The sequence below is a fragment of the Mauremys mutica genome, chromosome 6, assembly GCF_020497125.1.
Source record: "Mauremys mutica isolate MM-2020 ecotype Southern chromosome 6, ASM2049712v1, whole genome shotgun sequence".
NCBI classification, from domain to species: Eukaryota; Metazoa; Chordata; order Testudines; family Geoemydidae; genus Mauremys; species Mauremys mutica.
This window is the reverse complement of record NC_059077.1, coordinates 92,695,002-92,766,816: the sequence shown is the minus strand read 5'-3', so window position 1 is coordinate 92,766,816 and position 71,815 is coordinate 92,695,002. Positions and strand designations below refer to the sequence as shown.

At 42.8% G+C, this 71,815-nt stretch overlaps 2 protein-coding genes across 5 annotated transcripts; one reads left to right on the top strand and one right to left on the bottom strand.

The window, feature by feature from the left end:
• Positions 1–18,007: 18,007 nt before the first annotated feature.
• C6H9orf85 (chromosome 6 C9orf85 homolog) lies at positions 18,008–39,987 on the bottom strand. Its single transcript, XM_045021995.1, has 4 exons — positions 39,721–39,987; positions 24,827–24,933; positions 19,044–19,154; positions 18,008–18,367 (listed from the first exon to the last, which is right to left on the bottom strand). The coding sequence occupies exons 1-4, from the start codon at positions 39,820–39,822 to the stop codon at positions 18,175–18,177; spliced, it is 513 nt and encodes a 170-aa protein (XP_044877930.1). The 5' UTR covers positions 39,823–39,987; the 3' UTR covers positions 18,008–18,174.
• A 144-nt stretch (positions 39,988–40,131) lies between these two features.
• Positions 40,132–69,886, top strand: ABHD17B (abhydrolase domain containing 17B, depalmitoylase). Of its 4 annotated transcripts, none has more exons than XM_045021993.1 (5): positions 40,132–40,411; positions 50,961–51,194; positions 51,282–51,435; positions 65,253–65,432; positions 67,637–69,886. In XM_045021993.1, exons 2-5 carry the CDS (start codon positions 50,969–50,971, stop codon positions 67,854–67,856), a joined length of 780 nt encoding a protein of 259 aa, XP_044877928.1. In that variant the 5' UTR covers positions 40,132–40,411; positions 50,961–50,968; the 3' UTR covers positions 67,857–69,886. The 4 variants fall into 4 exon arrangements, with proteins under 4 accessions (XP_044877928.1, XP_044877927.1, XP_044877926.1 ...); XM_045021992.1 differs by adding an exon at positions 46,798–46,911 and having other exon boundaries at positions 40,133–40,411; positions 50,961–51,435; XM_045021991.1 differs by having other exon boundaries at positions 40,134–40,407; positions 50,961–51,435.
• Positions 69,887–71,815: the final 1,929 nt, after the last annotated feature.

Below are 71,815 nucleotides of genomic sequence, written 5' to 3'. Positions count from 1 at the left end.
CTGTGTTCTGATCCCTAACTGGGAGTGGTCTACCTTCATATCCCTCAGCTCAGTACCCTCAGTCCCACCCTGCTTGCAGTTTCTCCAGCCTCACCCATCCCTGGTGTTTGAACCAGCAGAGCAATGGCCCGTAAGAAGCCTGTTTATCATTGTGCAGGCACCTGGTCATCTGAATACATCTTTGGGCTGAAGTGAGCAAAACTCATGAATTTAACAAAGAGGAACATTGAGCCATATGAAGGTGTATCTATGCAGCTGCTGACCAGTCATGGATTGAGTAGACCAGACAGCAGTGCAGGGAGAGGATTAAGGGGCTCAAGGTGATCTACTGGAAGGCCAGCAATAAGGATAAAAGATTCAGTGATACCCCAACAACCTGTCGGTTTTACAGTGAATTGGACTATATTCTGAGCACACAGCCTCATTTCAGAATGGAGACATCTGTTTGGGACAGGTGTGTGTTTAGAACCTGAATGTCTGCAAGGACATGACCCCACCCCCACAGTAGCAGACCTTGCAGCCATAACGGGTTCTTTTGTTGGTTGTCTTTAATTACATGCCAATTCAAATGACCAGGAATCCACTCCAGCCCAGAGCACTTGCCTGTAAGCTGATAAACATTGTGAAGCACACAACATGCCCCAATCACATGCATGGTGTTCAACATGCTGCAAGGCAAACGAGTCAGTAAACTGTGTCATCTTGCCTTTAGTCAGCCAAGGCACATTCCACCACAATCCTGCACTTCCTCATGCCGTAGTTGAACTGCATCTTGTCCTGTTGGCTTATATTAGGAGAAGGCTTCATCAACCAGGGCTGTAGAGGATATGTTGGGTCACCTAAAATCACACTTGGCAGGGACATCCCACTGATGACTGTGTTCTTAGTAGGGGAACAATATACCAGTTTGCCCATGTTGAAATTGGCCAAACTTGTGGAACTCCATGGCATCAAGGACCTGACAGTTCATCCACTATAGGTGTCCATGAATACACCATAGTAAGAACGGCCGTACCGGGTCAGACCAAAGGTCCATCTAGCCTAGTGGTCCACAAGCACCTACATGATAATCAAGTAGTATCCTTTCCTGTTAATATACTCACTTACTTCAAATGGCGGGTATAGGATGGGTACATGTGTCTCATCAATCACACCTGCACAGGTTGTGAATCCCATCTATTCAAAACCCACAATTATTTCAGGACTATTTTCAATTTGACAAGCTTAGGGGACAGTGCCGCATTAACTGCCATGACCACTGTGTCAGCTGTAGATTTTCCAACCTCAGCCTGATTGCCAACAGGTTTGTAGCAGTCGGGGATGACATCAACACACCGCTGGACCATTAGTGACTCTCTCATCTGGGTGCGCTGTTGCTCAAGTGCTGAGATAAACTCACACAACTCCATGAATGTGCCTTTCCCATAGGTGCTGACTCCAGGGCTGGAGCACCCACACTAAAAAATTAGCAGGTGCTTAGCAGCCACTGGCAGCCAGCTCCTCCCCTCCCCCACAGCGCTTCCCACCCGTCAGCGGCCCTGCCGATCAACTCATAGACTCATAGACTTTAAGATCAGAAGGGACCATTATGATCATCTAGTCTGACCTTCTGCACAACGCAGGCCACAGAATCTCACCCACCCACTTCAATAACAAACCCCTAACTTATGTCTGAGTTATTGAAGTCCTCAAATTGTGGTTTAAAGACCTCAAGGTGCAAAGAACCCTCCAGCAAGTGACCCGTGCCCCACGCTGCAGAGGAAGGCGAAAAACCTCCAGGGTCTCTGCCAATCTGCCCTGGAGAGCGGGCAGGGGAAGAGGCAGGATGGGGGTTGGAGGAAGGGGTCGGATGAGGGCGGGCCCTGGGGCGGAGTGAGAGATTGAGCACTCCCTGGGCCCAGAGGAAGCCAGCGCCTATGGCCTTTCCTCATGGAAAGTTCTGAGGCCACTGCTGGTCCCACCAGTGTGTGCTTGTGTTCCTGGCCTAAGAGTGGCAGTCTACATGGGGTTCATCTGCCATTAAAAACATCTTCAGCTCAGTCCACACCTCCACATTCACAAAGTCCTAGTCAGCAACTGTTATGCCTCGTTGAGCTCAGTAAGTCACCATCCATGTCTTCGCAGGCCTTAAAACAGCTTCTGGAGCCCCCCCTCCCCCCGCCCCGCACCACCACCCCTGGCAAAAGGCACGAGAAAAGACACTTCCTCCTAAAAAAGCAGCAGCTCTCAGTCCTGGTAATTAAGGATAGAAGGAGCCATAACATCAGCATGTAGCAGTGCACCACCATACCAGCTGGGTCTCTGCCAGGAAATGAATTTTGCTGGCCTAGATCATTTCTTTCCATAATCCCAAGAGTGAACAGACAAAAACAACATGTTGTGAATGTGAGCATAGAGTGTGAACATGGAATTGTGGCAATATGAATCTCAGGCTATCAGCCCAGATAGCTGTACTGCTTGTCGTGTCCACATACAGTGTTAACAAGGTTGGGAGGCGTAATGGCAGAATAGGTTAGCACAGTAATGGGCTGGGCTACCACGCATTGACAAGCACGATTACTTACCCCATCGTTAGTATGAAGTGTAGACAAAGCCATGGCTGAACAGGAGAGTGTGTTCTCCTTTTGGGTTAAGGAGGCAGCATGGCTGTGAGTGCTGGCAATTGTTGAGTTTTCACTGTAATCTTCATATGCAGAAGTAGCGCTACTGCAATCACCATGGTTACCTACTCCCACAGCCAAAAATAGGAATGCAACCCAACGCTGAAGTATAATTGGCCTGTCCCAGTGATATTGTACGTTACACTTGTGCTTGACAACATTATGATTCTAATTGCTTTATTGCATAGGTCTGGTTTTAGATGTGGAAAAACATAGAAACTAATCAAATCTTTCCTGACCTGCAGACAGAAATAATTAAATAGAAGAAACCAAGTCCCTAAGCACCACTTATGCCCTTAATGTAGGTCTCAAGTGGTGCATAGAGCATTCTGCAAGCCCTCTGCACTGGGGTGAATTTCACCCTATAGCCATACTTTGTAATACAAAATAATTGTTAGACCACTGGCTGAGGTAGTCATCAGGGTCTTGTCTCTGGCACTGGCCAGCACAAGATCTTTCAGGAGCAAAGGGCAAGAAAACTCATGATGAAATAACGTGTACTAATTAAAAGGATCCAGAACACAAGCAATGCATCCCCATTAATAGTCACTGCCTGCGATTAGCAGCTGCATGATTAGGAAACTATCTGGAAGGACACTAAGGATTCAGAATGGTGAGGAAAAGGGAAAATGTGAGAAAAGAGCATATGTTTGTTGTTTTCTTTTTTCAATCACCCAGCCAGAAGGATGCCTTTTCCCCTAATTTTCTTTCCTCTCCTTATAATTCTGTTTTCTCCTCTGAAAAGCAATCTGTGACTAAGAGGGAGTCAAAGACAGTAACTCTAAGAAAGCAATTTTCTTCCATTCTAATTCAGTTTGAGCTTTGAAAGTTCTTGAGAGTATGCATAGAAACTAGTTGATGCTTTGGAAAAAAAACAGATATAGTTTAAAACCTAATTAATGTATTTGTACAGCAAGTTTGCCACTAATCTATAGAAGTAGCAAAATTCTCCCGGCCGACTCTGTGATCTGGCCTGTTATTTTGCTATTTTGCTATGCTAAATGCTGTTACAAACATCTGTCCATCTAAAATGGCCCCTCTGTCGTATGTTCTCTTACCTAAGCAAAGAGAGATTTAGATAGGAAGCAGACTTCTGCTATTTCCTGTTTGCTCACATGTGCCAAGGAAACCATTGAGGAGGCAGAGCAATAGCACAGCAGACTGGTGGAAGTTTGGAACCCAGGGTCCAGTTACGGAAGACAGGCACATACACACTTCCTTGGAGTTTTTTTAAGGTCAGGCTTGACAAAGACCTGGCTGGGATGATTTAGTTGGGGATTGGTCCTGCTTTGAGCAGGAGGTTGGACTAGATGACATCCTGAGGTCCCTTCCAACCCTGTAATTCTATGATTCTATGGTAAAGATGGCATGGTTTAGACTCTTTGGGACATTTCCCAAGCCAATTCACCCATCCCTACTTTCTTTTTAATCATCACTTTAACAGTACACAGAGCCGGCTCCAGGCACCAGCATCCCAAGCAGGTGCTTGGGGCGGCAATCTGCAAGGGCCGGCAGTCCATGTGTTTTTGCCCCCAAGCAGCACGCCAAATTGCTGCTGGATGGCAGGGGCAGTCCGTGTGCTGTTAGGGCGGCACGCGCGTTTCCGCAGCGGTGGCAATTTGGCAGCAGCTTCTATGTTCAGCTGTCAGTGGCGGCGCAGCTTCTGTCTTCCAGCTGAAGACAGAAGCGGACGCCGAATTGCCGCCACCATGGAAATGCACATGCTCCCTAATGGCACACGGACTGCCCCTGCCATCAACGGCGGCAATTCAGTGCACTGCTTGGGGCGGCAAAAACAGTAGAACTGGCCCTGACAGTACATACAATACCTGAAGTCCAAATTCATTTCAGTCTTCGTTCAATGGCCCTTTTTAAAAGGGGAAAAGACACATTTTTTAAAAGTGTTGGCCAGCTCTTATGCAATGAGGTAAAACCCCAAATGTTAATTTGTTCTACACACTCTACACCAATGTGATGTCCAATACTATTTCTCGCATTCTGAGGTGTTCTTTTCTAGCCCTTTGTGTCTGATCATAAATTAGATTTAGCTTGTAAAAAAATGCAATTTTTATCTTACATAACTCCTCAATGTTAACGGCCAGAAAGGCATCTCAAAGGATCATAAGCGTTGTTGACATTACACTAGAAAGTCAAAGTCAATGATCCTGAAAAGGAAACGCTCTTTCAATGTTTAACAAAGGAATAATCACATAAAATATACTCAGTCCAGGACATTGCATAATCAGATTTTTTAAAAGCATTAAGCATATCACTTACCTATTTAAAGATATACTTTTAAGATTTACACTGTGATAACTGAAGTATTTATGTATTTTCTTTAGGTACTAATAATGCCACAGAGTCTTTAATTTAAAATCTGTTTGTAAACTTAACTTGTCTATCCTCATTCATGCTGTTTATTGCTTTTTAAGTTATGAAAATGTGTTTATTTCGTAATTCACATGCACAAGCATAATGACATTGTCATGTCTGATGATTGGACATCTGACCTGGACACCTTTGCATATTCCATAACATAAAGGAACAGTACTTCTGATAGCTGAACTTCTGCTATAATACCTGCTCCACAAAATTCACTGAAGTCAAGACATGTGCTGAATTTTGTACAGTGGTTACTTTTTGGGTGGTATAACTTCACCAGAGATCTGAGTGCTAATAAACGTATCATTTGTTTGAAAAAGCAGTTTCTTAGATTTTCACATAATTGTTCCTTTACAAACGTCTGATATCAGATAAATGCATTGAATTAGAGTCTCCCATCAAATTGGAGACTGTTATAAATACAGAAATACTGTGCTATTGTTGCCATAGGGACGGTGTGAGATCACAGCAAGAATTGTGATTGGGATATTGGGAGAAGGGGGAATCCATGTGGCCATCTTGTTTTGAAAGGATGAAATTCACCTCTGTGCTGACAACGAGCCCAAGCTCAGACTTGGCCCTGCAAAGCTGTCCTATTAGGACAGCTGGAGATCGCCCTTGTCATAAGAAAATCACCATTTGCATAAAGCTGGCACACCTTACAGTAAAGGGAGCATCTGGGGGTGTGGTCAAGAGTGGGAGGGGCATGGCTAGAGCACAGTGTGCTCTGCTTAACCCGTGCCAGCAGGATGGTGCCTGTGGGGCTTAATTTACACTGGGGAGCAAACTGGCCACAGCACTGGGGAAATGGAAAGGATATTTATAGCCACCTGTACCTCAACCCCTGGGTCTTGCACCAAGCACAGCATAGACAGACCTAAGGATCTGGCCCATAGAAAATGAGTGGGGCATAGGCCTTGTGCTGGTCCTCTGTGCAGGAGTGAATTTTACCCAACAAGCAGTCTACAGTGTGGAAGTTTGAGACCCTCTGTATTACAGTAACTCTTGCTCCCAATAAAACTTCACCCCAAGCATTTATAGTCTGAAAAATATAAATCTGTGGTGGTGGGGAGAGAGAAGGAAGTCCTTACAAACATCTTCTATTTTAGTACTTTGATTATTTAAGCCGATTGTGAACTCCTTGTGCCCAGTTACTCTCAAGGGTCAGCCCGTTGACTTCAGTGAGGCTGGATAGCTGAATAAGTGCTCCCCAATTTGAGTAAGGCTTGCACAATGTCACCCTAAATATTTAAAATAGCATAGGACAACACAGTCAGGAATAAACATAAACACAGCATAAATAGCATTGCCAATTCCAAGTCCCATGGAATTCTGTGGCAAAATTCCCATTGTGTGACCTGGATTTGACCCAAGATGAATAAACAGCTCAGTAATTCTGAGAAAACAATCACGTTCCTTCCCAGAGTGAAAAGTCAGCACTCTTCTGTTCTATCAAGTACAAATATTTATTTTTTAAAAAGGTGAACATGCCAAGTGAATCTGCAGTTTTGCAGAAAAGGACCTGGGGATTACAGTGCATGAGAAGCTGGATATGAGTCAGCAGTGTGCCCTTGTTGCCAAGAAGGCCAACGGCATATTGGGCTGTATTAGTAGGAGCATTTCCAGCAAATCGAGGGAAGTGATTATTCCCCTCTATTCGGCACTAGTGAGGCCACACCTGGAGTATTGCATCCAGTTTTGATCCCCCCACTACAGAAGGGATGTTGGCAAATTGGATAGAGTCCAGAGGAGGGCAACAAAAATCATTAGGGGGCTGGGGCACATGACTTATGAGGAGAGGCTGAGGGAACTGGGGCTATTTTGTCTCAGAAGAGAAGAGTGAGGGGGGATTTGATAGCAGCCTTCAACTATCTGAAGGGGGGTTCCAAAGAGGATGGAGCTAGACTGTTCTCAGTGGTGGCAGATGACAGAACAAGAAGCAATGGTCTCAAGTTACAGTTGGATATTAGGAAACACTATTTCACTGGGAGGGTGGTGAAGCTCTGGAATGGGTTACCTAAGGAGGTGGTGGAATCTCCATCTTTAGAGGATTTTAAGGCCCGGCTTGACAAAGCCCTAGCTGGGATGATTTAATTGGTGTTCGTCCTGCTCTGAGCAGGGTGTTGGACTAGATGACCTCCTGAGGTCTCTTCCAACCCTAATATTTTATGATTCTATGAACAGGCTCATAATACAGATTCAGCTTGTGTAAGTAGTTACCTCCATTGATCACAGACCATAGCATAAAACAACCAAGTTCTGAAGGGAGCTAAATAAGCAAAGTATCAAATTTTCAAAAAGTGGCCTGTAAATTAGCACCTTCTACATATAGGTATCTGTGAATGTAAATCCCACTGCTTAAGCACAAAATGACCATCCTTTCACTCCAATCTCCCCCCAGAAATACACATCTGAGAAGCCATTGAAAGATATCAAGCTCTCTACAGATGTCTTGAAAGGAGAGCTGGGAGCAGTACTCACAGTGTCAAGGAACTGATTGGTTGCCAGTCTCACATGCATCTCAGGATATGATAGCTGCAGAGAAATTGTATGCACAAACTGAAAAGGAGACACTAAGTAAGGAGACACAAGTGAAAGTATGATGACAGACAGACACATGAGACTGAACAATCTGTTACAGACAAGGACTTGTCTGACGAGGGTTTGCAATGCAGCATATTGGAAAGATTGCTGAAATGCCCTGAGAGTCTGATTGAGACATGTTATGTTGCGTGAAAGCAACTTGCAGGGCTGCTAAGTTAGTTAGTTATATTTGTTATAGGTGATTAGCTTAATTTAATAGTGTTTTAGTTCAGTAAAGGGATCTAAACAAGGGAAGATGTGCTATAGAGTAAATCATGTAGGTAGTGCAAAGACGCCACACTTCCTGTACACTGTAGATGCCGTTTTTGTTTTCCCTGTGACCCTCCCTGCTGGGACCAGAAACAAAGAAGCCCAGGATATGGGAGTCACAGGTTGCAGCTACACAGAGCAGTGGGAAGTTTGTTACCTCACTGTTGGATAGGGTAGCCTCTCACACATTTCCAGAATACTGGACATTCTGGTACTTCCGGGAGTAGCGTGTGCCTGCCTCCGCTGGTGTGATCTCACCCTTGCCAGTGATCTCACATGCACAGTAAAAATCACTTGCTATAAAGGCCATCTCCCATCGGATGCCAGTCAAAACTATGTCTTGTTTTGTCTCGGTACCAGAAGGGGGGGGGGGACAAACTGCCCAAAAAGAGGAGTATCCCAGTTCAAACCCGGACGAGTGGTCTCCCCATTGCTGTATATAGTTCTGTTCATAATAAAAGGGTTTAATCTTGACACCGCTCTGCTCATCATAAAGTTCCTACAGTTTTACCCTGTAGAGCCCAAAATGGCTGGAGACCCAGTTACCTGAGACATCATCTCTCTCTCTCCCTGTGATGTATTGCCACAGCTGAGAGCAGCAGAGGTAGCTCAGCTGGAGCTCCCTCAGTACTGTATACATGAGGAGCTGCTGGCATCGTGTTCTATGAGAGGTCTTTTGGAACTTGCTCACCACAGTCGCTTTGCCAGAGCCCAAATTCACTACTAGCTGGGCACGTGACAAAGGCGCTTGAGGGTATAGGTTGAAGTGAGTATATTCATGGGCAGTCCTTTGTTTGGGCCTACAAGGGTTAATGAGCTGCTATGGGCCCACTCAGCCCTGCCCTGTTACACCTGCACTCACTGTCAGGTGATGCGGAGATGGTTAAAAAGGGAAAAGGGCAGTTCAGGTGGGGTTGAGTGTAGGTCTCCTATCCTTTGCTCCTTGAGGGTCTGCTCCAGAGACTGTCAGAAGGAAGGCAGGCAGGCCTGCCATAGCAGTATTGTGTGTGTTTGTTTCAAAAGACTACTGGGGCTTTCTGTGCTACCTGGTTCTGGTTTAATGAGACTGTATGAATAACCCTGGTGAGGGAGGTGGGGAACTTCCTCAATAAACTCTGTAGACTTTTGTATCCTGCTTGAATTTATCCTGTGATTCTTCTTAGAGCCTGAAGAGCATGGACATAAAGTTCATGCTGTGATTATTTTTAATCTAGGATATAGGTGGCTAGGGCATGGGCAGGGTATTTGTAGTTGCATTAAAAAAAATCCAATATTCTGCTTTCCTCATATATGAAGCTGTATATGTGTAGGGAGAGCAGAGTATCAGTTATGAGTTGTCCTACAGATCTGAGTATTTTGTCACTTCAGAATCAAATATAACCACTTAGCTTTAAAGAGATACTTTTGCTTGTTTTTAATCTATCTTTTCAAGCTGTAAAACAATATAAAGCACAACAATTATGATATGAGGGTATGTGTTAAGTATCTAAATTAATTGTTGGATGTCTCCGCTTTCTTGGGTGCTTAACCTGAGACCCCTTTAAAGGGCCTGACTCTTCAGAAAGTGCTGAACATCCACACTATGAAAATCAGGTTCCTTTAAGATGTCTCCAGTTTGGAAACCCAACAGCTGAGACACCCCAAATCACTAGTCACTCTAGAGCAGGAGTAAGCAACCTATGGCACATGTGCTGAAGGCAGCATGCGAGCTGATTTTCAGTGGCACTCACATTGCCTGGGTCCTGGCCACCGGTCTGGGGGGCGCTGCATTTTAATTTAATTTTAAAAGAAGCTTCTTAAACTTTTTAAAAACCTTATTTATTTTACATACAACAATAGTTTAGTTATATATTATAGACTTATAGAAAGAGACCTTCTAAAAACATTAAAATGTATTACTGATACGCAAAACCTTAAATTAGAGTGTATAACTGAAGACTCAGCACACCGCTTCTGAAAGGTTGCCTCCCCCTGCTGAAGAGCCATCTATTGCAAACTCTTCTTTGTTTTAGTGACACCTAGTGTCCTAAATTAATTTCTGTGGAAGTCAGTGGTATAAATGAGGATAAATGCAAAACCAACAAGGTCTTGCAGACTGTTTTGACTTTTTTTTAACATGTAAGCGCAGTAAAGAATTCTCATACTGAGCAACCACAGGCTCCCAGCAATACACCACAAAACTCTAAGCAAATATAAATATGTATAATGCTTTAAATTGAACCATTTTTGTTTTATTTTCTTTGTTCCCCAACATACTATTTCCTATTCCCCTTAAATGGAAAAGAGGCCTCCCTTAACTAACCCGGCTAGTCTTCCTTTTGTTTACTATTGACCATTACTATGCCAATGTTAATACAGTACAAAATCATAGATAGGCAGTGAAGTCTAGTAGATGAAGCATTGGACTAGGAGTCAGAAGGGCTCTGTTCTGCTGCTGACCTGTGGACCGACCACTGGGAAAGCCACGTCTTCTCTCATTATTTGTATCTATGTAAATAGTAAACTCCTTGGGGCAGTGACTGTTTCTCCCTATGTGTTTGTACAGTGCCTAACACAATGGGACCCTTACCTTGGTTGGGACCTCAACCAATTACTGTAATACAAATAATAGAAGTAGTAGTTCTCCACACTTTCTTTTTTCTTTCCCTTGTTTTAAATTTTATCAGTGAAGTTGAACACCAGAGACCAGATTAAGGAAAAAATCTTGCTGGAATCTCTTGATCTTACATCAGTGATAGAAGAGCCAGTTAACTCCTGTAACTCTCCCCAAGATGAGTAAATATAGTTATACTTTAAAGTATTTTACCTTTGGCAAAGTGCAAAGCAGTCCCAGTTGTATAATTATAACATGACTCTATGGGGCTGTTAAAGCAATTACTTTCTTAGAACTGAATTTTGTTTGATAATGCTACAACTATGGTTCGGCATAAAAAATAAACCTGTTGAGCCAGTCTGATGACCTAGAAGTAACACTGAACACTGTCACCTGGAGGATCTAGCTTAAGAACAGGGTTCTCACTCAGTGGAATAATCTGTTCATCTTTATTTTATTTCCCCCCCCCCCGGATCATTGTCCCTTAGAATCCAGCAAAAGAACCACTAGCTATTGAATCACTTCTTAGTTGATCCTCTCTGAAAACAATAGTTGTTTTTATTTCCTGGAGCCTGCTTGCAACATTTGTAAAATCTGCTAGGGGGCAATAGATGCTAGCTTGTTTCGAGGCACATTATGTCAAGGACACTGGGGCATATATTATGATTTATATTGCAGCAGTACCTAGAAACTCCAGCCCCATTGTGCAGTTGAAGGGAGGTAATTATATGTTGGTGCTAGTGCTATCAGTAAGGTGGGGATCTGCTTACAATAGTCTGTTTTTACTGTATTCTAGTTATAATGAATAATCATGTGTCTAAAGCACAGAACGTGATTTTTTTTTTATTATTCTGTTCTGGACTGCAGGTCACTTATGCCCCAGTTTTCTTACCTTGGTGCCTAAAGTTAGGTACCAAAATCCATATCTAAGTAAGTGGAGTTACAGGTGCAGAGCACCGCTGAAAATCAGGACATTTATTTAGGTGCCTACAGATTTAGATGGGTAGTCTTCAGCACCAAGTATATGAGTACTTTGATCAAAGTTCTGACATCCTCCAATCCAGGCTTTTCTTCATGCACTGGATTCTAGATCTTCTTCCCAGGGCTATCAATAAGAACTTTGCCATTGATTTCAGTGGAAGTAGGATTATCACTATCTACAACGTTTAGCAGGTGAATCAGATACCTGACTCTTCAGGGTATTTCATTTTCGAATCCCCATTACAGCTGACTGTAGTGTGGTTGGCATGATGCTTCAACATCAAGATACCAAAGCCTATTTGTGCTTTTGCACTTACAGCTCTGAAGGTAGTTAGGCAGCTATCCTCCACAGTTTGAGAGAATTACCCTGGCTACAAGCAATGAATCCATAATTGATGTGAAAGGGAATTTTTCGAAAAGAATAAGGTTTAATTTTTAGTTTATTCAAGTCAACAGACTAATTGATGTGAATCACTGCTGTTTTCATAAATTATTCCAATTGTGGAAGGGAGAGTCACCCTGCAGGCCAGACTTCTGGCCTATCATTTTAGGAGACGCTCTTCACAGAGCTCTGTCTACTCAAGAAATTGATAAAACTAACCTACAGTACAAATACCAGGTTACAGAAATTCAATTGTCTGCAGTACCATAGCACTCCAATTTTTCATATTGATAGGGAAGAAAAATATGTATATGAGTAATGCACTGGACTTGGACTCACAAGATCTAGGTTCAGTTCCTGGATCTGCTGCAAAGTCGTAACTCGTCACTTCGGGAAATTCACTTGGTGTATCTCCATTTTCCCATCTGAAAAATTGGGATACTATTTCCTTCTCACAAGAGTAGCAAGCTGTGATGAAGTGAGAATCTTCTGGGACGCTCTTGATTGCTACGTGTGCATTCATTTACCTCTGGACTTTGCATTGGTACCCAGTGGGTACAAAAGTTTTAAAGTTGCTCTTGGGGCAGAACAGGAGGTGTTGTCATGTTGTCTGGGATGGAATGAATAGGTCACTAAAAGGCTGACTGAGACTGACCTATCAATTGTCAGTACACTTGCACCTAGGTAGCAGCAACAAAGAGGAAGGAGATTTCTCCCACACTCCTCACCAGAGAAGCAAAGGTCTCAGCTCAGAAACAATGGACTGAAAGGTATCAGTACTGGGATAAGAGTTGGCGTCCATAGCAAACTAGCAGCACTGACCTGGGACTGACAGAAATTGAGAGGCAGAACCAAAAAGGGATTCCATGGCTGGGTGGAACACTGGCTTGGCTTTAACCTTTTTCCTCTATGCTAATGTAAGGATTTTCTGACAGTGTTTCAGTTGACTAATAAATCCTGGTCTGTCTTGAGAAGGCTGCCTGCTGTCACTGCAAATACTTAGTGAGATACACTGGCCCCTGAAGAGGGCAAAAGTCTCTGACTGGGAGTCTCGTTCAGCAGGACCCACTGGACAGAGCTCACTGTGTGAAACAGCAGTGCTGGTGCCCAGAGGCTGTCTTGGAGCCATTGAGGCCACATGGCCTACCCTGGGGGGGGGGGGTCTGCTACACGGAAGGAGTTCCTCCAAGGGACTACTTAAAATGTAGTGTGTGGCACAGATCCTATGGATCCATGACATGAGTATAAATTAATGTGAGGCACAGCTGCTATCACAAAATTATCTCCATGTAGGTACCCAGACACAACTGCCATGGGGGGGTGGGGGGAATCTGGACTCTCCCTTCTTTTGTAATCCTAATATGGTCACTTCAGAGGTCTCGCACAAGACCTTGAAGTGTATTTCTCCTTGTCTTTGCATTCTTTTTGCATCATTGTCTAAAGTAAACATTCATTTGCGGCCCCATAGTGGTGTATTATACCTGGACATGACTTTTCCAGGTAACCAGTCACCTCCCTCCCTTCAACTAAACAATTTATTTACAAAGAATCAAACTCTTTAACATTTAGGAAAACTGAATGAATTTTTAGAGACTCTTGCTTCAATGTGCTCAATTCATACTGTAAGTCTAGACTTATTTGGCAATTAGTTCGGTTTACTTTTTCTTTACAAGACTTTGAAATGACCATTTCGATGTAAACGTATCTGTCCTGTTACACTTCACTCTAGGCAGTAGGGAAGAGACTAACTTTTCAGATCATGTCTACCATAAAGAATTTTTATACTGTGGATAGCAATTTTTGGGAACTGAAGTATGATAGTGTTGGTTGTGACAGTTTTCAACACCATATTGATAAACCCCATTCTAGGCAAGTCTAATCAATAAGGCATGGAAAATGGTTGCCAAAGCACTCTAAATAGTGATTCCCCACATTGTGTTAGCAATGGTGTAGAAAAGGCCTTAGTGTAACAATGTGTGTCAGACAATATGGCCTAGGTGAGAGTCAAATGTAGCTTCCCAACCATAAATCAGTTAAATGATTGAAAGAAGTAGAACTAAAGAACAAGTCGTCTTTTTTTTTTTTTGTATTCCTGTTTTGCCCTGTTAATCACCCATCTGCTCATCGGGGCTTGTCCCCAGCATTGACAGGCTGTCACCACAACAGCAGAAACCTTCCACTAATTCTCAGATCTTGTGGAGACTGCCAGTTCCATGACGTACTTTCCTACAACTTCAGGATTTCCTCTCACCTTAGGCTAAAGGGCCAGACCATTAATGAGTTTTTTCCAGCAATACTGTTGCTTACTGAAAGGATGTTTTGTCACACTTAAATCGCTCTCCCAAGTGAATTTCATACCCAATGAACTTCCTTGTTTCCATTTCAAAAAGCCCTATTCTGAAATTAATTCTAAATTACCTATGAAAACCCCCTAGTTTTCATATCCTTGTTTTCTCTATACCTGCATTGCCGTCAGCGAGCAGGAAGGAAGGCAGTGTCACACCGAAGCAGATGTCAGTACTATCAATAGAGGGACGTCCTCTGGCAACAGTGTGACTTGACCTATAACCCAGGGTTCAAATACCATCTACTCATTTCCCATTAGACTGTACATCAAAAGTTTCAAATCTGTTTTCCACTTCTGCCACTCAGCAGCCCAGTGCCCTGCAACATCAGTAGCTGGGTGGTTCTTCAAACACACAGCCTTCAAATATCACTGTGCTGAATATTTTTCTTAAACTACAGTTTGTAGTTTATTTGTAAAACCATTACACGAAAGAGCTCTAATGGAACAAAAAACTAAGTATTAGCGCCCTGGCTTTGAAACATATTTTCAGACCTTTTGGTACACTTTTTTTTTTAAGGTTACAGATAGTAGGTACAGCTTCATTTTCTGTTACTCGCCTACTATCTATATGAAGTTGTGAAAGATTCTCACCCTCTGTCTGGTCCCATTATGCTGGGTAAATGGGTCAGAACAGCATCTAGTCTCGTATTCTGTGTGGCTAGTATCCAACTTTAAAACCAGAAGTGATAGCCTAGTCTCACCTCCTGCACAACACAGGCCATAGGAGTTTCCTGCTTCAAGTTCAATAGGTGTGATTCAGGTAGGCACATCTTCAACATCGAGTCTTGATTTAAGAATTTTGAGTGATGGAGAATCCATCACAGTCCTCTGCAAGTTGCTGCAATGGTTAATTACCCTTAGTGTTAAAATTCTGCACCTTATTTCCAGTCTAAAATGTCTGTCTAGCTTCAACTTCCAGCCACTGGACTATCTTCAAACCATCAGAAAATAGCCTTAATCAAATTTCTGTTCCGTATGAAGGTACTTATAGAGTGATCCTGTCACTCCCATAACTTATTGCTAAACTAAATAGACTCAAGGAGCTCACTCATGAGAGAGCACATCTTCCAATCCTTTAATCCATTCTTCTTTCTTTGAATCCTTTAACTTGTATGAGATTACAAGAACTATTTCCACAAATCCATGATAATTGACGGTAATTATATTACTCTTCTTTAAGAGTGCCACATGAGCCATTCCATTCTTTTGCCTAGGACTGTCAGACTTGTGTTATGAAGGAGCACCTATTTTACTTTCTCCAAACCACTTTGTCATTTTGCATTGTGATATCTATCATCCCCTAATCCTTTCAACCTCTCCTTGCATGAAAGGCTTTTCATGCCTCTCCCAACTTTTCCCTCCCCCAAGGTGTCATGGCCACACTGACTAGCTCATCAGAAGTTACTGTCCAATCAGCAAGTCTCACTTCCCTACAGAGGATGAGAACGCAGTCTCCAAAGCACTCTTGGCTTTTAAAAGCATTTCCCTCTTTATACTACTACTTCCTCTTGCTTTTTTTAAATGCAAATTTAAACTTCTGTTTTAAACAGAATCTTAAACTTAGGGAAGAGAACATTCTACAAGGCTGGTAAATAGTTCCATGCAGCATAGTGTGGTTGGCCACACACAAGTTGTTTCTGAATACTGCTGCTTTTTATGCAAAAGAACTCTCATTTTATTCCTCATTTTTGGCCCAATATCCACCACCTTTGTATGCTCAACACTCCCTGGCAGCCTGCATGCAATTTCTTTCATGATTTAGATTCCCTGGCAATTGCTCACATTGCTTGGATAAAAAAAGATCCATGGTGTAGCAGTTCCCACCTACTGGGAGCCAGCCCTTACTGCCTTACATGGGCTGAAAAACACACACACACACACTTTGCGTTCCACTTCCCGAGTGGGATGTGAAGAAGTTCAACCTCTCACTGCTGCTGTAATTGGACAAGGCATCCAAGATGGCACTTTGTTTAGTAGGTCAGTTGTGTACACTGAGCAAGGTCCCTTAGACCTGGGCAATTCTATTATGAACCATATGTGGTTAATTTAAATAGTCTTTTAAAAAATTTGGTTAATACTTTTGGTACCTCTGGCCTTTGAATCTATTGCCATAGCAGATGAAACACTTGCTAATTCCAGCAGTATTTCAGGTTGCAAAGCACACAACCAAGAGTGCTACTGAATTCAAATAATAAAAGGGTTATTCTATTCCAGTAAACTTCCTCATTAAGATGTTCTAGTCCATATTTTATAGTTATTTCTCCAAAATGTAGAAAACTGATTTGCTTTAATTTCAGAAAGGCTGTTCCTACAAAAACGCACATATGAACTAGATTAGAGATCAAACCTGGCAATATTACTGCTGAAAAATAAATGCAGTTATATGTGACTGTCACTAGAGGACACTATTTATTTCTCATAAGACAAACTGAATTAGAAATACAGCTCACAAAGGAAAGATCAGTTGTGTGAAACAAACTATACACTAACCAAAAACAGTAGGCGTGTGGTCTTTCCACACTGGGAATCCTAACATTTTAAATGTTAATGACATGACTTCAGTTGAAGTACTGTTGCTTATGAGAGGTACCATGTGTCATGGAGTCTCAGATCGTGCCCATTCTTGGCCCCATGCAATCTGTTGGGGGGACTCCTTTCAGTGAGACAGCCCTTTTCCCAGGGGTCTACTCTCTTGGGGTCAGGCCCCTCCACCTCCCAGAGCCGCACCTCTCTGAGCCTTAGCATGTCTGTCTCTCGCCATGGGCCCCCTCAGGGAGTCCACTCGCTCTGGGCCCCCGGGGCCTCCGCCCCCCCCAAAGGGGTTGATGCAACCCTGTTCTCTAGACCAGAGTGACTCTCAGCCAGCGTAAAACAGGAGGGTTTATTGAGCATTGAACACAGCACAGGAAACTCTGACTCTCAGGCCTGGCCTCCTTCAGCCCAGCACATTCCCTGTCTTCCCTGCATCCAGGTCGGCCCTGCCTGCCTCCTCTCTCCAGCCCCAATGCCCTTGCTTCCCAGCTGGGCATCTGATATCATCAGCCCCAGGCCCCTCCTCTGTCCACTGTCGTCTTTCCAGGTAAACAGGGTCGTCTGGGCCTCCTCTCCTCCCTCCTCTGGCTGGAACCGGCTGGTTAGGTCATGGGGTCCTCTCTTTGCAGCCCATTGTCCTCCCACTGGCCAGAACCAGCTGCGACTCCTGAGCTGGGTCTCTGGGCCCTCAGGTCACCAGCCACTGGGGTGTCCCTCCTCCAGGCCATCGGCTGGGGTCCCAAGTTCCCTCTCCGGTCCTCTCCCCTCACCTTGTTAAACCAGTAACACCCAGGGACACTGAGACCCACTCCCTCTGCATGCAGACCATTGGAAAACCACGAAAAAATAAAAAAAATCCCCTACTTCGTCACACGATAACAGCATTCAGATCCTCTATTTACACACGAAATGAGCAGCAAGCGTGGGGGTAGTGGCAGTACTCTGTAGAACCCTGTTCTGGAGCATATTAGCATGACTAAGAGTAGCTTAGTCTCCAGAATCATTCATTAGCACTATTTTTGACAGTTTAACTTTCCTTCCTGTGATACGGCCATTTGTCCATAATACTTTGGCCTTAGATCTGTAACTCACTTTGCACAAACAAAATAGTCACATGACAGTGAGTTTCAGACACTTCCAATCAGGATGATTTTTAAAACCAATGACCTGGGAGTGGAAAGGCTCCATGTCTCCCTGTATACCAGAAATTGACAATTTTTTTTATTGTGGAATCCCACTCTTGCATAAAGATAGAATTTCTCTCAAAAAAAACCCACAAATATAAATGTTCCATTTATTTTAGCAGTGTGTTAAGCACTCAAATGTCAGACTTAACTGTCATAGCGGAAATACTAGGTAGGTATCACTTTGACTTTTTTCTTCAGTTGTACAGTTTCCAGACTAGAACTTTAGCCCTTCATATAAAGATTCTACAGGAACAGTTTCAGACTTCTGTCCTTTCAAACTTCATATTTTTAAAATGTTCCTCAAGCATGTCAGGATTCTTCTCGTCCATGCCATCTAAGTCAATGTCAAAATCCAGTTCATCACTTTCCTCTGACTCCTCTCTTCTACTGATCTTTCTTTGGCAATTTCCAGTAGTCTCATTCTCCATCTTCTCTGGTCCTTTACTGATCCTAAATGGAAACATACAAGTATTATCTGCCAGGCTTTCAGGATCTAATTATTAAACCGGGAGTGGAGCAGAGGGAACTTTTTAAAAAAAACAAAACAAAAAACAACAAAAAATAACTCTACTTCTGCTGAATGGAAAAACTAGTGAAATAGTAGAGAGAGGTCCCTGAAGAGAATCCATGAATAGTTCAACATATCAAACTGTTGCTGGCCATAAGCCACATATCAGCAAATTAATACATGATGCTCAGTAAAGAGAAGCTGCTGGCACAAGAGCAATAAAAACACTAAATAGCATAGTTGCTATGCTCTATAGCAACCCTTGTTTGGTTTCTTTTTTTGCTTACTGTAATTCTGAATAATCAGATGACAAATTCAAACAGTAAATTAGCTTGTGCATATTTTATGGCACTTAACTTCTTAATCCATTTTAGAGGACTTAGTTGCAAAGGGTAAATTGCATTTAAAACAAAGTCTTATTGGGCCTGATCTCATTCCCACTAATGACAATGGCAGTTTCACCCCTGATTTCTGTAGGACTGAGGTTGCTGTCTTCTGCTAAATCCTGTCACGGTTACTTAAAGTGCATACTAACATTAGAAATTTCAAACATGTTTTGTTAAGAGAATGCATGAGCTACAACTAGGGCAGGTAATTAACTTTCACAGAAGTACTTACAGAACTATTTCTTCTTTCTTTCCACATTTAGCACAGACTTCTAATTCACAAGCACAAGATCTACAAATAATATGGTAAGAATCCTTTACAGTCTTTTGGAGGCACTTCACACTATTAAGAAGGAAAACAATATTAGAGTGATTATGGCTAATTAGCAAATTGGAATGTTCAACTAATTCTTGAAACAATTAGACTGGTTATTGGAAAGTTTTACAGACCCCCCCCAAAGTGGGAGAAGACTACTTTCTGTAATAATAAAGTATGTATATGCCAATCTCATATGAAATATTACTTAATGTTAAAGAAATATGTTAACTAATTGTCTGACTGTACTATCTCATTTCTTTTCTTTAACTTATGTCAGTTTTGGAAAATTAGACCAAAAGAGGGAAGAATTTTTAATGATCAAAATGATAGAACACAGATCTGTGTCCACTTATTTGAGCATGCTGTTTGGTTCACTAACACTGCCTGTTTCTTTAAAAGCTCTACAACTTTTCGTATTTCTTTGGCTCAGACAAGAATAGTCCAAGCAGAATATAGTACTGTCATATGCAATTTATAAATGCAAACTACAGATGCAGAGAAAATACATTATACACCTTTGAATTTTTCAATGTACAAAAAATGACTTGAGTCCAAACCCACAAGAAGCAGTGTACTATTCCAAACATTTAGAGGCTTTGGTTGCTATTGTCAAAATAAAAATGATAGACATCTGGCCTGAAGGTTAAACTGCCTTCAAGTTTGAATGACTCAAACATTCATGATATATCAAAGGTCCTCTCTTTGGACAAAAACCAAGATGATATTTCTGATGTAATATAGTCAGACCCAAAACACCACCCTGAAAGCCAGCCCTTCTCAGCCCTGAAGCACTCAAAGGATTCAAGCCCACCGCTTCTTTCACAGAGGGTCTTGCAGAGGAAGCAAAAGAGGCTGGATACCAAGTCATCAGATACTCTTCCAGTTCTTGGAAGGACCAGGTGGGCTAGTAATTAACATTTTATTGGGGCAAGAGGACTACTTTTTTAAACCACAACTTTCAGTCACCATCTGTTGCGCTAGTTTCAAAGACTGAGGAAAGCAAGTTCAAACAAGCATTAAAACAAGACTAAGCAAAACTAACCATTTTAACTTAAACACCAATAAGCTTTCTTTAAAGATTAGTGCTATTATCAACCTGAGGAAAAGGCTGGTGAAAAGAGGACTGAGGGAATGGTCAGGAAGTGTACACTAGAGCACAGGTGTGGTGCCTAGGGCAAAGATCTTTATTCTCAGGGCTCCTATGAGTATGGATGCTAAAGTCTGGGCTTTCAGACCCAGGTTCCATGGACTTGAGTCCCACTAACCCTGGGCTTACATTGCAGTGCAGACATTGCAGGGCACCAGATGTCATGGAGCTTGAATGTACAGTACCACAAGATAAACTGCTCTAAAATCTTCTGTGGTAATGTCCTGGAAGAGGATGTGAAAAGCTCAGCCTGTAGCAGCAAGGTTTCTAAGGTGTACTCACCCAGACCCTGCAAAGTTTCCAGCCAAAGACATGTCATTCATGCAAAAAAGTTCAAGGAGAACATAAAGTACTAACCTATGCACTTTTACAGTATTCCGTACTATCTGGTTTCTACACAACTCCCTTCCTTGGGCTCCAATCTTTGTCTCACCTTACTCTAGACTACACTATGCTTCAAAGATAGTGATTCATGGATGTCCAACTCCTCAGGACATTGAAGTGCACAGGAATCATGGTTCTCTGAGAATATAAGCCCTTCATGTACTGTCACGAAGCGCTTTAGTTTCAGTAACTAGCATGATTAAATTTAATGCTAAGAATGGATCTGATCTGAACTCAAAACTTCAATTTTTTTCATGAAAATGTTGTTTTTTGGACCAAGCTGGCTATTTTCTTTTAAAAATTAGTGATTTTTATAGCACTGAATATTCCTTTACAAAATAAAAATAAATTTAAATTTCAACTTCTACTGAAGCCACGAAAGCCATAAGAAAGCTTTGGGAACTAATAATGTGATCCAAGTGTCAAGAGCAGCCACTACTGGGATACTTTTAGACTTGCAGGGGGAGCTGCTCTCACTAACTCAATTCAGTAACAAACCAAGTTGAAGGCCAACTGAAATAGTCTTCACTGAATCCTAAACTGGTTCTTCAGAGCATGCCTACCCCTGATGAGGGTAGAAGTGGGATATGTCCACTACTTGCCTTCCATTCAGATTTATCAGTAGCCAGACTTAGACAGACAGTGCAAGAGGCCTTTTCTCTTTTGGCCATGAGGACTGCATATCCCATCCCTGTTAAAAGGAGCTCAACTTTTCTAGGAGTGGACCATATGGAACTAGCCACAGAATTAAGTCATAAGATTTATTTTCAGTATTTTTTTTTTAAGAATACTTTTGTCATTACACACACTCTCAACATCTTCAGCCCATTATGCTTTATGTTGTCAGTGAGTGACTTCTGTCCACCTGTACTCCCTGAGTTAGCCTGGCCCCCTTGATAAGGGATTTTAGAAGAATTAGGGATAAAAGAATGGCAGGCTAGAGCCTTGTAGGAATTCAATATTGCCTCCTAGGCTGCTTGGCCAACAGCACCCTGAACAGACCACACTATAAACTGCAAGCAAGCACACAACAAACAGACACCAAACAAATATTTGTGGGAACATTTTCTTTGGTTTCCCTTTGCATGGTTTCCAAACTACAGTAGAACCTCAGCTATGAACAGCTTGGGAATGGAGGTTGTTCATAACTCTGAACAAAACCTTATGTTTTTCCCCAAAAATGTATAACTGAATATCAGCTTTGAAACTACTATGCAGAAGAAAAATGCTGCTAACCATATTAATTTAAATTAAAAAAATTTCCTTTCCTTGTCAAATTTTTTTTAAACGTAACTTTTTTTAAAGTGGTTTAACAGTACTGTACTGCATTTGGGGGCGGGAGCGTGTCTCTACTGCTGCCTGATCACAAAGTTCTGGTTCCAAGTGAGATGTGTGGCTGACCAGTCAGTTTGTATCTCTGGTGTTTAATTCTGAGGTTCTACTGTACCTCAGCTGACACCCTGCATTTTTATTTGAAATGCTGCTTCAAAATTAAGCAATCCTAAATCTCACATGGCTTTGAAACTATGGCTCAAATCAGAACCAATCAACTTAGCCAGGGGCGGCTCCAGGCCCCAGCACGCCAAGCGCGTGCTTGGGGCGGCATGCCACGGGGGGCGCTCTGCTGGTCACTGGGAGGGCGGCAGGTGGCTCCGGTGTCCCTCCCGCAGACGTGCCTGTGGAGGGTCCGCTGGTCCCACGGCTTCAGTGGAGCATCCGCAGGCACTTCTGCGGGAGGTCCACCGGAGCCGCGGGACCGGCTACCAGCAGAGCGCCCCTGCGGCGTGCCGCCGTGCTTGGGGCTGCAAAATGGCTAGAGCCGCCCCTGAACTTAGCAAAGCTGAAGAACCTGGTCTGAGTTTCATGTCTGGAATGGAACCATGTAAGCTTCATGGGATGTTGCTTACATTTTATAAATGTCCTCTGCATCCGGTTTCTGGCAAGTATCAGTGAGTTATGATTGATGGAATGTCACATAACACTAGATCACTTAATTTCCAGCAGCCAAGATAGCATGAACAAGATGGAAAAGCTGTACAAGAATATTTCAGTCCATTTTTTATCTTAAACAGCAGCTTGACTGGTTTCAGAATACTAAACTCTGTTGAGAAATTTAGAGATTAATTAGTCCCTTAATAGCCCTTTAAAACCCAGACCTCTCCCTCTTTACCACTTATGGCCTGAATGGTGATCTTTCCCTCATGTCTCAGAACAGAGCTGGTGCTAGCCAACTGGGGGCCCTAAGCAAGAATATCTGAGTCTTTTGAGATATTTTTAGGAATTTTCTAAAAGTAAAGTTAAACTTTGAAGGCAAACTGACATTCTGTTTTTGTTTGCTTTCCCAAATTGATCAAACATACCACACACCCTTAGTAACCCATTAAATCGCCTTTGTTACTCAAGTTACTATGAAGCAATTGATATTTTTCACTCTGGTTTTAGTATTTTGAGCTCTAGGAGGACACTATTCATAATTCTGAAATCTATAAGTAACATCCACAAAAAATTAAATGGTACAAGTTGCCAAAATCTGCAACGAAGACAATAACTTCAGCAGACATAGAGGAACTGCAAAATGGGCAAGTGTTTGTATGTACTTTTTTGCAGAGTAGCGTTTTTCAACAGTTTAAGTTTAGAACCATGTACACCCAGTGTATAATTAATCGTATGAAGTAGTTGCAACTGAAGATGCTAATCTCCAGATTATGGGACCCATTCCAACCCCCTAATAATTTTAGTTGCCTTTCTCTGAACCTTTTCTAGTGCCAGTATTTCTTTTGAGATGAGACCACATCTGTACGCAGTATTCAAGAAGTGGGCATACCATCAATTTATATAAGGACAATAATATATTCTCCGTCTTATTCTCTATCCCCTTTTTAATGATTTATAACATCCTGTTTTGGGTTGGTGTGTGTGGTGGGTTTGGTTTGTTTGGTTTTTTTTAAACCACCTCTGCACACTGCGTGGACATCTTCAGAGAACTATCCACGATGACTCCAAGATCTTTTTCCTGAGTTGTTGTAGCTAAATTAGCCCCCATCATGTTGTATGTATAGTTGGGGTTATTTTTTTCAATGTGCATTACTTTACATTACTTTGCAACTCTAAAAAAATAAAGGAATGTTTTAAGAATATTTTTGGTAATCTGTTTAATGTGACCTGCACATCAGTAAGCATTCTATTAGCTAAAATTACGTATTTTGGCCTGATCCTGCAATTAAATCTGCAGAGGCTGAGCTGTGCATCCTCACAGCTCCAGTGATGTCCATTTATAAGGGGCAGTTTGTAATAGTGGCAGCCTTTATTTGTGTATGTTGAGAATAAGGAATATCTGATAACTGCCAGAACCATCTATTCTATCTCAGCTACTGAAGAGAATTTTTTAAAATAAAGTTGATTTGATTTTAATGTTCTTCCATCTCTATGAATGACAAGAAAAATCTACTGATGAAAACTATCACCTGCATGGAGGCCATTCATATTTTATACAATATATTCCTATGAAACAACACTTTATTTTAAAGCCCAATTACAGACAAGGAAGTTCTGCCTGCATTAAAAAAAAAAGTGTAATTAAGTCCTAAAAGGGTTTCTTTAGGCCCCCAATAGCTCTGTTAGATGCCTATTCAGTTATTCATTTGGTAGTACTGAATGAGGTTTGACAGGCTCCAAGATTGAAAAAAATACATTCATCTGGTTAAAAATTCAACCCCTTTTCCCCCTTCTCCTCCCCCCCGCAGTTAATCTTGGGTACTCTAAAAATAGAGAAGTTTCAGTGTCCCTGACTGACTTTGCAATCTTGGGACAATCATTTGTTTCTGTGCCTCAGGTCTGTCTATTTAGAGGATTATGATAATTAGGTCCCTCACAAGCACTGTGATGCACAAAGATGTTTAGGAATTTTAATGAAAGGTGCCATATATGTAGTATAAAAACAAAAAAACACCCATTGGTTTGCATTTTTAAGAGAACATAACACTTTTTAATAAAGTAAATACAACATTGTAAGCTTTGTTGGAACTTCAGCCTACTGAATTTAGAGTTCAATACAATAGGGATTACATCTCTTCTACACATCAAAATGAAATTTCCAAAAATGGTACACCCCAAAAGAGGTTCACAAATTATACAGTGATTAGCTGTGAAGTAATTGTTGACTCACCATTTCTTCGGTTTTGATAGTGGTTTGTATTTGCTGAATTTTACACGCCACTCCAAGACTTCCTTACAGCGCTGACACACTCCATCATGAAGCTTTGCATTGATTTTCTAAAAAAAAAAAAAAAAAAATTGTGCTTCAAGTGTCATTTTATAAACCAACCAATTAGCAACTATTCATCAGTTTAGGTAAAAAAAAAAAAAAGCACCTCTTATGAAGTAATTCCATCTTCTTTTGATATCATGCAGCTAGAGTACTGGGGGAAAGATGTATTCTAATGGCAGTGCAAGAATGAGTTCATATGTTTATCTACCTGTTCTTATGTTAGTGATAAAGATACTGAACACTTCCAAGCATTCCTAAAAATCAGTAAAAGTAAGCATTGCCAGACTACATCCAAAGAGTAAAATGCATGTGTTTGTTTAGTATGGAAATGGATTTTGAGACACCAGCTTTGTTCACTGAAGACAGGTTACAAGTTTAATACCTATAATTTACAATATATTAGGCTTTAGCAATGATGTACATTAAGTGGGTAGCCTTGGACTTTTCTAAAAGCAGTGCCACATCTTATACCACCACGAGGACACTTAATGTCTTCCATACCATGAACTAAGTTCCTTTTTTCTTTTTAAAGAAAGGAAATATGATCAGTTGAACTAAAGTGTTTCCATGATGAGGGAAAGCTTAGTATAGGTACATTTTGCCCCACCACCACCACACAAAAAAAAGTCGTCCTATTCACTGAATTAGATGAGAATACAGTACACAGGAAGAAATCACTAGTTGCACTATAAAATAGTTATCCAGGGCATAGGGAACCTTGGCTTCCTTAAACACCCCTCCTTTCTTAGGGCATAGCTACACTTGCTGATCTAGAGTGCTTTGAGTTAAACCAGCCTTCATAGAGTGCAGTAGGGAAAGCGCTGTAGTCTGTCCTCACTGACAGCGTGACCACATTAGCAGCTCTTGCAATGGCCACAGAGACCAGTGTGGTAGCTAGCCCAGAGCAGCAGGGGACATGACAGGGCTCAGGACAGAAGGAGCTTGCTGGCAGCAGCTGCTGTCTCAACTTGCTTATCAACTTAAAAAGACAGTGTACTTAAAGGGGCAATGCAGTCTCACACACTGTGTGTGTCTGTCTGTCTCTGCCATGCTGTCTCCCCTACCTCCACTCGTGCTGCCATAGAGAGTGTGAGGCTACATTAACAACAATGTGTTAACCCTTAAGGGCTCAGCTGAGTGCTAGTTCATCATTTAGCAGTAAGGCATTCCCTGGGAAATATCCCACCCTCTGACTCCACCACCTCAACCAAGCTACATAATCATCATTGCTCTGTACAGTATTAAATTGTTTAAAACTTATAGTGTGTGTACACTATATATAGTCTTTTGTCTGGTGAAAATAATTTCCCTGGAACCTAATCCCCGCTATTTACATTCATTCGTATGGGGAAACTGGATTCACTTAACATCGTTTTGCTTAAAGTAGCATTTTTCAGGAATATAACTACGTTAAGCGAGGAGTTACTGTATTCCAATACTCATTTAATCTTCCATACCTACCTACTTAAGATAGATGTAATTGTTAAGAGTGCAAAGAAGTAGTTTCCTTAGTAGAGGTTCTTAGATCTTTTAATAAGCCTCAGGCTGAGTGCACATCCATTTTATCTACTGAATCTTCAAACTTTCAGGAATTTCTCTGACCGCCTTAGCCATTTTTTATTCTACCTGAATACAAGAAGCTTATGTTCCTTCCCACCTGATTTAAGGCCAATCAATTTACTTAGCAGTTTAAAATATTTGCAAAAAATATTCTACACTATAACCACCCCTACCTCTTTAGTGACAATTTTTCCCACAGTCCTACAGACAAGTTCTGAAATAAGACTCAGACAGCCATTTCCCTTCAGCCTTCCATTGCAACTGACAAAAACTGGACAGTAGAGTTTTGGGAAGAAGTATTCTATTACTACTCATATCTCCTCTGATGGGTACAATCCTTGGCTCTCCCCCCACATCACAGATGTGACCTAGAGACCCTACCCTTACCTTCATCTCCTCCGCTTTTGCCTGAGGCCTTATTTACTTTGGGAAATTTGTGCACATGGTGATTGTTTTGGACTGGGAAAGCTCTACCAGCAGTAAAAGTAATGGAAACAAATGTAGACAAGAAGCTAATTCTTTTAGTCACCATGACATCTAATCCTACTCTGCACCACTGAAGAATATGTATTGCTACTCATGCCTCCTCAAAACAAAAAAAACCCACCCTAACTTTTCCAGGATGGAGGCCCCCTGAAAGTTGTCTTAGGTTTCACCCTTCCCTTCACAAATATTATGGAGGGTACAGCAAGCGCATATAACCGCGGGGATGCTGCTTTCCCCCAAGTCTAGCTTCCCATACAAGCAACGCCAGCGGGCTTTTAAACGCCCAAAAGCACACTCCACAGTCATTCTGCACCGGCTCAGCCTGTAGTTGAACCGGTCCTTGCTCCTGTCAAGCTTCCCTGTATAGGGTTTCATGAGCCAAGGCAGTAACGGGTACGCGGGGTCTCCAAGGATCACAGTGGGCATTTCGACATCCCCTACTGTGATCTTCCTGTCTGGGAAAAAAGTCCCTGCCTGCATCTTCCTGAACAGGCCACTGTTCCGAAAGATGCGTGCATCATGCACCTTTCCAGGCCAGCCTGTGTAAATGTCAATGAAACGCCCGCGGTGATCCACAAGCGCCTGGAGAACCATAGAGAAATACCCCTTCCGATTAACGTACTCTGATGCCAGGTGGGGGGGGGCCAGAATAGGAATATGCGTCCCATCTATTGCCCCTCCACAGTTAGGGAAACCCATGTGTGCAAAGCCATCCACGAGCATTTGCAAGCACTTTAGTGTCACACGCGGCAGGCAAATCCATATTGATATCATCGTCGGAATCCTCACTGTCACTTTGGAGCTGAACTGGACTGCCAAACGTGTTGTGCTGGTGACACTCATCAGCAGAGTCCTCAGCAGATCGGGCTCCATTTGCCACAGAAATCGCGATTCACACAGAGAGTAACAGAAAGACACTCACAATGGCGCCAAACGCTGCTGGAAAGAGTGAATGCTGGGATGTGAAGCGATGCACCACGGGGCGCTGGCAAACAGGAAGCGGAATGACCCGCACACTTCCTTCCCCTTCCCACAATACTCAGCGCCAAAACGGCGCCAAAACGGGACGAGGTGCTCTGTGGGATAGCTGCCCACAATGCACCTCTCAATACAGCGCTGGAAAGTGCTGCAAGTGTGGCCACACTGCAGCGCTGGTAGCTGTCAGTGTGGCCACACTCCAGCGCTGGCCCTTCCACAGCTGCATGACCAGCGCTGTAACTCCCAGCGCTGCAACTTGTAAGTGTAGCCAAGCCCTTAGAATCCTTCTGGTAATCAGCCATACAGACCTTTTCAAGGAAAACCTACCATAAGTGGGAGGGGAAGCTACCGAGCTACTGAAGCTTCACAAGTACTTTGCAGCTGCATAAAAGAGGTTGCGGTATTTTTTTTATTTTTTTTTGCTGGTACAGGAAAAAAAACAAAGGGAAAGGATTCTTACTTTTCTTTAAAATTTTAAGTTTAAATATCTAACCAAAGGGGTCTTATCTACCATATGTGGGATTCAGGAGAGAAATCAAATCTGGGCCAGCAAGTTCTTTCCCACCTTTGTTCCTTGAAGAGTTTCCAGTATCTACTCCCTTTATTAAAAAAACCAAAAAGCTGTCACCATGTTTTACTGGCATCACAAGTTGTACAAAGCATTTTCTTTGTCAAGAATACTTGTGTTCTGTTTAATAAATTAAAAAACAAATAATATGAGGTTTGACTTCCTATGAGTCATTAAGAAGGGTAATGCTTCTTCCAATTGCTATGAACTGGCGATGGAATATGTACTTCTAGTTGGACAAACCCCCCCCCTCCTTTTTTTTTTTTAAACTAGGTTTAGAGTAGAGCCAAAAATTAAAAAGAAACCACACCTGGAAAACCAGAACTGCTTGAGAAAACAAAATGGAGGATCACTAATAATTATAGCCATTTCAGACATACAAATATTATCTGATCATAGCGATGAATCCTGTGAGAATTCATCTACAAAACGTACAATAGTTGATTTAAGATGTGTGAAGTAACTAAGCCCAAAAATATCACAGTAAAATGGAAAAAGCAGTGATATTACCAGATTTTTTTGCATACTTTCTACAGGTATAGCTAATTACAAAGAGGCATAGTACAAGACATTCAAAAAAACTGCATAACTGACAAGTGACTGCATCAATAGAGATGCTTACATAAAAGTGTAGTAAAAAATTAGATCAATGATAAGTTCAAATACTTTTTTCAGTGGAAAAGAAACCACTAGCCTTTTCATTTGCACGTGTTAAAACAATCTTAACTGGAGAAAAATGTGTGGGTTTGGGGTTTTTTATGGGTTTTGGGGGAGAGGGGGGACTACAAAAAAGTGTGTTGGTGAGACATTCTGCAGACTAAAAATTACCCAAATTGTCTGAATAGATCTGTTAGTGTTGAGAGATGTTTAAAAATCTGAAGTAGCCGACTAGTACACATCAAGATGATTTACTAATTAATAAAACTAATTGTAGTCTTAAAGGAAAACTGCAGTAATTATACTACGTATAAACAAGAATGTATTTTTTACTATAACAAATACACATTCAAAAAGTAAGGCTGGGATTTCCAAAGGAGTTTAAGGGAATTAGATGTCCAAACTCTTTTTTTTTTTTTAATAGGTTCCTTTGAAAATACTAGCTCATCTTTCAATCTGTTTCTATCTATTTTAAAGTTTCATACCGTCCACCATTTCTATAGTATCTAAGCATCTTCTCCATATGGTCAACCACAATAGTGAAGTTGCTAATAGGCTTCATGAATCCTCTGGCTCATCTATCTTTTGGCGGGGGGTGTGGAAAATTCTGCTTGGAATATGGGTTTTTGTTGTGCTGGTTGTCTGTTTTATTACAGGGTTTCTGGGGTTATTTTGGGTGGTGGGGAATCAATGTTACAAGTACCATACTTGTTTGGAAAGGCTGCTTGCTTCTTTTTGGTTTTGTTTTTTAAAGACTGATTTGAAGAGCCCTTAGATTTTAATCCTCAATTCCAAAGAGATCCTCAGCATCACCAGAAAAAGAAGAATGATCTGGCAGTGAGTTCCTCCTTGAGTGAACAGAAAACAAAGCCTGAGATGGGGAACAGTAGAAAGAATCTTCCACTTTTCATTCCAGAGGGAATACAAGTGGAACAGAAACTGGTTGCTTCACTGAGGACTTGGGTACACTTGCGAGTTACGGCATAATAAAGGAGCCCCAGGCGCCCTAGCTCACTCCACGTCCATGCTGGCAAGGCATGTAGAGTACCCTGACTCCGTGGCTACAGCACTGCTGGTACTCCACCTCGGTGAGAGGAATAACGTTTGCTGCACCTTGGCTACAATGCATGGGCGTCGGTGTGAACGAGGTGTTGGGTTACTGCTCTCTGATCAGCCTCCAGAAACGTCCCATAATCCCCTTAAGTCAAGTGGCCACTCTTGTCATTGTTTTGAACTCCTGTAGGAATGCAGAAATGCCTTTTCAAAGCTCAGTTTCTGACAGCCGGCATGCAAGTCATTAGTGTGGAATGCTGTGAGAGAGGTGTGTGGGGGGGGGAGGGATGTATGGGGGTCTGCTGCTGTCTGAACTTACAAAACAGCATGCTGACATGCCCTCCCCCCTCTCTCCCCCCACATACACACAACAGGCTCCCTGTCACACTCCATTCCACCCCATTTGAAAAGCACGTTGCAGTCACTTGCATGCTGGGATAGCGGCCCATAATGCACTGCTCCCAATGCCGCTGCAACTGCTGCAAATGTGGCCACACCAGTGCGCAAGCAGCTGTTAGTGTGGACAGACTGCAGCGCTTTCCCTACTGCGCTCTCTGAAGGCGGGTTTAACTCACAGCGCTCTACATCTGCAAGTGTAGCCATTCCCTGCTCAGGCAGCCCCAGACACAAACTTTCAACCCTGATATCTAACTATTCTCTCAAGTCTTAAGTGCTGATTCCTTCCTAGAATTGCTATCTCTAAACCTCTTAAAAGTGGGAGTTGGAGTAGTGGCGGCAATGCCTCTGCCTCTACTTTTCAATTTTTATTTTATTTTTTAAGGAAAAACTTTTCTGTGCCAAGTCCAAAGCTCCTTGGCTTCCCAGACATTGAAATTGCATAGGCAGCCTTAATTTTGTTTTTTCCTAACTGAGTGCTTGGCCTTGCAAACGTAATATTCTTTTAACACTTTTATTAGTGTAATCAGATATTCGAGATATCACCACAGCATAAACATCCTAGCACCCTTTTGGATTTGTGAAGAAAACTTTACTTCAGCCACCATGCTTTTAAATATCAGAGGGGTAACCGTGCTAGTCTGGATCTGTAAAAGCAGCAAAGAGTCCTTTGGCACCTTATAGACTAACAGACGTACTGGAGCATGAGCTTTCGTGGCTGAATACCCACTTCGTCATTTGCATGCTTTTAAAGGCACCTTTAGGTATGTGCCTTTTTTGTATACTAATTTACAGTGTGATGTTTAAAAAAACAGAACTCTGGGATAAAGTACTAAAATATGGACCTTCCCTTTAAAACAGACCATTCTGAAAATGACCGATTTGTTTTCAGCTAAGAGTCCTTTTCCTATTGTCTCAACCATACTCATTTAGGATAAATTTAATTGCAAAACTTAGTACTGTAGTCTGAGTTAAAATTTAAAGCTCTGCAAACCAGTGCATAATATTTTCTCTCCCGCCCGCCCCCCAAACATACTCCTGAATCAGTATGCAGTAATTTGTATTCCTAAGACCATCTTTGTATCATTAGCCATTTTAATATGTTACGGAGGTACAACACGACACTGCTTAACAATAACTTCATTACTGTTAAGTAGTGTACTTTTAAAAAAGGAGTCAGCGTCCCTTACAGATACTTCACTAATTTCCAATAATACACTGTGACTGGTACTGGAGAAGGAAACATTTACTACTGGAGTGATGACAAAGATAGGATCAGCAATGTGTAATGTACTTGGAATGCACGGGGCCATACCCAAGAGAATTGCAATGCATGTAATAACGCTGAAGAACACATACTTTTCCAAGTACTAGTTGGAAATAATTCATAGTTGATAGATAAATACCTGTTTGTGAAGCTATGAGAAATCCTGAGTTCATTTTAATGGAGACATGAAGCACTGAACACTATCATCATCAGACAAAGAATGATGCTCATTTCCTGTTGCCAGTAGGTTTCCTGTACTAGCCCTGTTCCTGCAGAAACCAGCTGGCATATAGCAATGAAAGCAATCAGCATATTGTATATTTTTTCAATTCTGAGGTATGTTAGTTTTAAACAAGTCTCACAGGAACATCAATTAAAGATACATGCTTTTTCTCCCCCCATCCTCCCCAATCCCTCAACTTCCTTAGTCGGAGCCCAGCCCTGCCCATATTAGTCATAATTTAACTTTTTTCCTTTTTACACTGAAACTCCAAAGTTCACCTTAAGTTAAGATCAGGTGACTGGCTCACAAGACAAAGAAGCTATGACTCATATGCCCAGTCTTCTACAGTTCCAGCAACATATGCTTCAATAATATGAACCTACAGAGCTCTCATCTGAGGTCCTCTCCCACAAAGACATGCACTGAGTAGTACCAGAGACTTTTATTTGAAAAGTACACGTGAGAATCTTTAATAAAGGGTAATACAAATGTAGCAAATCACTTTACAATTTGAAGAACTAGTCCAATTTCTTAATAGCTAAAGTATAATTAACATTTATCTAATTACCTTGTCTTCATTGGCATAATTAGTATTTAGTTATCTGAAGATTCCTTTTTCTTTTGGATTTAAGATTGTCAGAAATCACATATGTTGAATGCCATTTTGATACTCAATTCAAAGCTTAAAAAAAACAACCCAGGAAAACTGACCTATCAATAACCACCAACAATTTTCAAATAAATATTTTTAGTCAAATTATGATAAAATGCTATGGAAATAATAGCATGATGCCTAAACAAGAATGTAATTTTATCGTCTTGGGTCCCGAAAACACAATACCACAATTTTAATCTAAAAAAAAAAATTATACAGATGTAAAGAGTAGAAGTAGTTAGGAATAGGGGCAGGAAAATGTTTTAAACAGACCGAGCAGTGCAAGTGGAAACCCCTACCAGACCTATAGTGAAACAAACGAATAAAGAGAAGAGACCTGTATCATAAAACAAAAGGAGCCCACAGATGTGTAGCTGGATTTGCAGTCAGTGGAAGGGAGAAACAATCCAGAGCTTTAAAAACCAAAAGGGCAATTTCAAATCAGATACAGAAATGGAAGAGAATAGCAGTTTGCCTGCTCCTCTGCAACAGAGGCTGTTGCAGAATGCCTGTAAGCCTGTCTGTCCCCTGTCCTCTGATGCCTTGCCAGCATCTCCTACGCCATTCCAACCTGTGGTGTTTGTGCAGCAGACAAAGTGAAATGTAGTAATCAGTCAGAGGGCTTGGTTGGGTGGAACCACAAGAGAGCTAAACATGTGGGAGTAGCTGCCAGCTATTGTATGTGTTATTTATAGGGCTTCTGGCTTTCCAGGTTTGTTAGTTTCACTTTGGGGGGCGGGGTTTGTTTGTTTGTTTAAGCAATTTTGAAGTTTTCTGTAGATGTCCAAAAATCAGAGGGATTTGGAACTCTTTTGTATACTGTATTGAGTAATGTCTTTAATGTCCTCTTGGTACTTGAAACAGTAGTAATGTTAAAACAGCACTATGCTGAAGTGCATTTGGGAATCTCTTGTGCACCAGCAGGGTCTACAGAGACCAACTAATATGCAACACATTTAGTGTGCTTTAGAAATCATATCTCTAGTCCATGTTATGACTCTACACATTACTTGTATCTAGGGCTTGTCTACACATAAACATTTCTGGTGTTTATTGGATAAACACCAATATTTTGTTTGTACGGAGGGTTTTTATCAGCTACAACCAAAAATCAGAAGCCCCAGTTATAGTCAATGTATAAGAATTTAACCAGCCAAAAATTACCACGTTGTAAAAATAAATAAAACCCCACACTTGACATCTAGACTGTAACATGGGAATATTTTTAGTTTTTTCTATTACGGGGACTTTTTTTGGCTAAAAACATAATCCAGGTGAAAACCAAGTGATGCTGCTAAAAACAAAAAAATTCTGGAGCTGTGAACTTGCCGTCCACTGAGGGCACCTGACTCATGCTGGACTTCATCAACGCAGAGAAGCAGTGAGTGAAAGTGGAATAACTTCTTCCATTTTCAATTGTTTAACTCAGTTATTCTATTAAAACGGGGTAGAATGCAATTCAAATTTGTGCATTATGCTAATTGATCAACAAAGGCAGGAATGAACATGGTTTGGTACTTTACATGCTCCCTTGGCTGCCTATAAGATTATTAATGGACTAAAACTTCCAATGGCTTCATACACATTCATGAACCAGAAAGACAGGTTGCAGTGGCCCTGTGAGTATAGCTAACTGGTCCGTGTCAGTTTCTCAGAGCAGGAAACAACACTTGCAATGTAGTAGTCACCAGCTAAAGAGGTGACTAGACTGATTAGAGGTGATTAGACTGATCCCACCCATAACTGTGTTCAAACCCAAACAAAACAAGCTTTTGATAAGGCCTTCCCCTACTAGTAGTAAGTGACTCAATGTGGAAATTATGAAGGGGGGTGGGGGGGAGAGAAGAAACATCAAGAGGAGGAGGAGGAAGAGTGGATTATCACAGGCACATCTCTTTGGAAAAAGTGTGAAGACACTGAAATTATAGCCCTCTTTAGGGTACACTCCCTATTTTATTATCGCAAGTAGATATTCTGGGGATATCCTTTTAAACTTTAAGGAAGTTGTTCTTCATTCTAAAGAAGAGAACTGAAAGTTGTTGGGGGCGGGGATTCTTGAAGTGCACTACAAAATGCTGATCTGAGATTGGGTGCAGTGGCAAGGAACAAATTGTCAGTGTGCATTAATCTCAGGTAGGTGTTTGACATGTTAGATATGCATAATGAGAGGTAATGTACTCGTTGCTATGCAAAATTCAGTTTAACCTTTTGTTTTTACATCTGGCAGTGGTTCCAATGATACATAACAGAAGTTGATATCACAACAGAGACCACAACCTATTCCCAAGCCTCTCTCTCCTATGCCACTGTAACCAATGACTTCAAACTAACATCATGTACTGTACTAAAACTCACAAATGGCACACTAACAGCCCTACCCTTCATAATTAAAATACGTGACAGCTATAAATAAAAGTCTTCTGTATAAAGATACACACAAAACTACAATTTCACTACAAAACCTGCAGATTCAGGATAAAGAGTCAGTCCACAACCAAAAAAAAAAAATTGTACAGCAATGACAAACTCTCAATATGTAAACAAAGAATGTGACTGTATACACTGCACAAACTACTCCAGTTAAAATAACTTCTTATTTGTCAGTGTTACAGGTGGCAGTTGTCCAAGTGCAAACAGGTCCCATGTCAATGTGAGGTACTAATAACAGACAAAGAGCACCAAATCAGATCACATCTAGTGAGAGCAAATGTTTCAACGCTCCCTGTATCATCTGTGTCCCAGAGGCTAGCGAAGATTAGAAGGTGAAAAAAATCGCACTCACAATGAAATGTTCTCTGGGCTCATGCAGTCCTCCCACACTGAAAGAACCCAGCAGAATGCATGGAGGCAGACAATGTCAGAGTGCAGGAAAGCACTAAATGAACGCAAGGACATGTGGCAGGATCAAGATGATAGGTGGCGGCAGCGTGATGAGAAGAGGCAGGATGCAATGCTGAGGCTACTAGAAGATCAAACTGATTCTCCAGAGTATTGTTGAGATGCAGGAAAGGCAGCAGGAGCACAGACTGCCGCTGCAGATCCTGTGCAACCAACCGCCCTCCTCCCCAAGTTCCATAGCCTCCTCACCCAGATGCCCAAGAATGTGGTGGGGGGGGGGCTCTGGGCACCCAACCACTCCACCCCAAAGAACTGCTCAAGCAACAAAAGGCTGGCATTCAATAAGTTTTGAAGTGCAATGTGGCCTTGTCCACCCCTCCTGGGCTACCTTGGCAGTTATCCCCTCATTTGTATGATAAAGTAATAAAGAATGCTTGAATATGAAACAATGACTTTATTGCCTCTGCAAGTGGTGATCGAAGTGGGGAGGGGAGGGCAGTTGGCTTACAGGGAAGTAGAGAGAACCAAGGGGGTGGATTTTCATCAAGGATAAACAGAACTTTCACACCGTAGCCTGGCCAGTCATGAAACTGGTTTTCAAAGCTTCTCTGAGGTGCAGCGTGCCCTGCTGTGCTCTTCTAACTGCCTTGGTGTCTGGCTGCACATAATCAGCGGCCAGGCGATTTGCCTCAACCTCCCACCCTGCCATAAACATCTCCCCCTTACTCTCACAGATATTGTGGAGCACACACAGCAAGCAGTAATAACAATGGGAAAATTGGTTTCACTGAAGTCTAACCGAGTCAGTAAACTGCACAAGCGCGCTTTTAAACATCTGAAGGCACATTCTACCGCCATTCTGTACTTGCTCAGCCTATAGGTGCCTGTGTACGGCTTCATGGGCCATGGCATTAAGGGGTAGGCTGGGTCCCCAAGGATAACTATAGGCATTTCAACATCCCCAACGGTTATTTTCTGGTCTGGAAAGTAAGTCCCTTGCTGCAGCCGTTCACACAGACCAGAGTTCCTAAAGATGCGAGCGTCATGTACTTTTCCCGGTCATCCCATGTTGATGTTGGTGAAACATCCCTTGTAATCCAGCAGTGCTTGCAGCACCATTGGAAAGTACCCCTTTCGGTTTATGTACTGGCTGCCTTGGTGCTCTGGTCCCAAGATAGGGATATGCGTTCCATCTATCACCCCACCACAGTTAGGGAATCCAATTGCAGCATTTCCCAGAGTCACTACTCTTGATATCAGTAGATCTTTTATTGCGTGGGCTACTTGGATCACAGCAGCCCCCACAGTAGATTTCCCCACTCCAAATTGATTCTCGACTGACCGGTAGCTGTCTGGCATTGCAAGCTTCCAGAGGGCTATCACTACTTGCTTGTGAACTGTGAGGGCTGCTCTCATCTTGGTATTCTTGTGCTTCAGGGCAGGGGAAAGCAAGTCAAAGTTCCATGAAAGTGCCCTTACGTATGCGAAAGTTTCACAGCCACTGGGAATCGTCCCAGACCCGCAACATTATGTGGTCCCACCAGTCTGTGCTTGTTTCCCAGGCCCAGATTCAGCATTCCATGGCATGAACCTGCCCCATTACCATGATGATATCCAAATTGCCAGGGCCCGTGCTTTGAGAGAAGTCTGTGTCCATGTCCTCATCACTCTCGTCACCACGCTGCTGTTGCCTCCTTGCCTGCTTTTGCAGGTTCTGGTGCTGCATACATTGCAGGATAATGCGTGTGGCGGTCACAGTGCTCATAACTGCTAGGGCAATCTGAGCAGACTCCATGCTTGCCGTGGTATGGCGTCTGCGCAGAAAAAGGTGCAAAAAGATTCTTAGCTGTTGCTCTCACTACGTGTGTGGAGGGCGGGGGAGGCCTGACGACATGTACCCAGAACCACCCGCAACAATGTTTTTGCCCCATCAGGCGCTGGGAGCTCAACCCAGAATTCACATGGGCGGTGGAGACTGCAGGAACTGTGGGATAGCTACCACAGTGCAACACTCCGAAAGTCGATGCTAGCCTCAGTACTCTGGATGCACTCCGCCGACTTAATGTGCTTAGTGGGGACACATACAATCGACTGTATCAAATCGACCTAATTTCATAGTGTAGACATACCCTTAGAGATATTGACAAGAAATATAAATCCTTTGTTCTTAATGCCACCAGAAATTAGTAATATGATTTTTTTTTTTACAACTCTATATTAATTAACTTCAGTTTAGAGCAGTGGTTCTTGAACTTATTAGACCAGATGCCCTCCCGTTTGTGTCTGTAGTCATTTACACCCTTCTCCTCACAAAAGTACCACCACAGAGCTTTGGAGGCAGAGTGGAGAGCAGCAGTTGCTGGCTGGGCACCCAGCTCTGAAGGCAGCAGGATGCCAGCAATAGCATAGAAGCAAGGGTGGCAATTTGAAGAGTGATTTTTGTCTATATAATTTTTCACAGAAAACTTAATGCCCCATTGCCATTCTTACTGCTGCTGCCACCCTGGGGCTAACAGCTGGAGACCCACTGCCTCCAGGGGAGGGATTGACTGTGAGCAGAAGGAAAGCCTGATCCCAGGCTGCCTTCCAGTGAGAGATTGGGAGAGGGAGAAGAGCCAGAGGTTGCAGGGCACCAGCTGTCCCCTTTATCCCTGCCACCCAGGTGTGACAGCCTTTCTGCACAAGCCCCAACCATCTGGGGCTGACAGCCAGATCTCTTATAAAAAAAAAAAGTAGCAGAGTTTGTGCCTCTCTAGAGAGGTCCACCCCATAGTCTGAGAACTGCTGGTCTAGAGAGAGAATTAGAGTAGCCAGTTTTGGTTTTGAGCCAGCATATTTTGGTTGTGATGCACTAGCACAAACAAGTTAATGACAGAGTCAAGACCAGAATTCAGATTGTTGATTCTCAGTCTATGCCTTATCCAGAAGATCATCATAATAAACAGTCCTAGTTAAGGTCCTCAGTACTGTACAACTTAAAAATTACTATAAACAATTGAAATATTACGTGTACATAACCAGTAACTACAAAAAAATAAAGAACAATTTCTATATAAATTTTAGTGAAGTTAGTTATGAGTATTTAAACCTTTATTGCAGGATGGTGAACTATGTGAAACTGTCAGGTTATAATGATCAGGGTCCATCTGAATGTTTGTTTCAGTTTTGTGTCTCAGAGGTGTACACACACCATGAGTTTTTGTTTTGAATTAATCCTAAAACTGAAAATAAATCCCAAAAAGAAGTTTGTCAGTTCAGCATTAAGAAAACCCGTGAATCTTGCATGGTTTTATTAGACTTAAGTCAGCCAGAGCCGCTCACAAAGTTGAGAAACCATTCAAAGACTTTGGTTTGCATCTGTAACAAACCAGTAAATGATTCAATGGCAAAGTTTCCCATCTGTAAAATGGGGATATTTACCTAGCTTCCAGAGGTGGTGTTAATAACTTAAGGCATATGTTAGTAAACTCCTGAGACCTTAGGCTGTACCAGTATTATTACACAAACCCTACATTTCTGGCCTAAGCTAGGCTGACAAAGGGTCCCTTTACATTCCAGTTTAGGCAGGTTTACACTTAGCCAACAGACTGGGAGCTGAAGCTACCCCTCCCCTTCTCCCATTAGCGGGCTGGAGAGCGCGTTCTTCCCCAGACGTGGCCTCCATGCCTGGTTTTTAACGATACCAGGTGAGGTTATTAGTCATTTCAGCTAGTCGGGCAGCTGCCCATAACCCTAAACCTCCCTTGTACAAACAATGCGCCACCTCCCCGGCCCCCAGTTCTCCAGCTCGGGGGCTCCCAGCCGGCCAGCACAAACTAGCGCTTCCCCGCTCGCACCCTGCTCAGCTTAGAGGTTTAACGGCTGTTTATCGCACGTTAACGACGATTGCTCAGCACGGGCCAGTGGACAGGGCACGTGACGGACTTGCCGCAGCACCTCACGTGCACCCCTGCTCAAGTTCCCCACTTCCGCCCCGCCCAACAGCTCTGCAGACGGCCCGGGCACACGGGGGCCCTAGGTCCGGCTACTCGCAGCACTTCAGCGCTCTGTCAGGGGAACCCCTCGGCGCGGGGCCCTGGCAGCGCCTCCCCCCGGCCCGGCCGCTCCGTACCTTGCGCTGGGCGCTTTTGTCATACTTGTCATTTTTGAAAACTCGCGAGTTCTGGTGTCTTTGGGGCCGTGAGCGGGCCACGTTCCCCCTCTGGGAACTCATCCTCCCGCACCGGGGTCACCGCCGCCGCACGTGGCTCCCTGGCCCGCCCCCTGACCCGGAACCTCTCGTCCCACCCCACCGCCGGCCTCGTAACCCGATTGGCTGCGGCGCCAAAGGCAATCGAGCTCTCCCATTGGCTGGGGATCAATGTCAATCGGCTGCTTTGTATGCCGGGATTTGCTCCCCTCTGGATTTCTTGTGCTTCCTCATTGGCCCTAGTCTCGCTGCAATCTCATTGGTGCGTTGTGGCCGGCTGCCGGTCAATGAGGCCCTGTCCCCGGCCTACCACCCCTTGGCCGCTGAACCGCCCTCTGCTCTGCCCAAGTCCCGACTAATTCAGTCCAGTCAGCGAGGCGGGAGGGAGGCTTAGAAGCCCGGCCCTCGTCCTCTTAGTGTCCCGCCGGGCGTGCGAGCGGCTCGGGCTCCGCGCGCTGCTGCAGGCCGCCGCGCTGACAGAGCCGAGCGGAGCCGTTACTCAGCACGTCCCCGGCGTTCGAACGGCGGCGGTTGGGGGGGGGCTGACGGGGCCGCAGCCCCCAGAGGGAGCCGGACGCGGCCGCGCTACAGGACCAACGTCAGACGGCGGCAGGTGCGTGCTCCGACCCCACTCACTGGTCGCTCCCGCAGTGTGGGGCCCAGGTCCCTGCGGCGCGGGGAGCTCTGCGCGCGGGCCGGGAGGCTCGGGCTGGGCGGCCCGTGTCCGCAGGGGCGCTTGGTCTCCGGCCGGCCGGAGTGGGGCAGCGCGCCCACCGCCGGGGCACAGCGAGGGGGTGGGCTGGCGGCGCGTCGCTGTGGAGCGAGTTGGTTTCGGCTCCCTGCGGCCGGGGGAGGTCTCGGGGGGCGCGGAGAATGGGGCCCTGCGGGGAGGTGTCCCGGCCCCGTGGGTAGGGTGAACGGGGCGGGGGGGCTTTCAGCTAGATGCGATCCCTAGGTGCTCTCCCGCCCTCCCTGCCGCGGGCTGTTCTCGCCTCTCTGCGGCCCCAGGGGCGACCCCCCCCCGCCTTTCTTCTCCTGGGGAGCCGGCTGCCTCCACCCTCCGGTGTGAGCAGCAGCTCCGACAGCTATGCGGAAAGATTTTAAATCAATATTTGAAACGCAGCTGCTGCTGATCTCATACACTGGGCGGGTGGGTGAATGAAATGTAGCTAACAGGGGGCGAGGTGTTTCTAATCCGTGTCTGTTTGGGGGGTGGGGGTACTGTATTGTTTTCGTACCTCATTTCTAAGTAAATTGAGCTATGAAACATGCTACTATGGGTGGAGAGAAGTCAAATACTTTATTTTTAAAATCGATGAGTTGGGAGAATGACCATAAAATGCATATCTGATTTTTGTCTTTTAGTAGGTTCAGGTAGCTTTTTGTGTATATATAAATTGTCTTTTGTTTTAATGGAGTAACTAAAAATTGGATGTTTTGGAAAATGTGAAGATCACTTTTTGGTTGTCTTGATTTGACCAGTTTTTAGATTTTAGTTTCCTATGGAAGGAAAAAGTATGAAAAGAATTGTGGCAAAATAACCTATCTTGCAGACAGATTTCACTTTCAGAATGATATTTAAAAATTAACTATACTAAAACCAAAATATAACTCTTTAAAATTGATTTGTGTGTTTAAATGTATATTTTTCTGTATTATTTGTGCTTTAAATGGTGTAATGAGGTACCAGTTTGAGGCACTGAATTGCCAACAATGCAGTACTTCAGTGGCTGTCAATGTGCAGATTGTTTTAAGTAGAAGAATACTATAGTGCAGTGTCTTGCTTACAGGACACAAACATTATGTAATCTGACTTAATCCCACATTTGTGTATATCTGGGATCTTCTGGGGATTGTTCTTCTGTTTTTTGGGGTTTTTTTTTTTGCTGTCTATTGTTTCCTCTGACTCTTTCTCCATCCCCACCCCTAGAGCTGTTTAAAACGTATGAAATATCCAACAAGAGTGACTGCTACCAGTTAGGGAATTCTTTATTGGACAGTCAGTGCAAGATAGGCTTTTTTTCATACTTTTTAATATTATTGAGTATAGTAAAACCATACAGCCACAAGAACATAAGAATGGCCATACTGGGTCAAACCAAAGAGCCATCTAGCCCCCTATATTCTTACGGGCCAATGCCAGATGCTTCAGAGGGAAATGAACAGAATAGGGCAGTTATCGAGTGATCGATCCTAGATTCTGACAGTCTCAGTTTTAGGGATACCCAGGGTGTGTGGTTGTGTTTCTGACCATCTTGGCTCATAGCTATTGGTGGACCTGTCATTCATGAATTTATCTAATGCTGTTTCAAGCCCAGTTAAAGTTTTAGCCTTTACAGCCTTCCCTGACAATGAGTTCTACACATTGACTGTGTGTTGTGTGAAGAGGTACTTCTTTGTATTAGTTTTAAAACTTCTGCCTATTAATTTCATTGGATGTCACCAGTTCTTGTGTTATGTGAAGGCATAAATAACACTTCCTCCATGCCATTTATGATTTTAGACCTCTAACATATCTCCATCTTAGACATTTTTTTTTCTAAATTGAAGTCTTTTTAATCTCTCCTCATATGGAAGCTGTTCTATATCCTACTCTCTCTTGTTGCCCTTCCTGTACCTTTTCCAATTCTAATATATCTTTCTGAAATGGGGTGACCAGAACCATATGCAGTATTCAAGGTATGGTCGTACCATGGATTTATATAGTGATATTATGATATATTAGGTCTTATCTATCCCTTTCCTAATACCAAGGTTCATTGTCCATCTGCTGTTGACTCCCTCAAATAATTCTAATTGGTGAGGTATGGTTTCTGTTTACAAAAGTTGTGTTGACTCTTCCCCAACGTACCATGTTCAAATCTGTGTCTGATCATTCTGTTCTCTATTACAATTTCAACCAATTTACCTGATATTGAAATTAGGCTCACTGATATGTAATTGCCTGACTTGGCTCTGGAGCCTTTTTTTAAAAATCAGAGTTATATTAGCTATCCTCAATTCATCTGGTATGGAGGCTGATTTAAGTGATTGGTTTTATACCAGAGTTAATAGTTCTGCAATTTCATGTTTGACTTTCTTCAGAACACTTGAATGAATACCATCTAGTGATTTTTATTTTTTTTTAGTGGTTAATTTATCATTTGTTCCAAAACCTCTACTGACACTTCAATCTGGAATAGTTCCTCAGATTCTTCACCTAAAGAGAATGGCTCAGGTGTGGGAATCTCCCATATCTTCTGCAGTGAAGACTGATACAAATAATTCATTTAGCTTCACAATGGCCTTGTCTTCCTGGAGTGCTTCTTTAGCTATGCTTGCATCTGACGAAGTGGGTATTCACCCACGAAAGCGTATGCTCCAATACTTCTGTTAGTCTATAACAGGGGTCTCAAACATGCGGCCCGCGGAGCTCCCCAGGGGCCCCCAAGAGAAAAGCGGAGGCTCCCGCCTCCGCCCCTCTCCTGGAGCCTCGGCGCATAGAGCGCCGAGTCTCCGTCCGAGCGCCTGAGCCCCGCCCCGATCCGAGCCGCGTGGGGAGGGGGCGGGGCTGGGAGCTCTGGGCTGAGCGCTGCGCTCGGCGTGGAGCTCCCAGCCCCGCCCCCTCACCACGCGGCTCTGAGCGGGACGAAGCTCAGGCCTCGCCAGAGATGCGCTCGGGCCTCGCCGGAGACGCGCTCGGGTAAGGGGGGGGGAAGCGGGACCCGCCGGGCCGTGGGGCGGGGGGAAGGGAAGCAAGACCGGCCGGGCTGGGCCGGGGGGGAGGGAAGCGGGACCCGCCGGGGCCGGGCCGGGCCGGGGGGCATGGGCAGCAGGTTATATACTTGTGTGGGGCCCGGGCCCCAGCAATATTCAGGGCTGGGCGCCCTGCTCCAGCAATAGTTGGAGCTGGGTCTCTTCCCGCCCCCCCCCCCCGGTCCTGCCTGGATCGGCCCCGGCCACCGCAGGTCTCCCCCCGCCGCCGCGACCCTGCCTGGAGCAGGTCCCAGCCCCCGCCTGCCACCCCCCCTCCGCGTGTTCCCCCCCCCCCGCCGCGTTGTGTTGCGTCCCTGCCTGACAGAACGCAGCGCGCCTCTCCCCTGCCTGCTGCCCGGAGGGCTCCCAGCAGATTTGCTGTCTGCTGCCGCAGGGTCCTAGTGCCTGCCCTCCGCCAGTACTGGCAAGGCAGGCTGCCCTTACCCTGAGCCTCTCCAACCCCAAACCCTCAGCCCCAGCCAGAGCCCTCATTCCCCCCGCACCCTAATCCTCAGCCCCAGCCCTGAGCACCCCCACATCATGAACCCCTCATCCCCCTGCACCCTAATCCTCAGCCCCAGCCAGAGCCCTCATCCCCCCACACCCTAATCCTCTGCCCCAGCCCTGAGCGCCCCCACATCATGAACCCCTCATCCACAGCCCTCACCCCACACTCCAAACCTCTTCCCTAGCCCTGAGCCCCCTCGCATCATGAACCCCTCATCCACAGCCCTCACCCCACAGCCCAACCCTCTTCCCTAGCCCTGAGCCCCCTCCTGCATCATGTACCCCTCACCCTCAGCCCCACAGCCCTCACCCCTGCACTCCCTCCTATCCCCAAACTCCGTCCCAAAGCCTGCACCCCCACCCCCTGCTGCAGCCTGGAGCCTGCATCGAGCACAGAGCCTGCATCCAGACCCCCTCCCCCACCCAAACTCCCTCCCAGAGCCTTAGGCAGTAAATCTAAGTGCGTGTTTTGTCCTTTGAGTGAGGTGCATTACTGAGTGTATATATTTATTAAAACTGCGCGCGCTTAGGGGAGGAGGTGGAGAAGAGACAGGGCAGGGGCGGGGCCTCATGGAAGGGGTGGATTGGGGGTGGGGCCAGGGGCAGCAAGGGGGCGTGTCAGTGATGCGGCCCTCGGGCCAATGCACTAGTCCTCATGCGGCCCTCGGGGTCATTTGAGTTTGAGACCCCTGGTCTATAAGGTGCCACAGGACTTCTTGCCGCTCTTTAGCTATGATGGTGCTAAATAGTTTTCCATGAATATTTCATTTAAAGGCAAAAAAAAAGTTGGTCTAATCCTTTATCGTGATTTAGTTTTACTGTAGGCTATTCATACACTTCTACCCCGATATAATGCGACCTGATATAACACAAATTTGGATATAATGCAGTAAAGTAGCGCTCCAGGGGGGTGGGACTGCACAATCCGGCGGATCAAAGCAAGTTTGATAGAATGTGGTTTCACCTATAACGCGGTAAGATTTTTTGGCTCCTGAGGACACCGTTATATTGGGGGAAGAAGTGTATCTTCGAGAAGTACTTGAAAATAACAGAATAACTACATAGTGTGTATGTGTATTTTTATTTATTAATTTTTAACTTTAGTCTTCAGGCTTCCTCCATGTTCTTCTCTGGATCCATTGTGTTCGTTCATTCTTTATAGCTCTGTTGGTCTATGGCCTTTATCTTTTTAACTGGGCACTAATTTCCTATAGCTATTTCTCACTACATTGTCACATATGTTATCCCCTTTCTTGTAAAATTAGTTTAAGGATGTTTATTCATATATTGCCACAGTAATGCATTATGTAACTGGAAAGGGATTTTAACTATTGGATTGTTGTGTAAATTCTGTTGTAGTTTTAGTCCTCATTTGTCTGCTTTCAAAATTTTAGGAAAGGGTGAAGGAAGTTGTGGAATAGTCCAAATATATGCTGCTAAAATAAGAATGGGGGGGGGGAAAATTAACAGTTTAAATATGTTGCATGGTGTAACTATTGCATATTTTTAGTATTGTCTTAAATCCCCCATCGAGAACTTTGCAAATATATATTTAGATGCTTAACTTTATTCCTATCAGTAGTCTTTCTGAAGTAGCCAGTGGGACTACTCACATAAATAAGGTTATGCACAACACAGGTGTTTACAGCATTTGGGAGACACTGTAGACTTTGGGCTTGTCTACACCACGCAGCATTTAGTGACAAGGCTGTGTCGACACAGCCTTGTCGTTAAAAGTCAGCGTGTGTAAACACTCTTTGTCGGTACTTTTATCACACTCTTGCTGACAAAATACTTCCGGCTACGCGAGCGGCATTAGCCTTGTCGGCAGGAGAGCGCTTCTGCCAGCAAAGTCATGTTCACTCTGCGGTTTGCGTTGGCAAAACTTTTATCTTTCGTGAGAGTGGCTTTTTTGAGTACCTGTGAAGTACAAAAGTTTTGTTAACAATTTCACAGTTTAGACGTACCCTTATTTTTAGGGGAGGAGATATTGGGTGTACTACTTTTTATAGATCTGGGATGGAAAAAATTGCCTATGTAAAGCAATTACGCTTGAAATGTTCTAAGAGCCCAAGATAAACATTTAGGATGTTCTCAATCATTAGACTGACCTATCTTTTTTTTCCCCTTTCTTCAACTCTACTGAAAAGGTTAATTGCTGAAGATTGGATTAGATTTTAGCCTGCAAAGCAGGACATTAAAATTGCCTTGGTGTAACAGTTTATTATTCATCTGAAGCTTAGAAGAGATTAGTTTTAACAAGCAGGCTATTCATGCTTTAAAAACTGTCCAGTAGAAAGGGGGATGGGCAAGTTGGTTCTATGATTCTGAGACTATACTGGTGCAATAATGCAAGCTTATGCAGTGAAGTTTTAAACTATACTTCAGAAATTTTCTACTTTGTAATAAGATAAACATAAATCTTAGATTTTCTCATATTTTTAAATATATTTGGTTTCTTATTGTTCTGAGTTTTGAGCACATATCTTAGAAATGGAAATGCTGACACTGCAAACATGTTTGTACCTTGTTGAACTTCCTTGAGCTCTATATCTTAACTTGGCCTGTGACAAGTACAATGCTTCTCCTGTGCTAAATATCCATACTTACTCCTGGGGGAATTCTACATCACTGTGCAAGCACAGAATCAATGTCCCTCACAGGTTTTTTGTTTTGTTTTGTTTTTACACCTCTTCCCCCCCCCCCCCCCTGGAAGCTGAGAGGGGTCACATTGCAATTACACCTTTTGTCCACCAGGTACTGATGAGGTTCCAGAAGAGAGGGGAGCTAGTGCATGAGCTGGAGCAGCCAGCTGCAGAGAGGGAGGAGGAAGAGGCTGCCTTCCTCACAGCACCCTGCCCTCAGGGACAGGTGAGGCGGCATAGGATATGGGGAGTCACACAGGACTGCTGGGGTCACAGAAACTGGGGTTCAGAAGGGCTAGTGTGGGGGAGAGGCAGAGGAGCTAGTGGGATGACATTGAGGCAGAGGCTGAATGGGAGTGGGGGTGCAGGACCACATGGGGATGAGGCGGGTGCAGGACATATGGGGATGAGGAAGAGTGAGGTGCCGGGATGTTGGGAGGGGGTGGCTGAGTTGGGGTGCAGGGTCACATGGGGACATGTGTGGCTATACGTGACTGAATCAGGAAAGGGAATGCAGGAACACATGGGTACAGCAGTAGATGTGCCTGACTGAATGGGAGAGGCTGGGGGTCAGCCAGAGTCTGCATGGGGGAGGCTCCCCAACTCACTAACAATCTCTCCCTCCCACCCACCCCCAAAAAACCTGTTCCATACTTCCCACACCCAACAACCTTCTAGGTTCACTCCCAGGCTCCTTCCCAGCAATTACTTCCCTCTCTCTGTGCTCCTCCGTTACTCCTTACTCCCCTAACTGTTTGCACTGCTTATGAGGGGTGTGGGAAATATGTTTCTGTATTGTAATTTAAATGAATTATTACTCAAAGTTCTGTATTAATATGCCTAGTTTTTTGTTGCCTGTATTGTTACAGACATACTTTCTGGCAGGTATTGTGAAATAAATTACCAACATAATTGAAACTGACATGATTATATTGTGTTGTGACAAATAAAATATATGCAGAATTTTAAGTATTGTGTGTAGCACTTTTAATATTTTGGAGCAGAATTACCCCAGGAGTACATACTAAACAAACTATTGGATAGTGATAGTGGTACTCCCAACCTGCTCTAAAGGCATCTGTATTGATCACCCGAGGAGAAGGGTACCTCCAACACATTTTGTGGTAACATACATCACTAAATATTTGACCTGGAATGGGGAATGCTCGTGTCCAAGATGTGGGTACCTAGTTAGTATACTGGATTCAACCACACTTACAATGGTCATATCTAAAGCCTTACAAAAGTGGAGTGAGGGATGTGATATCCCACTGACCACCTATGTGAGAGTGAAAAATATGTACATGTATAATGGATAGTGTAAGTATCCTGGAGTAACTGTTGAAATAATTTTATACTGCAAAGCATTCTATTTAGAAGTAAATTTGGACGCTGCCAGTGGGTTACACAAGTATTTGTGAGACAGCAATGGGAATGGTGGTCATCAGGATTCTTGTTTTCTATTCCTGGCTCTGTTATTAGGTTGTGGTCTAGTTACAAATAGCATAGAAAACTAACAGTGCTCCTGTTTGGGTCATTTGAGGGGTTTGAACCCAGAACCTCTGAGTTTGGCTTGTTTTTAAAGGTGTATATCGCTTGAGCTAAAGAACCAAATCTCTTAGCATGGAAGTACCATCTGTGTGATAACCCTCTATATCAGGGCTCGGCAACCTTTCAGAAGTGGTGTGCCGAGTCTTCATTTATTCACTCTAATTTAAGGTTTTGTGTGCCGGTAATACATTTTAACCTTTTTTAGAAGGTCTCTTTCTATAAGTTTATATTTTATAATTAAACTATTGTTGTATATAAAGTAAACAAGGTTTTCAAAATGTTTAAGAAGCTTCATTTAAAATTAAATTAAAATGCTGATCTTGTGCTGCCAGCCTGCTCAGTTCACTGCCAGCCTGGGGTTCTGTTCACCTAGGCCAGCAGTGGTCTGAGCAGGGCCTGCGGCTGGGACCCCAGACCTGGGGGGGGGGGGATGGATTCAGGGATCAGGGCTGGGGGGGGGGTTCAGGGCAGAAGGCTGGGGTGTGTTGGGGGGTTTAGGCATCAAGGCAGAGGGCTGGGATGTGGGGAGGTGTAGGGCAGATGGCTGGGTGTGGGGGGGATTCAGGGGTCAGGGCAGAGGGATGGCAGCTTTGGGGGTTCAGGGCAGAAGGCTGGGTGTGTGTGGGGGTTCAGGGCAGAGGGATGGGGCTGTGGGGGTGCAGGGCAGAAGGCTGGGGGGGTGGGGGGGTCAGGGCAGAGGGCTGGGAGGTGGGGTGCAAGGCAGAAGGCTGGGTGTATGTTGGGGTTGGGGGTTCAAGGTAGAGGGCTGGGGCATGTGGGGGTGCAGGGCAGAAGGCTGGGGGTGTGGGGAGGGTCAGGGCAGAGGGCTGGGGTGCTCGGCTCGTGGGGGTGCTCCCAGCCCCCTGCCCTGGGTGGCTCATGGCAGGGGGCTGGAAGGGATATGCCCTGTTCCACCCCCTTCCCCAAGACTCCGTCCCTACCTCTCTCTGCGTCCTCTATGGAGCTGTGGACACGCTGCCGCTCTTCCCCCTCCCCCTTGCAAGGGCCATCAGCTGATTGGCGCAGGGAAGGAGAGGGGAAGGGGCAGGAAAGCACCATGCTGAGGGAAGAAGCGGGGGAGGGGGGAAGCTTGGCTGCCGCAGGACCAAGCTTCTGCCTCCTGCCCCCTCAGGGGAGAGCGGTGGGCGGGGAGGGGGGCTGGGACCATGGCAGGCAGCTGCGTGCCACTCAAAATCGGCTTGCATGCCGTGTTTGGCATGCGTGCCGTAGATTGCCGACCCCTGCTCTATATGTTACCTGAGTTAGTGGGGGGTTACACAAGCATCTGACTTGTCGTGTTCCTGTTGAAAGTTTTTGTGGCAGAGTAGATGGGTTCTGTTCCTAGCTCTGCCTGAAGTGACACATGCAAACTGTTTTATCTGACAGTTATCACCCCAAAAGGTATGATACCTTTGCTGCTAATAAAGTTTGTAAAGGGCACAAATTAATGATGTGATGTTGCACTCCATATGTTTATGTAAATATAATGTAACTGGAATATGGTTTATGTGAAAGGTCTCTTGTAAGGTATCATTACAAAGCTTATAATCTACAGTGTGTGTTCATTCTATTTGTCTGAATGTATCATTCTTGTATCTGAAGCTAGAAATATGAAGTATTACTCTGCAGTCCTATTGTAACTATGCAAAGTATGGGCCATTATTGGTGGCTTGGAATCTTGATGGCTCCCATTAACTAGAACAATTGGTGGTAAATGGCTCTGTTTACTTGTAAGTCTTCTCCTATACCTGTGCCCACCAATGGGTAATGAAGTCTCACAGGACGTGTGAACGTGTCACATGTACTGGAATCCATCTTAAACCTGGTACTTTTCCATTTAGAAGAAAGGATGGGAACCCAGAGAGAGACAAAGGATTCCCAAGGATTTGTGCCAAAGATATAAAAGAGGGTGGAACAGAACAAAGGGGTTGCCAGTTATAAGGAATCCCTTAGTTACCACCTAAGGTGGAACTGACAAGGACCGTACCGGGGAAAGGATTGAGCCCAGACTAGGAAGGAGTCTAGTCTGTGAAAGAAGTTTATAGGAACATCTCTGAAGGTGGAACTCTTGTCTTGCAGTTTACTTATAACTTCTGGTAAGCTAAAGTGCTCTCTCTATGAGGAACCTGTCTCTGGTTTTGTATCCTTAAAATAGTCTGAGCGCTGGAACTTTTCACATCACAGGATTCCCCGCAGTAGGAGCCAAAAATCACGTTACTGACGATAAGTTTGAAATGGTTGACAACATGATAGTGATTCTTGGCTAATGAGATCCTTATTCCATTAGCGCATTGGAAACATTGTACTGTTTAATGTTGTTGGCTTTTCAGTGATTGTCATTTTAACTTGAAGTTTTTGGAAGGAGAAGTACCATGCTTTCTGGGCCACAATAAGTCATGTGAATAGTTGATTTCTAATGTCAACATTTTTGTACTTGTCTTAAGGAATGTAATCTTTATTCTTTTAATAAAAATTCTCATGATTAATGACATATTAAGAATATATTTTCCTCTATTGGTTTTCAAATTTCACCTCTAATAATCTGAAGTTATATTTTAAAATATTTTAAGGTTGTAAACACATTTTCTTAGTTACAAGTTGATAATCTTAGTTTTAAATTTAAGATTATAGAGAGTAACCTTTGTTGTAAAACATGTTAATTTTACTGTGTTCTTGTATGGAATTGTAATTCGAAATTAATATTTTTCTCTTTTCCTATTTCAGAATAGAAGATGAATAATCTTTCCTTTAGCGAACTGTGTTGCCTGTTCTGTTGTCCACCATGCCCAGGGAAAATTGCTTCCAAACTGGCATTTTTACCTCCCGATCCTACTTACACACTAATGTGTGATGAGAGTGGTAGTCGCTGGACTCTACATCTTTCAGAACGAGCAGACTGGCAGTACTCCTCTAGAGAAAAAGATGCCATTGAGTGTTTCATGACTAGAACCAGCAAAGGTAACAGGATTGCCTGTATGTTTGTGCGTTGCTCACCTAACGCCAAATATACTTTGCTCTTCTCACATGGAAATGCTGTTGACCTAGGTCAGATGAGCAGTTTTTACATAGGACTGGGTTCACGGATTAACTGCAACATATTCTCATATGATTATTCTGGATATGGCGCAAGTTCTGGGAAACCAACAGAGAAGAACCTGTATGCTGACATTGATGCTGCTTGGGTGGCTCTTAGGACAAGGTAAGGAGCTAATTGCAAAATGTTTTTTGCTGTGCTTTACAAAAGTTTACTTAATCTATGCTAGCATGGAGTCTATTCCCATTTTAAAATTACTGTATTCTAGAATTATCTGGTTCATGTCAGATCTGGGTGGTGGCTCGGCCACATTTCAAGTGAATTGCTTACAAAATTACTGCTATATGTTAAATCTATTTTAGGCTCCAGTTGTGCAAATTGGATCAGCTTGCAGGATCAGGGCATAAATAATTATAGACGGCTTGAAATTCTAGTGCCAAAGGCAGATACTATTGGAGCAGTCCACTTAACTAATCTGTGTGTATCCCGCTTCCATTGGAGGATTAACAGATACCAAGGTCAGCAAATGTCAACCAGGCCCACCGCTCCTGGAGTGATATCACATTTGATCTGAGAAAACTGTCTGCTGTTTTCCTTGTAATGTTCTTTGTTGGTGTGCTGGTAATCTCCAGCAAAGTCCTTTCCCATCTCATCCACTTCAGACCTGTAGCTTCAGCAACAAGTAGTTTAAGGGGCGTGTGAGGGGGGGAAGGGCCCTGCCACTGAATGATTAGGCACACAGACTGGGAGCACTTTGCCCCACAGCCTTTTCTAAAACCTTGTAACTTATATCTTGTATGTGTTAGAGTATTTTAAAAAAACATTTGGACTGTCTTGCATAGACAGAAGAACAGAATAGTATAAATTGCTAGTTGTGCATCTAAACTGTAGAAAGTGCCTTGTGCTTGAGAAATAGTATGTGATTGTTTTAAATATTGGTCAGATTTTCTCCTGGGTTTGGTGCATTTTTTCAGTGCTCTTCCAGAGCAAAGCTAGTCCTAAATCCAATATAGCCTGCTGTATGAGGAGATCGTCTGATGGTGTGGTATCACTGTCATAGAATCATAGAACTGAAAGGGACCTTGAGAGGTCCTCTAGTCTGTCCCTTGCACTAAAGGCAGGAATAAGTATTATCTAGACCATCCCTGATGTTTGTCCAACCTATTCTTAAAAATCCCCAATGATGGAGATTCCGCAATCTCGCTAGGAAATTTATTACAGTGCTTAACCACTCTGACAGGAAGTTTTTCCTAATGTCCAACCTAAACCGCCCTTACTGCAATTTAAGTCCATTGCTTTTTTTCCTATCCTCAGAGGTTAAGGAGAACAATTTTTCTCCCTCCTCCTTGTAACAACCTTTTATGTACAGTACTTGAAAACTGTTATCATGTCCCCTCTGAGTCTTCTCTTTTCCAGACTAAACAAATCCAATTTTTCCAATCTTCTCTCATAGGTCATGCTTTCTAGACCTTTAATCATTTTTGTTGCTCTTCTCTGGATTTTCTCCAGTTTGTCCACATCTTTCCTGAAATGTGGTGCCCAGAACTGGATAAAATACTCCAGTTGAGGCCTAATCAGCATGGAGTAGAGTGGAAGAATTACTTCTCATGTCTTGCTTACAATATTCCTGCTAATACATCCCAAAATTGTTTGCTTTTTTTGCAATAGTGTTACACTCTTGACTCATAGTGAATCACAAGCTAAATATGACTCCCAGATCCCTTTCCGCAGTACTCCTTCTTAGGCAGTCATTTCCCACTTTGTATGTGTGCAACTGATTGTTCCTTCCTAAGTGGAGTACTTTGCATTTGTCCTTATTGAATTTCATCCTAATTTACTTCAGACCAGTTCTCCAGTTTATCCAGATCATTTTCAATTTTAATCCTATCCTCTAAAGCAAAGCAAATCCTCCCAGCTTGGTATCGTCCACAAACTTTATAAGTGTACTCTCTATGCCATTTATCTAAATCATTGATGAAGATATTGAACAGAACCAGAACCGATCCCTGTGGGATCAAACTCGTTATGCCCTGCCAGCATGACTGTGAACCACTGATAACTATTCTCTGGGAATGATTTTCCAACCAATTGTAAATTTAGCATCCTCGTGACCAAGACAGAGTCTGCTCTGCAGCCAGCTGTGGCCCAGAGACGGCACGTGCAGGAATGCAGCAGGAAAAATCCCTTCTACCCCAGGGGCACCTGTTCCAAACACCCCAGAGTGAACACACACACACACACACAGGAAAAGTACAATGGATATAATAAAGGGAGATACTTATTTACAGAGGGATGAGAGGAGAAAAACAACAAGAGGAAATATAGGCGGAGCAGTATAACAGGTTTACATCCAAACCAAGGCCCCACAGTCTGGAAGGGCAGACACTGAGCAATGTCTCTGCACACAGAGTTCAGGAGTTGTGAGCAGAGTTCCCGTCCAGGAGTGAGTCTTGGGTGTTCCTGGTCATCTTCAGCGCCAGTGAACGTTCCCCAACAAACCCCTCCGGTGCTGTCTTCTGCTGCGCTCTGCAAAGCCACACAGAGCAACCACCTCCCCACTTAACTAGCTAGCAGCTTCCTTCTTATTCCCAGTGCAGAGTCAGAAGCCCCTGTACTCACAGCCTCATTCAGCTCTGGGCAGCAGGGATACTGGATCCAGCTCCAGCCTGTCCTTCTTGAGCAATTCCTCCCTGGCACAGTGCTCCTCCTGGGATCGGCCGCCCTGTCCTTCCTAGGCTTCAGGCAGGTTGTCTGCTGCTTCACTTTGTGAGCGCCTGTGGGCTGCAGCCCTTCTCTCCTCCAGAGGGTCCTCCCCCCACCAGTTTCCCTCCTTTCTCTCACTGTTCCCCCTCCCCCCAGGAAAAAGATTTAAAGGGGCCATGCTCTCTAAACGCCAAAGGGGTTACAGTTATGCACACACCTTGTAGTAGCTCCATCTAGAGTGTATTTCCCTATTTTGTTTATGAGAAGATCATGCAAGACAATATCAAAAGCCTTACTAAAATCAAGATATACCACATCTATTGCTTCTCCCTCTCCCCTCCCCACCCCCATCCACAAGGCTTGTTACCCCGTCAAAAAAAGCTATCTGGTTGGTTTGACACAATTTGTTCTTGACAAATCCATGCTTATCACCTTTATTATCTTCTAAGTGTTTGCAAATTGATTGCTTAATTTGCTCCATTATCTTTCCAGATACAGAAGTTAAGCTGGCTGGTCTGTAGTTTCCTGCTGGGGTTCTCCTTATTTCCCTTTTTATGACTTACAAACTGCTACCTAGCTCGGGCCAGGAAAGAGCACATACCCAGGGATTCCTGGAAATCCCCAGCTACTATAATGCCTTAGAAAGAGGAGTTAAAATTACACAGGCAACTTTAACTTGACATTTCAACCTTTTTGAGTGCTTCAGTGTACAACTTGAATTCTTATATTTTTGATGGAATTAACAAGGACTTGATAGCTAATATCGAGGTTTCCTTCAAGTTTTTCTTCCCCACATCTTGTTAATTTCTGAGGTAAAAAAAATCTTAATTTTTTTCTGTATAGACTACCTCACCTGATTTGTAACCAGAGGGGGCAGTTATTTCACTGTAAAGTACTCTAAAGAGAGAGGGTTTCTCAAAAGTGGAAGTGTTTGTTTTACAAAGGCTTTTTTAACATGCATGTTTTGAATTTTTTTAGTCTGCTGTGTTTTTATACATAACCCATTAATGGGAACTAATGCACAGAATTACATTTAAAATGTGGTGTGGAAACATGAAATTTTAAGACTCTGGGAATCCAGGAAGGCTTAAGTTAGTAGTACTGTTTATAGTTTCCACTGAACACTATATATACATATAAATACACTGAGTTTATAAATGCAATGACCAAAGAACTACGGAAATGGTGTACTGTGTAGGCTTGATTTTTTTTCTCCCCCACCCCCACAACTTTCGGAAAAGTTCCTTTCCACCTGAAACCTTTCATGGATAATCTCCCTTTAAAGGAGACCAAGTTTAGGTAATTGGAAAAAGGTGTTTTTGAGTTGTGAATAAAAACTTTCACGTCCCGTGGTCGGTCCCCTCTCTTCCCCCCCCCGCCCCCCCCCAAAAAAGTGTGTGTGCTTCATCCCATAGTGTGACAAGCAGTCTTTAAGATCTTTTTGGCACCCTTTGCTGGCTGCCTGATAGGGAATCTTCTCCCCAGCCTATTTTTGTAAAATTAAGTCTGTAAGTAAATAGCTATTTAAAATATTAGAATTTTGTATCTTAATATTAAATTACAGTATGGATACTTGTAGCTAAGAAACCACTACAAGCTTTCTTGTTTGTATTGAGGTCCACAAATCCATGATATTGCATACTCTACACTATAGCCTTGGAGGCAGATGAAATCTGTCAATCAGAGGTAGGGGAAGTATGTCTCCACCTCTCAGAACCCCCAGCATTTGTCTCCCTCTCCAGTTGCAGGCAGGCACACCAGGTTATCCCTACTGCAGAGCAAATTTAAAGAAGAAAGAAAAATAGCGTAAAATCTCCAGGCTGTCGCATCTTCCTTTATGGGCAGAAAGGATTCCCTTTCTTCTCAGTTGCTGAAACTCTCTGCATTCCCTGCTCACCCATGCAGACTGAAGCATGGCAGAGAAGGCTAAGAGGAAAAATCTGCATTGTCTCCTGCACCTGTTCTGCTGATCAGTGCCTGCATGGAGATCTCTGCTTGTTCTGTGGAGACCCAGGTGCCTCAAGTGCTTAGACAAGGGCAGTGTTTCCAAAAGACACCCTCCTTCAAACAGGAGAGCTCCCCAGAAGTAGTGGCAGCACCTCACCAGCAAAATCCCTCAGGCCTGGCACAGGTGACAGCAGCAGCCCTGGGATTAGCAAGTGGCAGCTTGCTCTTCCCTTCATAGGGTGTGAAGGAGTGTTTCTTCTACCCCACACATTCCATGGTCTCCATTCTATAATGTCAGAAGATGCCTTGGTGTGCACTAGTCAAAATTTATACTAATGTCACTAGTGAAGATAAATATGCCTTCCTTTTTACTTGGTGATCAAGGATTTGTAGCATCTAACGGGAAGATATTTTTACCGGAAAGAGTGGCCTTTTCGTTGCCTGTGAAGGGCCTATATAGTGAAGTCCAGGCTTGCTTCACCTCAGCCCCTTCCTTCAGGCATGAAAACTATTGAGGGCATCAGGCTCACAGGAATAAGTAAATAACCAAAGAAAATTGTCGTCTGACACCCTACGTGCCCTTGCATACCTTCACAAACAATGCTAACGTGGGTGGACAGTATTGCAAGTGTGGTCTCTTTCAGCTCATTTAAAAAAATTGTATAGACCAAATTTCTGCCTGAGGAGGATTCAGGGAATGCAGGCAGCTATTCTAGATTTTCTATGAATGGGTGCAAATGAGCCTATGAGCTCTTCAAAATCAAAGCTTTTTCCATGTTGTTCCTAGGCCATCCCCAAAAGAATCAGGATGCAGGAGGCTGAAAAACTGAGATAGCAGTAAAGTGCTAGGTTTGACAGTATTCACTCACACTACAGTAACCCCATATTGATGAAAGTATTGTACCACCTGCACCCTAGGCTTGAATTTTATTCTCACAAAGCTGACACAGCCTCTGTTCAAACCTTAGTCAAACTGTTCTCTATACTATCTATCTTTGAGGACCATAATCTTCATAGCCATCACACCAGCCCAAAGTTTTGTGATATGATTCTATTTCTCCAGTGTTGTATTCCATAAGAATAAGGTGATTTGTGTCTTTATTCATAATTCTTGTCTAAAGTGACCCCTGATTTCCATTTAAATGGGGCAGTTAGCCTGTTTATATCTCCCCCCCAACCTCATTGATATTTAAAGGAGCTCAAACTCTGTACTCTAGATGTTTGAAGGGCCCAACGTTTGATCCTAAATAGACAATTTATTTTCTAGTTTCTCCATGCTTCTCAGGCAGATGTGGGAAAACCAGGGGTCTGCCAATCAGAGCCCAAAGGTTGTCCAAATGTTTGACACTATGTATTTACTCTTGTGATGTTGCAGGTATTCAACCTCTTGGAGATATGTTTGTGCAGAACTAGACACATGGCAATTCCTATAGCGTGTTCTTGTTCTGTCATCATCTTAGTATTCTTCAGAGCTGCTAATTGAAACTATATGCTTTTTAAGTGGCAATTGTTCCCTCAACTTGGTCTCTAAATCTGAGGCCCAGTTTGGGAGAATAGTATTAGTCATTTCTTACTAATACTCTCTCAACTTGACACTCAAAACTGATGCACTATTTGGGAGGATATTTCTGTACTCTGTTAAACTAGAACTTCTCCACCAACCTCAGTGGAGATTGTACTGCTTACTAAATGCCCACAAGTGGGAACAGAACAAGCAGAGGCCACCTTGAAGAAGAAAGTTACTTACAGTAAGTGTAGTTCTCGTAGAGTGTTTCTGTCCACTCCCCACCCTCTCTTCAAATCTTTGGAGTCTAGTGTTAAGTATTGCCATTGAAGGACAGCAAGAAGAGAAGGTAGAAAGGAAATGTGGCCCCAACTGACACGGCTTGTATAATTCCATTCTTGTATATCCCACTTATCACATGTGGGAATGTGCAGTGGCAGCAATGCTCCTGAGCTAACCTTACTGATTAGTAGCTTCTCTATTTCAGTTCGTAAACTTTGAGGCCAGTAGCAGCTGAGAACGCTTAAGAGGCAGTATGTTCAGTGCACGGAGTCACTAGGCAATGCTCTGGAACTACTCCATACAAAGCCAGTCAGGACTCTGGAGAAGCATGCCTCCTCTCTGTGAGCATACTGTTTCCAGGGCAAGAAGCTTACATAGCGTCAACCTTCCTGGTCTGACCTCGGAGCATTCAGCATCCCCCTGTTACACCGTGCACTTCCCACAGCAAGTCCGCACAGGCAGGGCTTCTGGGGAAGCCAGAAGGCCCTGCACCCCAGTTCCGCAGTCAGCCATGACACTCAGCCAGCAGGTAAAACAGAAGGTTTATTATATAATAGGAACACAGTGTGAAACAGAGCTTGTAGGTACAGAAATAGGACCCCTAAGTCAGGTCCATCTTGGGGGCAGGGACGCCAGACTCCGGGTCTGGGCCTCCCTCTCTTTGCCCAGCCAGCTCCAAACTGAAACTCTCCAGCCTCTCCTCTGGCCTTTGTCTCTTTCCCAGGCCAGGAGGCAACCTGATCTCTTTGTTCTCCAGCACCTTCAGCTGGCACCTTTGCAGAAGAGGGGCCCAGGCCATCAGTTGCCAGGAGACAGGGTGCTGGCCATTCTCTATCCAGACAGCCTCGCACTGGCCCTCTAAGGCTCTGCAACAATCACACACCTTTATCCCACCACCTAGATACTTAAGAAATGCATAGGGGGAAATTGAGGCACCCACACAGTATTCAGAGAGAACATTAAGAATAGTCTCACTTCGTTACAGAGAAAAGATTACTTTGTACTATTCTTGAACTACTTTTCCCAGCTTATAGTTGTGGCCAGATCCCTTAGCCGAATGAAAGGATTGTTAAAAACTTGGGAACAGCAAGGGAAAAGTGGGAAATTTACCCACTAAAAATATATTTAATTCTGTATAATAATTTGAGCTTTCATAATTTGAGCTTTCATTTACATTTTTGTAAAAGGACCTGAATTTTTCAAAAATAGATAACTTTGAGAAATTTCTCAATGCAATAAATTAAACACAGTCCATGTTGTTCTATATGTTCTTTACTGAGAGTTTGTATAGTACATGGGTTCTCAAACTCAGGTTCAGAACCACTCAGGGGGTTGTGAGGTTATTACATGGGGGATCGTGAGCTGTCAACTTCCACCCCAAACCCTGCTTTGCCTCCAGCATGTATAATGGTGTTAAATTAAAAACACTTTTTTATATATTTATAAGGGGGGGGTCGCACTCAGGGGCTTGCTGTGTAAAAGGGATCACCAGTACAAAAGTTTGAGAACCACTGGTATAGCATATATCAGTCAGCCAAATGTTGCAATAAACGTTGGCAGGGGTTTTTGAGATTGCCTTACCTTACATCTAAACAATTATATAATTGCAGAATAAGGAAATGAGAAAATTATGGATAGGTGCTTGTATATTCACGTGTGTATATACACAGAAATAACAGGGTGGGTCTTTAATGTGGATAAATTGTACTGGTACATCAAAATACGTAATTGTGTATTGTCTGCATGATGGATGTTTGGGAAGTGATTCCAGGATGTATTTCCCCATTTTGTCTTATAGCTGATAAAATGGATTTGTCTTTCAGCCATTCCTTATGTCTACGGTGTCTTATTTTTCTTCCCAGTGTTCAAGAATTACACATGTAGCAATGATCATAATTACTATTTCCTTGAATAATGGGTGAGAACATAGTTCAGAATAATCGAAAACATAGATGGGCTCTAAGGACGCATCTTCCCGGTATCTTAATGTTTTAAGTTTTTTTGTGTATTCCTAGCCAATATTTTGCTGTAGTAGGGCAATACTTTATATGCTCCACAGCTGGCCATGTCAAAAAGGAACACTGGATTTACATCCTAATTTCTGAAGTCTGAGGAGTCGGATGAAATCTGTTTCATTTTTACAATGTGGAGTCATTTTTAAATTGATACCTGGTTGCTCTGTACCCATTTTGCTAGCTTTCTGTTTTATATTTTGACACCTAGCTTCTGTGTTTAAATGCAATGTTTTCTGGCTTGGATAATTGGGAAATTGTTTAAGGCACTTGATGTTTGAAGTACTTCGGTTTCCTAGTGTGTTGTTTTTTGTTGTTGGTATAATGTGGGCCAGATGCTTCCCTTTCTGATCCCTTTGCATAGATTCAGTGATACAAAGGGGTGAATCTAGTTGTCTGTTCAGCTGAGAACTCCCCTGGTATGAGTGTTCTCAGCTGGTGTAAAGCCAGTGTAGCAGGCTTCTATGCCTCTACTTCTCCCATAGGCCAAATATATGAGGGGGCATGGCCAGTGCTTCAGCTCTTAGCTGGTAGACTGTCCTTTTTAGGAAAGTTGTCCCTGTGCTGTTCTGGCTGACACTGGGATCAGGGACAACCTAGACAGAATCAGGGAGCCAAAACAAGCTACCTGTGTGTCCTTTCTTTGCCGTGCTAAGTTGATCTTGAATGCAATAGAGAATCTGTCTCTGTAGCTTCACCTTCTACTTTAAATACCCGTCTTCCCAGATAAGCTCCCCAAAGTATCTGGCTAGGTATATGTTCACGAGTGCCTGATAGTAAGGCCAGGTTTACCTTTAGAAGCGCTTTACTGGTATACTATACCAGCAAAGTGCTCCTCATGTGGACACAGTTTTATACCAGCGCAAATAGCCCCCTGGTCACCTTCCCCCACAAAATAAGCTATACAACTAAAAGAGCAGTTTTGCCAGTATTACTGCATTTGTGCTAGAGGCTAGAGACTTCTGACCAGCATAGCTGTGCTGACAAAAGTTTGTCGTGTATACCATGCCTAACTTCCGTATGTATTGAGTTGGTATAATAAAAATGTTTTACAAATACTAGTGCAAATGTACACTGTACTACTGTATTAGTTACAAAAATTAAAGCTGAGTTCTTAAAGGGCGCGGCTTCTCATATCTTCAAGAGGAGCTCTGCGTTTTATTTTTCTAAGGCAGACAGGACTACTTTAAAACATACTGGCAGGCATTTTTCTCAGTGTATTAATGTTACACAACATGGAGGGATGGCTAAACGTGTGATACCACTATTTCAACATGTTGTAAAAATGACCCTGCTTTTTACAAATTTTATTAAATGGTGAAATACTGTTTTATTAAAACCTTTTTAAAAAAAAAAACCAAAACCCTTAGCTATTTTTTCTCACCATTTTCCTGTTTTCTTCTGATTATATTCTAAAAATACACTACTTTAAAGCTTTTGTTTGTCCTACTCCTTCTCTTCTGGGAGGGGTGGGTGGGTGAGAGTGTGTGTGTTTTGGGGGTGTTTTTGTTTGTTTTTTCTTTTCCATTTATGCTGTTTGGTTTTTATTTTGTGTTAGTCTCTTATTTAGACTTTTCCTGTGCACATTTGCTCATTCTCTCTTCCAAAGGGAAAACTAGATAGGGCAACCCTCATTTTCAAATCCATTTTATAATTTCCTTTTTCTCCATTACTTTGTCTGCTACTTCCCATCTATTCCCACTAGTTTCTTCTGTGCTCTGTACCTGCCTGTTCTAATTCTGCTTCAGTTAACCCCTTTCTTCAGTTTGACATGTTCTCTCTGCCAAGCCCTGATGTTTCTTCAATGAACTTCCCAGCAGTCAGACTGTAAAGAGCTGTGTACCTCTGGCCGAGGATGGGAGGAGTACTGATCATGGCAATTAGTGCTCATTTGGTTCTTTCCCCTTTAAGGGCTTCCAAGCACCAGTTCATTAACTGCTTTTCTGTGACTGTGCTCTTATGAGAAGTGAGTGATATAGAAGGTTGTTGCACCGGACGCCTTCTGGTTAGGGCAGCAAAAGTCTGGGTTCTGGCTCTGTTATAGTCTGCCTGTGTGGCTTTGGACAGGTTATTGAGTCTATTTCCCTTGTTCCCCATTTGTAAAATGGGTGTTATACTTACCAAAAGTAGATTCTCAATCACTTCAAGTCTTTGAATCAAAATAAATGTCTTCCTATAAAAGATAATCTCCAGATTGACCAGAAATAATGGCTTCATTAAAGGAACTACTGCACGAAATTGTATAGTGTATTATGCAGTTTGACAGATTATCATAATGGTCACGTCTGGCCTTAAAAATCTATGAATGAGCAGAGTCCAGCTCCCTGCTATTTTTGTCATCACAGACAAATGGGCATCTTCTTGCTCCTAGAAGGTGGCGATAGGAATAATTTATAACATCCCTATATAACGAGAATAGTTGGTTGTCACGCAATTGAGTATGCTAGTAGCAACTAGCATAAACAAATGTTGTGCTCTCTTCCTAAGCTCCAGTGCCCCTGCTGCTGCTCACAGCTTTGCAAAGCTGCAGCAAAGTGAAAACTAATTAGTCTTGCCAGTTTTGTTATGCAGAAGTGAAACTCTCAAATTTCCCCACTCTGCGTGGAGAAAACTAAGCTGCAGCAGAGGCACACACTAAAGCAGTTTACTGGGGAACAGAACTTAAAATGGAGATACTCTATTTTGTGGGGGCTGTGAGATGGTATCTGAGACATGGACTCTTAGTACAGTGACTAGGAGGCTCTGGGATGCATGGGAGGAACAAAAATGGAGGATCTTCTGGCTTAGAGCAGCTAAATAGGGTTCAGTGAGAGGGGGCTTAACATATATATTGGACACCTAACCAGAGACAGTATGAAGGATGGAACCTATGAATATGCATCCAAGCTCTCCCTTAGCTAGATCAGTAGTTAATCTGTTAGAGTATCCGGTCTCTGACCAGTTACCTAATGCCTCAGAGAGAGATGCAAGAAACCCCAAACTGAACAATTATGGAGTAACCAGCCCATACAGGAAGTCAGTTAATGGTTAGCTTATTCCTTGAATGAAGCATGAAAGTTTTATATGCTTCCAAATGTTAAGGTTTTTCTAAAATCCGATATAACATAGCTGGATGTTCTTACTATTCATATAAACTTGCAGTGTTTTTTTTAATCTTCCTAAGATCTTGGCCTCAGTGGTATCTGATGAGGATGAATTAACAGACTAATAGTGTGGTTTGCAAAAATACTTCCTGTCATCAGTTTTAAATTTGTTGCCTGTCAGTTTCATTGAATGTCTTCTTATTGTTGCATTATGAGAACAGCTAAATAGGAGTACCAAGTCCACTTTCTCTGTACCATTCATTATTTATATATTTATCACGTCCCTCCATTATTTGTTCTCTGAACTGAACAGTTCCAGTATTTGCCATCTCTCTTGATGTGAAGTGTTTTCCCTTCCACTGTTTCATCATCTGGCTCTGAACCATTTCTGTTTCTGCTACATATTTTTGAGACAGGGTGACCAGAATTGAACATGTAATTCCATAAAATGGGTTGTATTCTAAACTGAGTGAAGAAGCTCTTGGATAGCAGAGAGAATGCTTTCTCTCTTCCAGTGGGAGTGATAAAGGTTGATAATGATCTGTGTGAGAGACTGGAAAGCCAGTATGAAAGATGGAGAGGACTGAGCAGGATACAGAAACAGCACCCACTTTGCAATTATAGCACCAACCTCTTTTCAAACAGGGAGGGTCCTGGGCACCTCTCCAGGGCTTTGTTCCTTGATCTGACCTGAGGGAACATGCATAATTTTTCAGTGTTCTTTGGCTGGTTGGTATCTGGTAAATTTTTTCAAGTCCGAATTATAAGTCTTTTTTTCTCGAGTTTAAAATTTTGTGGTACTAATTTGGATGAGCTGAAATTTGACATTTCCTCTGTATAGGAGGATTGTATTTGAGAGTTGGATTTGTGGTTTAACAAAGTGATGCTTCAGGTGATGGTTCATTTTACTTGTAAGTAATTTTTTTAAAATTAAGAGTGGCTGAGTAATGTTGTAACCATCTTCTTTAGCATCCCATGTTTGCTGTATATCAGGTATTAACAGCTCTTTTGTACAGTGTTACACAAGTTTGTGGCAAATGGAATAGCGCTTAATGAAATACTTCTACCTTGATATTTTATAAAAGGGGTGGGAACGGACTATATAACCATTTAACAAAAGTAGATTTACTAAATTTTTGAAGACAATATCAGATGTCTATAAAGTTTACACCAATAAAAGATATTATCCATAACTAGGGCCCTACCAAATTCAAAGCCATAAAAAACATGTCACGGCCTGTGAAAACTGGTGGTCTCCTGTTAAATCTGGTCTTTTGTGTGCTTTTACCCTATACTATACAGATTTCACAGGGCGACCAGTGTTTCTCAAATTCCTGTCTCAAAAGGGAGCTGCAAGGTTATTTGTGGGGAGGGGTGGGCGGCGGTCCCAGTATTACCATCCTTTCTTCTCCACTGCCTTCTTCGGCTGCCCAGCCCCGAAGGCAGTGCCCCACCAGCAGCAGTACAGAAGTAAGGGAGGCAATACCATACAATGCCACTCTTACATCTGTACTATTGCTGGTGGAAGCTCTGCAATCAGAGCTGGGATGCCAGCCAGCAGTTGCCACTCTCTAGCTGCCCAGCTCTGATGGCAGCGCCAGCAGCAGCACAGAATTAAGGGTAGCTAGCAGTACCGCAACCCCCTCTATAATAACCTTGAGACCCCCCCCCCACACACACACACACACACTCACGCACACACACAACTTCTTTTGGGGTCAGGACCCCTACAATTACAACACCATGAAATTTTAGATTTAAATATCTGAAATCATGAAATTTATTATTTTTTAAATCCTATGGCCATGAAATTGACCAAAATGAATTTGAATTTGGTAGGGCCCTATCCATAACTTAAGTTTAGTGGGGAAGAAAATGGACTGTCACAGCATCTTGAGCCTTTTTTGTTGCCACTGGGCTTTATTGTTAAACATATATAAGTTCTTTGTTTAAAAAAAAAAAAAAAGTTTGTCCCTAATTTGGCATGTCCCTAACTTTGTTAAATCTGATGTAGAAAGCTGCCTTGATTTTAAAATACCTTGTCATCTTGGAATACAACAAACACTTCTGTTTTCTGTAGCAGGATAACTAGTGGACTTGATTCCAGAGTTCTCCTGACTTTATCCATGGTGCTATTGCATACATGTATCCTTTAAACAAAAAAACCCATATTTCAGTATCTTTCCAGACATAAGACACATGTTTGCCAAATACAAAACTGGTAGTAGAAAAGCTTCACTGTCAAAACTTTAAGTCACACAAAAGTGGAAGATTGAAGTACAGGAAAGCAATATTACAACTACGATATCTGATTCTCTTACTAGTTACTTTTGTTCATCCTACTTGGTAAATTTTGATCCACAAATATGATCATTTCTGCCTAATTCATATAACAAAACCAATTCAGTTTATTTTAGTGTATACCAGTTTTTAACACTCTTAATTTTGTAGGTACGGAATCCGCCCTGAAAATGTGATTATATACGGCCAAAGTATAGGAACAGTACCCTCTGTGGATCTCGCTGCTCGGTATGAGAGTGCTGCTGTAATTCTTCATTCTCCTTTGACCTCGGGAATGCGAGTAGCCTTTCCTGATACAAAGAAGACCTACTGCTTTGATGCATTCCCAAAGTAAGTTGCTACTAACTGATGGGTTAGATCACAGAACCCCCCTTGGAAGCTGCCAACTGATGTGCCAAGACTACTTCTGCTCCTGCTTTCCGTGCCAGCTCGGGACCCCAGCACCCTGTCTTGCTGAGCCAGACACGCCCGTCTGCTCCAACAAAGACCCAGGGTCTGAATTACTTGCCCCAAAGCTGCAGACTTAACTGAAAGCAGCTAACAGAAGTGTTCTTGTCTTTAACACTCAAATGCCCAACTCCCAGTGAGGTCTAAATCCAAATAAATCTATTTTACCCAGTATAAGCTTATACAGGGTAAACTCATGAATTGTTCACCCTCTGTAATACTGATAGAGGTATGCACAGCTGTTTTCTCCCTCAGGTATTAATACATAGTGATTTTATTAAATACAAAAAGTAGGATTAAAGTGGTTCCAAGTAGTGACAGACAGAACGAAGTAAGTTACCAAGCAAAATAAAATAAAACACGCAAATCTATGTCTAATCAAACTGAATACAGATAATCTCACCCTCAGAAATGCTTCAGTAAAGTGTTGTTTTTGTTTTTTGTTTTGTTTTTGTTTTCCCCTCACACTGGACACCTTCCAGGCCTGGGCACAATTCTTTCCCCTAGTACAGCTCTTGTTCTAGCTCAGGTGGTAGCTAGGGGATTCTTCATGATGGCTCTCCCTTTTTTCTGTTCCACCCATTTATGTCTTTTGCGTAAGGCGGGAATGCTTTGTCCCTCTCTGGGTTCCCACCCCCTCCTTGTCAATGGAAAGACACCAGGTTAAAGATGGATTCCAGTTCAGGTGACATGATCACATGTCACTGTCAGACTTCAAGCCTTCATTCCTCCCAGCCTGATTCACAGGAAGGCTTGCCTGCAAACAAAGCCATCCACAGTCAGTTGCCCTGGTTGATGGGAGCCATCAAGATTCCAAACTACCATTAATGGCCCACACTTTGCATAATTACAATAGGCCCTCAGAGTTGTATCTGAAACTAGAAGTATGAAGTATAAGAGTGATACATTTATACAACTAGGATGACCACACTCAGTAGATTATAAGCTTTGTAATGATACCTTACGAGAGACCTTTTGCATGAAACATATTCCAGTTACATTATATTCACTCATTAGCATATATTTATAAAATCATATAGAATGCAACGTCACACTAACATTCTCAGAATAGGTAAGAAAGTAATCTTGCAAATTCTTTGCAGTTGTCCTTTTAAGGTAATATTAAAAATGCTAATATCCTCTAATTACATAATTTGTTTGCCAGAAGCTGGGAATGAGCAACAGGAAATGGATCACTTGATGATTACCTGTTCTGTTCATTCCCTCTGGGGCACTTGGCATTGGCCACTGTTGGAAGAGAGAAACTCGGCTAGATGGACCTTTAGTGTGACCCACTATGGCCATTCTTATGTACAAAGAATGAATCAAGAGCTGATGAATCCAGAAACATTTGAATACATGAGAAAAGATTAACAGTAATTTATCAAATTAAAAATGTTTTTATAATGCTTGATTCACACACTTGTGAATGTTTTATATTGCTAATCAGTTTTATGGGTGGCTTTGTATTAAAAGGTAAGGGGAAAAATATAACTGTCCCAAATATAACCATGTAATGATACTAGTGGGTGGTCCTGGCTGGTGTATTGTTGGCTCTGAATAAAGTGTCGTCTTGTCTGTTGCTCAGACCAGCAAGGACTGGGAAAAGCTGTGCCCTCACTGCTGCTACCCATGCTACTGCAGCTACACTGCTATTTATACTTGCTCATTCTAATTCTCATCAAGCTAGCACATGTGCACATACGCAAAGGAATTTCACCTCTAGTTCATAGCTCAGCCATAGCCTAAGGACAGGTCTAAACTAACAAGTTAAGTTGGCCGAGCTATGTCATTCAGAGTTGTGAAAAATCCACACCCCTGAGCAACATAGTTAAGCTGACCTAACCCTTGATGTAGACACCACTAGGTCAATGGAATAATTCTTCTATCAACCTAGCTACTGCTAGGTGGTGGATTAACTACAGCAATGGGAGAACTCTTCCCGTTGCTATAGCAAGTGGCTACACTGAGGCACCAGAGCTGTGCTGTACCTGTTTAAGTGTAGACATAGCCCAAGTCTTTTTCATGAAGGTTAAGTGTGTAAAGTTGACTGTTCTGTGTTCATGTTTGTATCTCTTTTCTTGCAGCATTGACAAAATTTCTAAAATAACATCGCCAGTGTTAATAATCCATGGGACTGAAGATGAAGTAATTGACTTTTCGCATGGTTTAGCATTATTTGAGCGTTGCCAGAGACCTGTAGAGCCACTGTGGGTAGAAGGAGCAGGCCATAATGATGTGGAGCTTTATGGACAGTACCTTGAACGATTAAAACAGTTTGTATCACAGGAACTGGTGAATTTGTAAAGTACTTTATATATTTACATGCTTTTTCATTTCACTGCAGAACTGCACACTTTGATAAATACTAACATAAAACCTGAAGGTTTTGTTTTCAAATCATGTCAGTTGCCTTCATAAATGTACAGGTAATGATTTGTGAACATAATTAATGAAGGTTTTAATACCAGTATTATAAACTGGAATAACATGATCATGCAGTTCAGCTTCTGTAGTTCGTATACTATGTGTGAGTTTTTTCTCTTTAGATGTACAAAATATCACAAGGAGTACTGTATGAAATTTTAATTATGTAAAATCAGATGCTGTAAAAGTGTTGCCAAATGCTTTAGCATATCAAACAAATTTATAAATATTTTTTAAACATCTCAAAATGTACTGTGACTTATTCTATTGCACAGGTGTACACTAAAAATCAGACTTCTAAACAGCTGTACTTGTAAAAATACCAATAGCCATGAGATTTAAGCAAATATGTAATGAAAACATAGACACTCACTGGAATTGGCCCAGGCCCTGTTTTATAGGGAGCGGGTCAAAACAAGCTTTTTTTTTTTTTTGTGCTACCGTGCATTATATCTGATGTCTTGTGGTTAATTTGTTTTTGTTTTGTTTTGTTTTTGTTTTTTAACTTGGAAGATGAGGTTTAAATCTGCCCACTCATCTATTCCTTAGCTAAACAGGTTATTCTGTAAAATTAAGTCCTAAAATACCACTGTTATAACAAATTTCATTCACATGCTCACTACTGAGGTATAACTAAATATTTTAGTGGTTTATTTGAAACCAGTAAGGTATTTAGAGCTATTTTTAAATGTCAATTCTATAGAGATGCAGTATATGGATAGAAAGAATCCTGGAAGTTTTGTCTAACTTTGTAATGAACAAAATGCGAGCTTGCCGTTGTCAGTTCAGGTTTACTTTTGGGTGTTTATGAGCCTGCAACCTATTGTTTTTATTACTGTATGAGAATTTTACTAATCTGCTCCTGAACAGTGAAGGAGAATGTTGACACTTTTTTTGTATTAACTCATAGTGAAATAAATTTTGTAAGTTGCCTTTCCCTTGAATGAGTTTTGCTTGAATAAAACTATGAAAGATAATGACAAACTTAAAATTATATGTAGCCTAATTTGTAAACCTAGTAATATTCCAACAATACACACTGTGCTTCTAATTTTAAGGCCTTATGTAGTTTGTTCTGCTTGTTTTTGTGATTGTCCAAGACTACTGTGTAATTAAATGTATTATCAAATATTGTGAATGATTTGGTTCAGATGTGTTAACTAACAGTAAATAATATTACACAATTTGCTGTTCTTTATTTTGTTCTGAAAAACTTCAATATACTAAACAACTATCTGGCTACTAACTATAAAAGGAGACTGCGATTTCTGAAGAAGATCATCTGCAGGTTGTTTTTTCAGAGGCCTCCTTCACAAAACCAGGGATATGGTATGTTTGCCAGCAAAGATCCTGGGCAGTGTTGCTTTCCATAGGCAGTTGATGACAAACTGTCGTAACTTGGGCAGTCGTCCTCGTTCTGTCTGAGTTTTATGCTGGGGGACATAGCAGCTCAGAACTGGAAGGAGACACAGACAGATTAAAGCCACCTTAGCCCCACTTTTCCCTGGACTGTGAGTTTAAGCCATTTTGCCTGTAATGTTTAGTACCCAATTTGCATAGCTGTCTCATTACACTTCTAGGCAGTGGAGAATTGGATTCTTGAGTGCAATTCCACATGGTTATCTTCAGCTTTATTCTGATCTCTATTTTTTAATGTAGATTCTTTCATGAAAGATTACTGAAGTATTTAATATACTGTATATGTAGTAAAAGCTATGTAGCATATTCATTCAGTTATGAAAGCTCTCATGACTGACATACAACTGCTAATTATAACAGCTGGAAAAGTTTAATATGCTGTCTTATGTGGTGGTGGTCATGGTATTATCTTCTTTATGCTTATACCTGGGCTTCATTTGTGTGAAACTGACAGTGGGATATTTTATATTAAAAATACAATTGTCCCATGATCATAAGAGTTGTCAGCATTCATTTACAGATGTTTGTGTTTTGGATAAACTGCCAAAGCAAAAAAGAACACTGTGAAACTCATGATCCTTTAAAAAAGGTGAATGTGTGTAGGCAAAAAAAAAAATAGTTTGAGTATGTTGTATTTATGTTTCTGACATTTAGAAAGGTTGGTAGGTCTATTCTGTATACTCACAAACCTTCATTGGCTCAAAGATCTTCAAGTGAGTGTCAGGGTGGATCCTGCTGTAGTGGCTCATGCCTGTTGCACACAAAATTGGGTTTTGTTTAATAGGGTACATGTATGGCCCTGACAGACACTGTCATTCCATGTGAGGGTATGAAAGGTAGTAAAGCAGCCGTGACCCTCCCTCAGTTCTCTTACTGTCCATGGCAATGAGACAGAACCCAGTGAGTGCTTGTCCTGCTTCTCTGGAGCTTCAAACACATTCCTTTTTTGAACTTTTTAGTGAAAAAATGACCATCCTCATTTTTAGGTTTTTTAAGTAGGATGTTCCAAAAATAGAAAAGACCCTCAGTACATCCTCTGAGCAGGGCTTTTGCACCCTGCATCTACCACTGTGGCAAACTGCAACCTGTGTCGAACATATACATGGCGAGCCATACCCATATTATTAATACTTATTACTTATTACTAACATTATTAATTAATTAGAAAATTAATTATTAAATACAACTAAATTAAGTGGATAAATTCCACTGTCCCTACTAACCCTCCCCAAATCAGGCAACAATGGGTTGAGAGGCATAGTAGATCTCTATTCTGTTTAGAGCAAATCACATTCCCAATAAGTGTGCCAGCATGCAAATCCTTATTGAGGACTTGTAAGTCAAGGGACGTGACTGAAACTACACCTACTCAATTGAGAAGTACTATACCTCCAAAGACTGAAAAGGGTTATCTTCAGCAAGTGTTCCCTTGAGTAGCAACAGGAAAGCAGGAAAGAAAATGTCATCAAGATTGGCACCAATAACTTCACAGACAACTGGACTGACTGACTTGGCACTGGCTCCCACAACATTGACAGCATCATCAGAATGAACTTTTGCACCCCAATACAAGGGTGAGGACCAAAAGGTCCCAACCAGTGTCTAGGCAGAGCTCCAAATACAGAAGACTTCCTCCTGAAAGGAGGAAAAGAGACAATACTCCTCCAGAGACAGTTTTTAAGTTCTCTGCTGGTTCCAGTATTGATACTGGTTTTCTGAGCATCACTTACCTTGACAAAGACATTAGTGCTGACCATTGCACCAATTACAGGCCCAAGATATGTCAACACAGAACAGCCTAAATATCCAGGGATATTTTCAGCACTGGACCAGCGTGACTCAGGCCCTGAGCACTACCCCACAGTTCTGCCATTCAAAGAGTGCAACTTCTTATTAATCCTTAGATTTCACCTTCTTTCTAGTGTCAAACAGGGACATATCTCTCTCTTACAAGAGCAACCTTAAACCCAACATCAAAGATCCTCTCACAAGGCACCATCTCAATAGATGCATGAATAGCAGTGGGCTGACCAGCTGCAACGGTGACCAGCCAGTACGCATTCATAATGGCACGTTGGCTGTACGGGCCCTAGCATCCCATAGCAGATCTCCTTATGGATCTAGAAAGAGGAAGAGATCCAGCTCTGTGGTGGAATTACTACTTACACAACTGATACAGAACTTGACAGCTGCATCCTGGCACTGCAATTAGAACAGCGGCACCCCCAGTCTCTGCCAATAGACTCATCAGTATCCAGTGAGGCAATTTAACTAGCCCATGCTCGGGCAGGAGACAATATAAGGCCTTTCAGGATCTCCTAACTTGCATAGCCAAGTCTTTGGACATAGGAATGGTGCTTATCAAGGAGAGATCCTATTAAACTCTGACAGCCTGAGCACATTAGCCCCAGCCAGGATCT

Coding starts and splice junctions, on each gene's coding strand:
- C6H9orf85 (XM_045021995.1), bottom strand. CDS start 39,822: ATGAGTTCCCAGAGGGGGAACGTGGCCCGCTCACGGCCCCAAAGACAC. Junction 19,155..24,826: donor CTATCAAAACCGAAGAAATG/GTGAGTCAACAA, acceptor CCTTCTTAATAG/TGTGAAGTGCCTCCAAAAGA. Junction 18,368..19,043: donor AAGAAAGAAGAAATAGTTCT/GTAAGTACTTCT, acceptor GTTTCCATTTAG/GATCAGTAAAGGACCAGAGA.
- ABHD17B (XM_045021992.1), top strand. CDS start 50,969: ATGAATAATCTTTCCTTTAGCGAACTGTGTTGCCTGTTCTGTTGTCCA. Junction 51,436..65,252: donor TGGGTGGCTCTTAGGACAAG/GTAAGGAGCTAA, acceptor TTAATTTTGTAG/GTACGGAATCCGCCCTGAAA. Junction 65,433..67,636: donor TGCTTTGATGCATTCCCAAA/GTAAGTTGCTAC, acceptor CTTTTCTTGCAG/CATTGACAAAATTTCTAAAA.